The 69,952-nt window shown below is 46.4% G+C and overlaps 3 protein-coding genes across 7 annotated transcripts; 2 read left to right on the top strand and 1 right to left on the bottom strand.

Moving 5' to 3' along the window:
* Positions 1-10,312: 10,312 nt before the first annotated feature.
* On the bottom strand, positions 10,313-26,589 carry GUK1 (guanylate kinase 1). Of its 2 annotated transcripts, none has more exons than XM_083467274.1 (8): positions 26,440-26,589; positions 16,885-17,002; positions 15,973-16,014; positions 14,655-14,751; positions 13,516-13,654; positions 12,272-12,356; positions 11,356-11,441; positions 10,313-10,498 (listed from the first exon to the last, which is right to left on the bottom strand). In XM_083467274.1, exons 2-8 carry the CDS (start codon positions 16,916-16,918, stop codon positions 10,463-10,465), a joined length of 519 nt encoding a protein of 172 aa, XP_083323400.1. In that variant the 5' UTR covers positions 16,919-17,002; positions 26,440-26,589; the 3' UTR covers positions 10,313-10,462. The 2 variants fall into 2 exon arrangements, with proteins under 2 accessions (XP_083323400.1, XP_083323399.1); XM_083467273.1 differs by having other exon boundaries at positions 16,889-17,002; positions 26,440-26,576.
* Positions 26,590-26,659: 70 nt separating this feature from the next.
* Positions 26,660-34,693, top strand: MRPL55 (mitochondrial ribosomal protein L55). 3 transcript variants are annotated; one of them, XM_083467314.1, is made up of 4 exons: positions 26,660-26,711; positions 28,256-28,420; positions 32,050-32,251; positions 34,447-34,693. In XM_083467314.1, the coding sequence occupies exons 2-4, from the start codon at positions 28,395-28,397 to the stop codon at positions 34,594-34,596; spliced, it is 378 nt and encodes a 125-aa protein (XP_083323440.1). In that variant the 5' UTR covers positions 26,660-26,711; positions 28,256-28,394; the 3' UTR covers positions 34,597-34,693. The 3 variants fall into 3 exon arrangements, with proteins under 3 accessions (XP_083323440.1, XP_083323441.1, XP_083323442.1); XM_083467315.1 differs by having other exon boundaries at positions 26,687-26,711; positions 28,261-28,420; XM_083467316.1 differs by lacking the exon at positions 26,660-26,711 and adding an exon at positions 27,253-27,366 and having other exon boundaries at positions 28,261-28,420.
* A 3,384-nt stretch (positions 34,694-38,077) lies between these two features.
* Positions 38,078-57,416, top strand: LOC310689455 (multiple myeloma tumor-associated protein 2). Of its 2 annotated transcripts, none has more exons than XM_083467199.1 (9): positions 38,078-38,136; positions 41,431-41,628; positions 42,257-42,407; positions 42,653-42,698; positions 46,717-46,799; positions 49,928-50,000; positions 51,719-51,798; positions 53,194-53,340; positions 56,907-57,416. In XM_083467199.1, exons 2-9 carry the CDS (start codon positions 41,535-41,537, stop codon positions 57,247-57,249), a joined length of 1,017 nt encoding a protein of 338 aa, XP_083323325.1. In that variant the 5' UTR covers positions 38,078-38,136; positions 41,431-41,534; the 3' UTR covers positions 57,250-57,416. The 2 variants fall into 2 exon arrangements, with proteins under 2 accessions (XP_083323325.1, XP_083323324.1); XM_083467198.1 differs by having other exon boundaries at positions 38,126-38,259.
* Positions 57,417-69,952: the final 12,536 nt, after the last annotated feature.

Below are 69,952 nucleotides of genomic sequence, written 5' to 3'. Positions count from 1 at the left end.
TTCTTCTTCTTCTTCTTCTTCTTCTTCTTCCTTTGTTCCAATACAGTACAGTGGTACCTTGGGTTAAGTATTTAATTCGTTCCAGACGTGCCCAAGGATTAAGGCTTTCTGGGAAATGATATATAATGAACTGAAAAAGGTATTTAAATATACTTTCCAGAAGAAACCAGAGGCCTTTCTCCTGGGCATAGTTGGCCAATCGGTGTTAAAGAAGGACAGAACTTTTTTTATGTACGCTGCAGCAGCAGCAAGAATTTTCATCGCAAAGCATTGGAAGACACAAGACCTACCCACCTTGGAAGAATGGCAGATGCAACTAATAGACTATATGGAAATGGCGGAAATGACTGGCAGAATCCGAGACCAGGGAGAAGAGTTGGTGGAAGAAGACTGGAGGAAATTTAAAACTTATTTACAGAAACATTGTAAAATTTTTGAATGCTGATGACATTGAAATGAATTGAAGGGGCTCTAGCAATAAGGTAAAATGTAAGATGGGATTGATAATAGATAAACTAAATAGGACATGAATTTGCTGAACCAATTTTTAAAAGGGATACAAAAAAGGGAGACGTGAGGAAGTTAGGAAAATAAGTTAACTAAAGATGAGAAGTCAAGAAAGAGGGAGTTTTGTTTTCTTTTACATGTGTTTTTTCTTCTTTTTTGTGTTTAATGTTTGTATTTTTGTATTTTGTAATTTTGTATTTTTCTGTTTTTGTATTTTTCTGAACTTTTCTATTGATAAAACCTAATAAAATATTAATTAAATAAAAAAGTATTTAATTCGTTCCAGAGGTCTGTTCTTAACCTGAAACTGTTCTTAACCTGAAGCACCACTTTAGCTAATGGGGCCTCCTGCTGCCGCCGCACCGCCAGAGCCCAATTTCTGTTCTCATCCTGAAGCTAAGTTCTTAACCTGAAGCACTATTTCTGGGTTAGCGGAGTCTGTAACCTGAAGCGTATGTAACCTGAAGCGTATGTATCCCGAGGTACCACTGTATGTGCAAAGCATCATGTGCATTTAGAGAGTGATGTAAATAAGCAAGCCTCTCACCTTCTGTACAGTTGTTGTCAGGGGTGGGGGACAGGTTTACTGCAAGAGATACATGCCACTCGTGTGTGACCTACCTCAAAAATCATCTTCATTGGAGATGTACGCCTTAGGCTTGGAAAGAGGGAATGCACAACTTTTAAAAAATAAAATGAAAATGAAAACCAATTCTAAAAAATAAATAAAAAGGAACAGTCCTGAAAATGATGGGTCTCTGGAATTGGGGGGGGGGGGTGGGAGGTAACAAGGCAAATCTTGCACCAGACATGCAACAGTACGTCAAGGAGCGTTGTGCCTGCTCTCCCTGACCTTTTGCCTTCTTGGCTAGAAAACAGGGCTTTCCCCCTGACCTTTTGTCCTCTCACAATTTGTTTGTTAGACATATCGCTTGGCTGGAGAGTGACTGGGGACGCAGACAGTGGCATAGCGTGGGTTGTTAGCACCCGGGGCAAGGCAAGTAATTTGCGCCCCCTAACCCGTGGATTTGCGCCCCCTAACCCTAACCCCCAGATGTTGCACCCGGTGCGGCCGGCCCCCCCTGCACCCCCCACGCTACGCCATTGGACGCAGACATAATCAAGTACCAGGGAAAACATTACAGGGAAACACCTGCTGACACGTGTATTTGCTAATGCTGGAAATGTGCGTAGATGGAAATACGTTAAGTTCAGGGTGGTTTCACTACTGTTTCCAATTGTTGACGTCTGCTAATAAAAGGAGCCTAGGCAGAGCTAGCCGGCAGCTTGCTTGGAGCATGCTTGCCAGTGTGCTTCTGCACAGCTCACCTGCATTCAACCTCCTGTCGTCTCTGTTATTCCTACAGGGTGAAGGCAGAATTGTTGTTGTAAAGGGTACATGAGTGATCCTGCGCTCCAGCAGCAGAGCAAAGAAGGTTAATCCATCCCAGCATTCTATCTCAACATCAACTGTAGCCTTATTAGACTTTACCGATTGGTGGGCTCTGCGTTGCTCCCGGACGGGAGGAAGGAAGTCAAATGACACCAAGGGTTGGTTCAGAGAAAGAGTTCTTTATTTCTGCTCTCCGGAGCAGCAGAAAGGCACTTGCGTGGTCAGTCCACAGCAAGTCCAAAGAAATGAGAGATTTCATGCAGTATATATATCCTCCAGGCACCCTCTTCCCCTTCCCAAGGAATCCAGCCACGTCAGCTTGTACACGCAGGTTGACATCACAGATGTTCCTGCTCCGGTACTCTTAACCATAAAAGGGTTTTCCTTCCTGTACTTCTGACCATAATAGTGTATTCCTGTTCCTATACTCTTATCTTGGAGCAAGACGTCACCAACTCCAAGAACACACTCTGGCGCTGTTCCCGGACTAGGTCTGTGCGTCAGAGTGTGTTCAGGATGTAAGATAAGACCTAGACGTGTCATCCCTACTCCACTGGAACAGCCAAGGTCATCCTTTGCCGTGACTGATAAAGGAGAGAGCATTGTTTATACAGCTGTGTTCTTGCTATGCATTTGCTCAACAGCTCAAGTTAATGCATTCTAGAAATGCTCCCTTGGAGAAAGAAGAAAAGGGGGGTTTGGGGTCCCGTTTCAAACTGACTGCACAGAAACCCATTCCTTCACAACCAACTGGATGCTTCTGAAAGCTCAAATGACGCAGGGCATGAAGGTGCCAGGCTTCCCTTGCCATTTGGTCGCCAGCTCCTGGCATTTGCAAGTGGAGGTTCCATCATTAAGCTCTAGAAGTGATTATGGACTCAGGCAGAGATCTTTTGTAACATGGGCTTCCAGCTGTGGTTGTACTCAAGCCCCCATCAGGCCCCCGGCCCCCAGTCAGCATGGCCAGTGCTCACGGACAGTGGGAGTGGCACTCGGTCAGTAGAGCATGAGACTTTTAACCTCAGGGTTGTGGGTTAGAGTTCCCGTTGGGCAAAAAGTCTTCTGCATTGCAAGGGGGGTTGGAGTAGATGACCCTTGTGGTCCCTTCCAATTCTATGATTCTATAGAATTCATGGCCTAGGACCCTCATACCTACGGGACCGCCTCTCCCAATATGCCCCACGGAGGACCTTAAGGTCCATAAATAGCAACACCCTAGAGGTCCTGGGCCCTAAAGAAGTCAGATTAGCCTCAACCAGAACCAGGGCCTTTTCAGTGATGGCTCCAGCCTGGTGGAACGCTCTGTCTCATGAGACCAGGGCCCTGCAGGATCTGATTTCTTTCTGCAGGGCCTGCAAGACAGAGTTGTTCCGCCTGGCCTTTGGCTTGGAGTCAATTTGATTCCCTCCCTCTCTTTGTTTTTCCTTTCTCCTCCTGTGAGGAGGCTGCATTTTAATTGTTTTAATGTTGTATTTTAATGTTGTTTTTAAGTTGTATTCATTCAACTCGTTTTTATTATTGATTGTTAGCCGCCCTGAGCCTGGCCTTGGCTGGGGAGGGCAGGGTATAAATAAAAAATTTTATTATTATTATTTATTATTATTATTGGAAACACCCTTGTTCTTCATCCCTCTTTTGTCTACTCCAGGGCTGGGGGACCCTCAGGCATGGGTCCCAAAAGCCAAACCTCTCCACCTGGCCCTTGGAGTTCTCCCTCGGCCACACGCCTGGCCCAGGCTACAGCCCCTCGCGGACTCTGATAAGTCTCATGCTTGCCTGGAAAAAGGAGACAGAGGGGCATGTGTGAGGATTAGACAGCTTTGTGGTCATCCTCTTCCTTATCCCTAATATCTGGTAATAAGAGAGATAGGCTCCCTATCAGGATACCTTAGCCAACCCCTTCTCCTCTCCCCGCTGCCTCGACCAACATTGCCATTCCTCATCTGGATTGTTTTTCCAATATTCAAAACATTGCATTCCTCGGCTGGGATGCAGTCATCCCAAAGCAAAACAGAACATTTTGTCTCTTTCTTGTAAGCCTTCCTTGCTGAAGATGTGATATTTAGGAGCTGATGAGCTGGTCGTTCACCCTGCAGTCGTTTGCTGCCAAAGGCTGTTTGCTGTGCTCGGCAACATGAGATCATTGGGGGAAACCAGCTATGTCATGCCAGCAAGGCGAAAGGTGACCTCTGACCTTCCCTGGGGGGCTTGAACACCAGGGCAGGCTTGTGCTCACTCGAGATTTCAGCAGTGGTGGGGAGTTTTGGGTTTTTTTTAAAGCAAATTCTAAAATAAGCCGACTTCCTTGCGTCTGCCTAAAAGCTTCTTGGCTGCTCAAGGCAAGAAGTGCCTGTAAGTGCTTCCCAATTTTTTATTTTAAGACGGATATTAGCAAGAACATGCCGCTAGTCCTGATCGTGCAAGCACTAATGAACCCATGTGCCAGAAGTAAGAACAGACATGGTACAGGCACAGCGGGAACCCCCGGAGTGTTGTGACCTCGGATTCCTCTTCTTCCGGGGATGAGGCCAGGACACAGAGGCAGGAGGGGTCAGCCCCAGAAGCACTTCTACCAGAGGAGCCTGGGGTGCCAATGTCAGGGAAGGTCCATAGCTTAGTGACAGATCATCTGTTTGGCATGCAGGAGGTCTCAAGTTCAATTCCCAGCATCTCCAGGTAAGGCTGAGACAGACTGCCTACCTGAGATCCTGGAGAGCAGCTGCCAGTCAGTGTAGGCGATATGGAGCGGGATGGTCCATTTATTTCATTTGCATAAGAAAATGTGCACCCTGCCTGTTTGCAATGGATCTTATAAACGGTTTACAAAAAAAAATAAAAATAGTTAAAATTAACCATAAAAGAAGATTGAAACACATGTTTCTACATGCCTGGATTTGTTGTTGTTGATTAGTCGTTTAGTCGTGTCTGCCTCTTCGTGACCCCCTGGACCAGAGCACGCCAGGCACTCCTGTCTTCCACTGCCTCCCGCAGTTTAGTCAAACTCATGCTGGTAGCTTCGAGAACACTGTCCAACCATCTCGTCCTCTGTCGTCCCCTTCTCCTTGCGCCCTCCATCTTTCCCAACATCAGGGTCTTTTCCAGGGAGTCTTCTCTTCTCATGAGGTGGCCAAAGTATTGGAGTCTCAGCTTCAGGATCTGTCCTTCCAGTGAGCACCCAGGGCTGATTTCCTTAAGAATGCAGAGGATTGATCTTCTTGCAGTCCATGGGACTCTCAAGAGTCTCCTCCAGCACCATAATTCAAAAGCATCAATTCTTTGGCGATCAGCCTTCTTTATGGTCCAGCTCTCACTTCCATACATCACTACTGAGATTGTCTGTTAGTTAATGAATTCTGGAAACAGATTGGTATAGAGATATCGGGAATTGTGGGTAGGAAGGTGGAAATAACTAAATTAATGGTTCTTATTAGCCTGAGCAGCACTGAGTTAAAAACAAAAGAGGAATGTAAATGGATAAAATTGATGGTAATTGCAGCCAGACAGGTTATAGCGAGTGATTGGGAAAATGCAGAAGAGCTAGGGGTGAACCAATGGAGGAAAGAACTGAACAATATTATAATTTTAGAATACCTAACTGTGAAGATACATAAAATGAAAGGGTTTAAGGTCAGCGAGGAGGAGGAAAGGTTTGAGAAGATATTGAATTATTTGGGCAGGTCTGAACAATTTGGGGCAATTAAAACGTTGAAAGTTAAATAAACCTTGTGGAGGGAGGAGTGTTAAGGTATATAGAATTGTACATACAGTTGATTTGAATATGTTATTATTGATTATGTATACCCAATGTATCAGCCGCCTGGGGGGTTTCACTGTTTGTTTTCACTGCGTTTTGGTTGTTGGTAAAAAAATAAAATAAAAATTAAATTAAATTAAATTAAAATTAACCATAAAAGAATATTGAAACACGTGGATAGGCTTGTCAAACAAATATATCCCAAGTGCAAGCTGGAAGGTGCCTGCCTCATGTCAATAGGCAGGAAGTTCCGGAGTTACTTACAACTGCGGGATGAGTATTATGTTGTGCCTGGAATACAGTGGCAATTCTGTAGATCAAAGTGGTCGAGTGGGGCATTTATGGGGTAAGGTGATCCCACAAGTGAATTGGTCCCAAGCTGTTAAGAGCTCTGGTTGACTAGAAGTGGCTGTCTACGTTTTGTCTGGAGGAATATTTCCATAGCTTAAAAACCCCTCTCGCCCACTGTTCTTCGCCCAGCTGCCGTGCTTTCCTGCAGCTTGGTACTAAAATAAGAGAGTCGTCATTGTGGTGTAAAAGACTGGGAAAGCATTGTGTGAGAATCGCCCTGGCTGTGGGTGCCCGATTTGAGCAGCTGAGCAACGCCAGGAGCAAGTGGGAAATTGATGGAGAGCGAGATCCGAGTGTAAACAGCCAAACCAGCTTCCGGAACAGGCTTTGCCTTCGGAGACTTGCCAATGTTGTAAATCTTTGACTCGGGTGTCCCGCAATGTTTACATCTCATGAGAAGGGGGATCTGGCTGGCCACTGCGAGAACACGATGCTGGACCAAATGGGTCCATCAGGATGCCACTCTCCATTGGTACCAAACGATGTGCTTTTGCAGACACACGGTGTGCCATTTGCCCCTGTCATCTCTGCTGGTTAGGAGCATAGGGAGCTGTGCTTCACCAAGTCAGACCACTGGTCCACCTAGCTTAGTACTGCCCACACAGACTGGCAGCAGCTCTCCAGGATTGATGGCAGGGCTCTCTCCCAGCCCAGAGAAGGGGTGGAACCAGGTATTTCCTGAATGTAAAGCACATTCCGCTAAGCTTCGGCCCTTCCTCCTTGCCTGCGCTGATGCTCCTGCCCTGGGATTGCCCTGTTCAGCCTTCTCTTCCCGTTCCCCAGCTGTCAACAGCCTGTGAGTTTTCCTTTGATCTCTTCCTCAAGGTCCTTCCTGGTCTCTAACGTGCCTCTTCTCCCTCTGCTCAAGGCTGTCTGTCCACTACATTGCCTTGGAGGCAGGTGCTGAGAAGCAGCTTGGCAAAAGAACGGCCTGTGCCACTACAAGACTGTGTATTGCACATTTTAATGCTGGCTGGAGACTGTTGTTCTAATCCTTTCTAACATTTTTTTTTATTTTCAATGCAGAATCATAACAAAAATTACAAACATTGAATCCAAAATAATACTATACAAAAAAAAAAGGAACATACAAAAAAAAGAAAAGGAAAAAGGAAAAAACCAAAGGAAACAAAACTAAACTAAACATAAATGAAAAAGCACACATCTACAGAAAAAACCATATCATTACGTACATAAACATGTATTGACTTCCTTCCTTTGTTCCAAGACCTCAAAAAATTTACTCTTACTATGTTGTTGTGTCTAATTAGATTACTTCCACCTTTGTACTTTTCTTTTTAACACCATTTTTCTTTTTCTTTAACCCTGTAAAGCATCATTCATTACATACCAATATACTTACTCCAGAACAATGTTTTTCCATATAATCCTTTCTGACATTTTGAGGCTTTCGCTTGGCAATTGTGATGCATTTTGCTTTAATGGCTATTGTATTTTTCCCCAGTGTGACTTACAAGATGCATTGAAGTTCTTTTGAGGATATATTATCATTAAATAATAAATTCCACCCACCCACCACCTTGCATGCAGAAAACTAGCAGATCAGGGAGATCGGTTTAGTCTGTTGTCCTTCCCAAGGTGCTCTCCCCTGCCCATGTACACAGCCTTCCACCCAGGAGAAGCATTTAAAATTGTGATCCCACCTATACCTGCAGCCAAAACAAGTGCAGTCCAGGAAGAAGAAGAAGAAGAGTTTGGATTTGATATCCCGCTTTATCACTACCCAAAGGAGTCTCAAAGCAGCTAACATTCTCCTTTCCCTTCCTCCCCCACAACAAACACTCTGTGAGGTGAGTGGGGCTGAGAGACTTCAGAGAAGTGTGACTGGCCCAAGGTCACCCAGCAGCTGCAGGTGGAGGAGCGGGGAAGCGAACCCGGTTCACCAGATTATGAGTCCACCGCTCTTAACCACTACACCACACTGGCTCTGGAAAAACTTTTCACACTGGAAAACTTCCACACTGGAAAAGCTATGCCTCTCACTGGCATCTGTCTGCCTCGAGAGACAATGGAGTGCACCTCCACGGGGAGGTCAAAGCATTACGTTAGCAGCACTGAAGTAACCTCCCAGGGGTGAAAGCCTGGACATTGTGTATGGAGGTCCTGGGTTGCCTAGGCAACAACACCCCCCTTGTTCTCGCTGATGTGGCTCAAAGGAAAGCAGAGCAACACGTCTGGCACCCCTGATCATGTGCATGTTCCAGCTTCTCAATATCCTCCTTAAATTGTGGTACCCAGAACTGGACACAATATTCCAGGTGTGGCTTGACCAAGGCAGAATAGAGTGGAACTATTCCTTCCCTTAGGGACGCAGGTGGCGCTGTGGGTTAAACCACAGATCCTAGGGCTTGCCGATCAGAAGGTCGGTGGTTCGAATCCCCGCAACGGGGTGAGCTCCCGTTGCTCGGTCCCTGCTCCTGCCAATCTAGCTGTTCGAAAGCACATCAACGTGCAAGTAGATAAATAGGTACGGATCTGGCGGGAAGGTAAACGGCGTTTCCGTGCGCTGCTCTGGTTCGCCAGAAGTGGCTTAGTCATGCTGGCCACATGACCCGGAAGCTGTATGCCGGCTCCCTTGGCCAGTAAAGTGAGATGAGCGCCGCAACACGAGTCGACCACAACTGGACCTAATGGTCAGGGGTCCCTTTAACTTTATTCCTTCCCTTGATCTGGACACTATGCTTCTCTTGCTGCAGCCTAGAGTTAGCTTTTCCTTTTCCTGCTGCATCACACTGTTGATTTGAGTATATAAACTGTTGATTGAATGTATAAACTGAAGTCTGGATCTGGCAGCGATCACTTGGGTTTCAACTTTAAACAGCAGCGTGGAAACGGGGGTTTAGAATCACACCAGGGCAGCCACAGGGAAACTGAAGAGCCGCTGCTTTTGAACATCTGCAAGGTTGCATCTGGAATTAGGAGGAAGCGGCTTCCAGGAATTGAGCACTGATGAGGTCAGCGCCGTCAGCCACCCACTCCCTTGGGTCTTCCCCGTCTATTTTGGACATTGGCATCTGCCTCCTCTTCCTCCCCACAGCACCTAAAGTGAAAGGATGTCGAGTCAGACGCCAACCCCCAGCTGGCTTCCTTCTTCCTTTGTGCTGCATCACCCTGGTGCTGAAACTGTCGTTTTCAATTAGTGCAAGACACTGAAAGCGTCCAAAGTTTGCTAAAAATAACTTACTTAGCTGGGGCTACTTCAAGGAGATCTTGGCACAAGAGGCGGCATTTGATGGCGCTTGCTGATAGATCAATTAGCAGAATTTCCCTTTTAGCTGCTGTCCTGCCATGTGGAACAGCCTTCTTATGACTGACTTGTTAGACAACTCAGCGTTGTCTAAGCACAAAATTGCCCGCCCGCCCCGTAAGTGACTTCCTGGATCAGGCAAGGCAAAGCTTTTCTGATCTAAAGTCTGTTAAGGACAAACATATATTCTTTTTATTATTATTATTAAAGATTTTCTTGTTTTACAGAAGTAAGTGTAATGTCTCTCGTATTTTTTCCATGTAACATTTTTACAAATCCGTTTCATTTGTTGAGACATTAGGGGGAGGGGGGAAAAAGAAGGGGTGGAGGGAGGGAAGATGGGTGGGGGTGGGGTCGGGTGGCGATGTTTCTATTATGCTTAATGTATGTGGGGTTTGGTGTCAGCGTTGCTTGTTCTGTTCACTTGTGTTCCTTTGGTGGTGAGAGAGGTCGGGGTTGGCCTAGGGTGTGGTTGTTTGTTTGTGGTCGGCAGTGGTGGTTTTTGTTTTTGTGTGTGAGTGGGGTGGGTGGGTGTTTTGGATCAGGTTAGCCATATTGATTTGTTGGTGGATTATTGTCGTTGTCTTGTTGGGCTGTGCATGTGATAAAGTGGAGCCATAGTGGGGTGAAGGCGTCTTCTTCTATTTGTCCCCGTGTCAGTTTCAGTTTATTGGTTAATTTTATTAGTAGGGCTGTTTCCCATACTGTTTGGTACCATTGGTCCACGCTTACTCCTGACAGGTCTCTCCAGTGTCTGGTTATGGGGTTTCTGGCTGCTGAAAGTCCAGTATCCTGATCTCACAGCGGCCAAACAGATGCCTCTGGGAAGCCTGCAAGCTGGACCTGAGTGAAAGAACATTCTGCTCACTTGTGATTCCTGGCAATGGGAATTCGGAAGCATTCTTGCCTCTGACAGTGGAGGCAGAACACAGTCATTGTGGGACACCGATCTTTGCTACTATTTTCAGAGTAGTGGTTCATGTTGCAGACTTGGAAGCTTGTCTAGATTACACACAGGAAGTATGAAAACGCATAAAGGTTGGGTTTGATATTTTCTTCTTTAATAGAAAGTGCCCTAAAAGAATTCCATTATCAGGCTAAAGGGGAATGTGTGCGTGTCTGTTTCTAACACAGAAGAACAAGCAGCTAAAAGACTTCAGGAATGGTCTGCAAAGGTTCCAGCGGCTATTCATGATTTCTTGGATCCCTGCGCCTTCTGGATTTCCTATGAGGAGAACGAGGAGAAATGGTTACACAGTGATTTGTATGAAACTACCCCGGCCCTGTGATCATCTTCTGAGGACTTTCTTCATGTGCCTCCTCCACGAGAGGTCCGGAGGGTGGCAACAGGAGAACAGGGCCTTTTCTGCAGTGGCTCCCCGTTTGTGGAATGCCCTCCCCAGAAAGGTTTGTCTGGCACCTTCATTATACATCTTTAGGTGCCAGGTGAAAACGTTCCTCTTCAACTAGGCCTTGGGCTGATTGACATCCAATGCCTTTTAAAAATTGGTTGGGGAGGAGCGGGATCAATTGGGCTGGTCTTGTTCTTACTTTTATTATGTATTTTGTGTTTTTATATTGTGATTTTATGCTGTAAATTGCATACTGCCCTGAGACTTGCAGGCATAGGCAGTATGATTTATTTTAATAATAATAATAATATTCAAATGCCTTTATCACTTTGGTCAAGGGACATAAAATAGGAAGAAGCATAAAGTACTGCTTCAAGCTAAAAGCAGCTGACTCTGCAGAGAAAATGGCCACTGTGAAGGAGGAAGGATGTTGGTTTGGCTGGTGAAGGGGTGGAGAACCTCACACAGGACTTTTAAAGCAAGTGAGCCAGGAGCTGCAACCAGGAAACCCTTTCCAAAGGAGCAGGCAGTGTTTGTCTCTGGCAGCTAAAACAGAAGAGAATCTTGTGGCACCTTAAATACCTAACAAATGTACAAAAGGTTTAGTGGACTGTAGCCGATTTCATCAGATGCACGGACGACAAACAAGGAAACAGATCATTCCATGACCCAGGAAATATCCGTGCAATTCAGACAGAGAACTGTGTTCCCAGGAAGTGAAATAGCTTACCTCTGCAAGAATATTTTTCAGCTCGGTATACGCTTCTTCCAAATCATTGTTAATGATGATCAAGTCGAAAAGCCCAGGCTCCTTACCTGGCAAATTGAAACAGATGCACACACACACACTGTTAAACCAGAAGTCAGAAGACCAGAGACGTGCGACCCACACAGACACTCTTCTTTTCTTTTTCTTTTTTAAAAAAGATATTTATTCAATTTTCACAAATTATAAAGTCAAACGCAATACAAACAAACACACACATAGACAAACAAATATAATTTCAAATCCTTATTCTCTTAAACCTTACTTCACCGACCTCCTCATACCTCCCCTTTCTGCATTCCAATTTCAAATATTTAGTTCAGCAAATCCTCACTCTTAATTTAATCTAATTGTAATCCAGCATCTCCGAAGTGCCCTTTTCCCAGACACTGGGCAGTATAGATTCTGCCTCTTTGTGAATCAGAGACTGCCTTCTTGCAGCCAACTGCCATGGACTGCCTTCATCGTTTGGTATTTTCCTGAGGAAAGGCACTGCTGTTGCCTAGTGAGACAATTCCAAACCACTTCTGGTGGACCTGTGTTAAGATGTTAAGCCCTTGCAAGGCATCCCCCATTCCCCTCCAGCAGATCCCGTAAAAATGTACAGGGGAGGGAGGGATCTGGGGGCACAAGAGCAGCAGTAATTGAGGTAGCCCCCTATCCACCAAACACAGCTTAACCCCGCCCACATGCCTTCATTACTCTCCCTCTTCCAATCTCTCTCCATCGTTTATGAGCGCCACTAGTTCAGAGTATAGGCCCATCTAGATCACCATCCCACATTGGTCAACCAAGAGTGCTGATGGGAAGCACACAAACAGGACACCAGACTAGGACAACAACACACACACACACACAAACAAAACTCTAGTGTACTCACTAAGTTCCATGTCGATGCGAGCTGCGTTCAGCCGCTTCTGTAAACTATCCTCCGATTCTGTCTGTCGGTCCCGTAACCGTTTTTCCTAAAGGTTTCCAGAGGGGGAGAAATGAGAACGAAATTTATACCCGCAACATGAACAGGGTGGGTCCCATTCTTCTCAGTGCTCCGTGTTGGCACAAACCCCTCTAGGTCTTAGGCAGGGAAGAATCAGTGTCATGGACTTGCTGTTTAAATGCCCTATGGTGCATTTCACTGCCCCATATGGAGCACTTTGGTCCTGTCTTCTGTTTACAGCAGTGGCCTGCCCAGCGCTTCCAGGAACCTTGCAAGCAGAGTACGGAGGCAGCAGACTCCCCCATTGTTGGCTTCCAGTGTCCAGTGATCTTTAGAAGCCCACAGACAAGGAAGTCACTGTCTTAAATCAGTGACCACTGATGGATCAGCCTGCTGTGGTTTAATTTAACAGCCTTACAGAATTCATAAAAAGGTAGAGACCCTGACCGTTAGGTCGAGTCGCGGACGACTCTGGGGTTGCGGCGCTCATCTCGCTTTACTGGCCGAGGGAGCCGGCGTACAGCTTCCGGGTCATGTGGCCAGCATGACTAAGCCGCTTCTGGTGAACCAGAGCAGCGCACGGAAATGCCGTTTACCTTCCTGCCAGAGTGGTACCTATTTATCTACTTGCACTTTGGCATGCTTTCGAACTGCTAGGTTGGCAGGAGCTGGGATCAAACAACGGGAGCTCACCCCATCGCAGGGATTAAAACCGCCGACCTTCTGATCGGCAAGCCCTAGGCTCTGTAGACCACAGCGCCACCCATGTCCCTACTGCAGAATTCATATTAGGATATAAAACCAGAATTCAGAGCTGGCCCTACTATTAGACTGAGTGCTCTGCTTCACTTAACGTTCAATCTCATACAGAGTTCTATGGAGTGGGCTGCTATTCAGTGACGTTTTGCCTGGCCCTAATAAAGGTACTGGCCAAATGTGATTTTGGAATTGTTTTGTTGTTGCTTATTTTACTATGTAACACTCTGTGCACACGGACATTACATCACATCAGGGGTCACCACTGCAGTGCCTGCCAAATGCTGCTGGACTCCAGCTCCCATCAGCCCCAGCCAGAATTGGCAACACTAAAAGATGGTGGGAGTTGCAGTTTGGAGGGCATCCTGTTGCTGACTCCCTACCATGTATCAGTTGCACAGAACTGTAGCTCACCCCCAAGCCACACTCACCAAGACTTCTATGGACGGGGCTTGGACAGAGATGTAGATGGGATTAAGGTCAGTTTTCTTGATGTTCTTCACACCCTGCATGTCTATGTCCAAAATGCAGATCTGGTTCTGCGCTTGCACAGCCTGAATAGCGGCTTTGCTGAGAGGGAGGGAAGGAAGATGGTTAATGCTCACAAAATGGAGGTGCTCTTTTTTAATCCAAGAACAGTCTTGCAACAAAAGAGGCGGCTTTCAGGACTTACAGTGTAACCATCTGTAAGAGTCTCAAGGACATCTGGCTGCAACGACCAGCCTCACATACATTATACAGGGTTCTTGTGGGGATTAAATGGGACGGGGAAGGAGCTGTTTGAAGAATATGGCGGGATATAAATGCAACTGCAACAACAACAACAGCAAGAAGTAGTAGTAGTAGTAGTAGTAGTAGTAGTAGTAGTAGTAGTGAGGGAATAAACATATGGAAGGTGGGATAATGGGTGGCAGACCCTGTTCACAGATTACGCTTTCTTCTCATGACACTAGTTGAACTCTGAAGCTTTAGCTCCAAATAATTAAATCTGGTTCTTTTCATCATCAGGGCAGGGCAGCCTTCTCCATCTTGCTGCGCCGGGGCTGATGGGAGTTCTAGTCCAAAACATCTGGTGGGCATCAAGTAGGGGAAGGCTGGTAAAGGTCCTCAGAAATTAGATGACCCTTGGGTGGAGCTTCAGACAGGGGGATTTTGTCAGGAAGAGGTCCAGTCACAGCTCACGGTCCCAATCTTTGCTTTCTGTCTCAACCCACTGGGGGGAAAGGCATGACGCAGCATTTGACGCATGTGGGATCTCTCCAAGGCCAATCAGATTCCCATCAGTTTGGACAAGCTGTGAATATCCATCTTGTCCAACGAAAACACTGGTTACAAGGTTCATTGTGCCCCTTCAGAAAAGCTACTTTCACGAGGAATGTGAAAAATAGGCAACAGAAATGGGGGGGGTTTATGTTCAGGACACTTGGATCCTTTTTTCTGGTTGCAATTCATAGCTCCTTGTTTTCTTTCTAGCCATTGTGGTTGCAGAAATGCATTTGAAAATAGGATAGCAAAGAAGAATGGAAGAACGAAATCTGACAACTGCTCCTGCACAACCCAAATCACGTACCTTGTTCCGTACATGTTCCCAGAAAATTCTGCATTTTCAATGAAGCCTCCAGCGTCAATTTGCTTCTGCATCTCTTCCCTGGTCACAAAATGATAATCTGTGGGGGAGGAAGGGAGAGGAACATGAGGTTTCTACATGCCTTTGTGTTAGTGCATGCATGCCTGCCCCCAGAGACGCCACATCCCAAGCAGTGTTAGAAATTAGCCAGGCGCATTTTGCGACTGGCATGGGTCCAATTGCAACCACATGGAGATCTCTGGGTGGCAGGTTGGAGACTGGGGGAAGCAAAATGTCACTTAGAGAAGGATCTAACATATTTGTTTTATTCTGAATTGTTTTATTTGAGGTTTCAATGTGTTGCAAACCATTTTGAGATTTGTTCTCTGTGAAATAAGTTCTAAGAAAAAAAGGGATTTGAAATTATACGTGTTTGTTTTTGTGTGTGTATGTTTGTATTGTGTATTGTGTGTGTTTTTATAATTTGTGAAAATTTAATAAATATTTATAAAAAAAGAGATTTGTTCTCTGAAATATAAAGTGGTATAGACATGGACGCGGGTGGCGCTGTGGGTTAAACCACAGAGTCTAGGACTTGCCAATCAGAAGGTCGGCGGTTCGAATCCCCGCGACAGGGTGAGCTCCCATTGCTTGGTCCCTGCTCCTGCCCACCTAGCAGTTTGAAAGCACATAAAGTGCAAGTAGATAAATAGGTACCACTCCGGCGGGAAGGTAAACGGCGTTTCCGTGCGCTGCTCTGGTTTGCCAGAAGCGGCTTAGTCATGCTGGCCACATGACCCAGAAGCTGTACGCCGGCTCCCTCGGCCAATAAAGCGAGATGAGCGCCACAACCCCAGAGTCGTCCTCAGCTTGACCTAATGGTCAGGGGTCTCTTTACCTTTTATAGACATGAAAATCATCATCATCATTCCATGGTGAGGGGGGGAAACAGCACCTAGACCTTCCATTGTGGCACCCGCAACCTAGGTTTAAGGTGCCATTTGGTGATTAAACTATATATCTGAGTTTCTAATACTGACACCAAAGTGTTCCAAAGATACACTACAAACACCTAACCGTGCATCCATGCACTCACCAACATAACCACCCCTAACTAAGCAGATGTTGCTGGACTACAACTCCCATCATCCTTTGCCATGCTGGCTGGTGCTGATGGGAGATGGAGTCGAACAACCTCTGGTAGGCCTAAACCCATCCAGTCCCACCCCTAACTAGCCTAGAACAAGTTGTTTCATTAGAGAAACGTTTTTGCTAATCTCCCGTTTCCTGTGATGGTGGTGGCTAGGACCTGGGCACTGACCTTTTCCGTTCACTTCTCCGGGTCTTGGTTGCCTTGTGGTATCTGCAAGCAATAAATATTTTTAAAACGCACCATTAACACACGTTGCATATTTCGCCAAGTGGTTGGGAAACCCAAAAAGAAAGGAATGTGCTTCTCCTTCTCTGGCCCCTGCAATGATTGAAAGAGCCTTCTCTGTTTAACTGAAGGCTTTGACTTCTTTTAAAAACACAAACAGCCAGGCCAAGGGACTGATGTTGCTAGTTCCTCTGCCCTACTTTGAAAAGCAGATAAACAGGCAGGAGAGCTTCAAAGGAGAAGGCGGTGGGCTCTTTTCATCGGAGATTTTTAAACAGAGGTTGGATGGCCATCTGTCGGGGATTCTTTAGCTGCAATTCCTGCTTTGGAGGGGTTAGAGAAGCTTCCTCTGAAGCACAAAGCAGTATATAAATTACCTTAATATTAATCATAATAAGCGCTGGCTTAATTTAGGGGGCAGGAACGTGAGTGGCGCTGTAGGTTAAACCACAGAGCCTAGGACTTGCCAATCAGAAGGTCGGCGGTTCGAATCCCTGTGACGGGGTGAGCTCCTGTTGCTCTGTCCCAGCTCGAAAGCACGTCAAGGTGCAAGTAGATAAATAGGTACGGCTCCAGCGGGAAGGTAAACGGCGTTTCCGTGCGCTGCTCTGGTTCTCCAGAAGCAGCTTAGTCATGCTGGCCACATGACCTGGAAGCTGTACGCTGGCTCCCTTGGCCAATAAAACGAGATGAACGCCGCAACCCCAGAGTCGGCCACGATGGGACCTAATGGTCAGGGGTCCCTTTACCTTTACCTAATTTAGGGGGCAAAGCTCAAGGACCTGCCAGCCTTCCTTGTGACAACCCTGATGCGAACACACTGCTTCCCCACCAGCCCAGCAGAAATGAACTCACTCACGGGAGACGCTGAAGCCGAAGACGTTCTCATAATCCTTCAGGAGTTTCTTCAGCAGAGTGCTTTTCCCCGCACCGGACGGCCCGCTCAGGACAACTGGCCTTGGTCCCGTCATAACTGGGGGAAAATTGTTTCATCGTTAGAAATGTATGCTTTCTGTTACTTGGGAGATTGATTATGGATGCATAACGCTAGAACTCGTGGACATCCACGGAAGCTTCATGTTAAAAGATCCAGGACAGAAAAAAGGAAGTCCTCAGGGAGAAGAAGTGGTGGAAGAAGACTGGAAGAAATTTAAAGACTATTTGCAGAAATACTGTAAAATTAATGAATGTTAAAGGGATGTTGGATTGAAAATAAGCGGTATTGGTAAAAAGATTAATAAGAATATGTAAATACGGATTGACAATGGTTGGAAATATATAGTTATAAATAGGTTAAGATATTAAGTAAAGATAAATGATAGAGGGTAAGGATTTGCTGAATTAAATATTTGAACTGGAATACAAAAAAGGGGGTGTGAGGAGGTCAGGAAACAAGTAACTGAAATATAAGACATGAAAATATTGATTCTTTTTTTTCTCTCTAACTTTCTTTTTACTTTTTATGTATTTTGTTTCTGTACATTTGTATCCCTTTTTATTATTGTTATTCTGTTCTATTTTTTATCTTTAATTCTGTAACTTTTTATTGTTTGTAAAATTCTAATAAATATCTTTTTTTAAAAAACAACAGAAAAAAGGAAGTCCTTCTTCACACAGCCAATAAACCAGGGAACTAGTCAATGGCCACCATCTTGGATGGCTTTAAAAGAGGACTGGACAAATTCCTGGTGGACAAGGCTATCAGCCATAATAGCTAAGCTGTCTCCATGGTCAGAGGCAGCAATGCTTCTGAATAGCAGTTGCTGGAAACCACAGGAGGGGACAGCGCTCATGTGCTTGTGGTTTCCTACAGGCATCTTGGTTGACCATTGTGAGAAAAGGAGCCTGGACTAGGTGGGCCATTGGCCTGATCCTGCAGGCTGTTCTTACCTTCTTATGTATTCCTGCAGCCTCCCCGAATGATTACGTAGAAATGAGGGATTATAATGCACTCTGCGTGGGTCTACCTTTGAAGGTGACTCGGAAGCTACAACTAATCCAGAACGAAGCTGCCAGACTGCTGATTGGGAGTGGCTGCCAGGACCATATAACACTGGATCTACTTTGGCTCCCCATATGTTTCCAAGCACAATTCAAAGTGTTAGTGTTCACCTTTAAAGCCCTAAACAGCCTCGGCCCTATATATCTGAAGGAGCGTCCCTACCCAGTCATTAAGCCTGGACACTGAAGTCCAGCTCTGAGGGCCTTCTGGTGGTTCCCTCACTGCGAGAAGTGAAGATACAGGGAACCAGGCAGAGGGCCTTCTTGGTAGTGGCACCCACCCTGTGGAATGTCCTCTCCTCAGAGATGTCAAAGAGTTAAACAACTATATAATTTTCCGTGGACATCTGTTTTGAGAAGCTTTCAATGTTTGAAGCTCTATTTTTTTGGAAGCCATCTCCCTAGGAACTGCTCTGGGGAATATCCACATGTTATCCAGGCGTTGGAGAGCCCACCAGTGCCTTTGGGACCTCAGCAGCCAGTACTCCAACCCCTGCCCTCCCCTCAGACCTATTCTCATGCTTAGCAACCACCAACTTTCATATTCAGGGCAGGAGCAAAAAGGGGAGAGTGGAAGCATACAGAAATGGGAGATTGAGAGGTGTGTTCTGACCAGAACAGTTAGCATCTGGTGAAACACAGCCAAGGGTAGGGCCTGGAGAAGAGGTGAGATGGTCTTGCTCTCTTTCTCACACACACGTACAACTCATTTCACAAGGCAACTCTCAGTCAGGAAATCATAGGAGCTCAAGCACATAAGAGCCCGGGCTGCTGCACCAGACCAAAGGCCTATCTCATCTGTCATTCTAATCTCACAGTGGCTAGCCAGATGCAGACATGATCCCCCCACAATTGGTGGTACCCAGGAGCCAAACAACTGAGCATATATAGACTGTGCTCGTGCTCTTAATTTGCCATTGTACTATCCATCCATGCTCTACAGCCCTTTGCTTACCTGGTGCATTTTTAAAGGAAACACAGATGTCCCAAGAGCTATAGCTTAGCTGATGGAGCTTAAAGTCAAAGTGCATTAGCCTGAACGATTCATCCATAAAGAATGCCCGTCCAGCGCATTCCCCATGCAAAGCCGAAGTCGGAAAGCAAAAAAACAACAACCTCACAGTGCTGCTTTCTGCCTTGCGAACAAACTGGATATTTTTATCTAGCACTTCCAAGGCTTTATTGCCACCACCTCACCTCACTACAAAACTCCTGTGAAACAGATTATTAGTACCATTAGTGAGATGAGCGCGCAACCCCAGAGTCATCCATGACTGGACCTAATGGTCAGGGGTACCTTTACCTTTACCTTTTTACAGATGGGAAGCTAAGGCTCAGGCAAAGGATTTGCCCAAGGCCACTCATTTTGTTGGAATCCGTCTGTCTCAAGAGACAATGGAAGAGTACGCCATCAGGAGTAGTATAAGAAGAGTTTGGATTTGATATCCCGCTTTATCACTACCCGAAGGAGCCTCAAAGCGGCTAACAATCTCCTTTCCCTTCCTCCCCCACAACAAACACTCTGTGAGGTGAGTGGGGCTGAGAGACTTCAGAGAAGAGTGACTGGTGCAAGGTCACCCAGCAGCTGCATGTGGAGGAGCGGAGACGCGAACCCGGTGCCCCAGATTACGAGACTACCGCTCTTAACCACTACACCACACTGGCTCTCAACAATGTGGATAAATTGAGCCTTTGAACATGAAATTCTAGATTGCATCTATATCCCACTCTTCCTCCCAAAGGAGCCCCTGTAGTGGGCAGCATATTCCAACTTGATACCTTAACAACCACCCTGTGAGGTAGGTTAGCATCGTTATCCACATATTGTAGCTGGAGGATAAGGCCAGGAGAGCTTTCCCTTGGAAAACTGCACGTTTGCCATAATTTTATTTGCCATAATCTCTCATTGTACAGGTATTACTACGAGCCTCATTACACCATAAAGTCTTAACAAATTTATTACAACGCAAGCTTTCATGGATTCAAGACCAGCATATGCCGCAATAAAATCTGTTAGTCCTTAAGGCACCGCAAGACTCTGTTGCTTTTGCGACAACAGGCTAGCACAGTTACCCCTCTCTCTATATTTTTATAGCTTGCAACCTGGAAGCAGAACATGGCAGCATTAAGTAAGAGGCACAATATACTCTTATAGCGGAATGTCAATTTCCTAAGCACATAATTCAGATTGGGGCATTAGGGGGATGGGAGCTCCGAATACAGACTGCACAGAACCAGAGTGGGACTCTGCCCTGTATCAGAGCACACCCTTTGCACGTTAACTCTCTTCCCACAGTCGCAGAGAAAGATGTGTTAGCTGCCTTTTCACCCATTTGCTGCAGTTTAATATGCATTTAACTGCACGCAGCTGTCCTAACGCTTTCAGAACAGAAAGACAACCTCCCCACAAACAACATTCAGCAAGCAGAACTAAGACTTAACAGCTACCACAATATGGAATATCCATTTTAACACAGTCTTTCCCAACCTGGTGCCCTCCGGATATTTTGGACTACAATTCCCATCAGCCAGCCAGAGCTTCTCTCTATCCCATTTTACCACACCAAACATACTTTTATAGACCTCTGTCATATCCTTTCCTGGGCAATCTTCCCTAATTTTGTTTAACCCACAAGCAAATGCGTTAGCAATTCCTCTTAAAGGGTATGCTCCACATCCTCAATCTTTTTGTCGCTTGAGATCAAAGCTATAGGAAAGAGGAGGCACTCGCCTCAACCCCCATCGTCCTGGATTATTATTTTTTAATTATTCTGTCTTTTAAACTTCAAATTGGCCCTTTACTCAGAAGCCAGACAAAGGCGAATGAAAGTGAGTCAGATGCAGAAGTGTTGCTGCTATTTTTTGGGTAGCATATGCAGACATCCACACCACGCCAGCACTCCCAGAGTTTTCTCACATCTTACCTTTTTGCTTTTCTGGGGTCCTCCTAAAATTCCCTGATAGGCTTTTGCTGTTCTTTTTTTTTCTTTTTTTTGAGTGACTAACAAACCGATCCTGATCACACAGGGAAAGGGCAGCGCAGGTAGAACACCTGTCTATTTGTGAGCGCCTAAAGTCTTACTAATTTCCAGATCTTTCACCTTGAGACAGCCAATGAGAAGCCACCGCCCCCCAAATCCCTAATCACCTCCTGTGGTTTCCTCCACACTCCCTCCTCCTGCTTTACATAGCTTAGAAGATTCAGCCACACCCTGAGCTTGACTCCGTGGAGCGCACCTTCTGCTTCAAAGGAAATGCTGCCCTCGGAAAGAAGGAGTTTTAATTGAATGCATATTTGTCAAATTATTTATAATATTTCCACCCCACTTTTTCCACAGCTGGGGAAAGCAGCAGATGAAGAGCACAAACCATTCACTTAAACACACACACACAAACCTACAATAAACACTGCATTCATTTAGAATCACAAGTGAGAAACGGTACCCAGAAGGGTACTACTTACATACTGTTCAACTGTCCTTATTTATCAGGGACAAGACAGCCTCAATGTCCTGGGGTCCCTGCCCTCCAAATACACTGCCATCCCTGTTTTGGCTACTGAGGAAAGTCAGAGACTATAGAATTGACTGCAACACTTCAGCCTGAAGGTGGGAGAACTGTAATTTTAAACTCTCCTCCACATTTAAAAGCAGCAACAACGAAAACATAACCGATTCCCTGAGAAAGAGAAATCTAGCAAGGCAGGGAGAAAGGTTCTGTTCCAGCCCTTCGCCAGATGTGCTTGCTTTCTAGGTACAGGGAGATCTCATGCTGTGTCTCCAAAATGCAGCACAAGGCCAAAGGCAGTCTCTTGCCCTATCCTGCACCCTGTGAGGTAGAGAAGCATTCTAGAAATGCATCAGAAGATTAGTCTTAAGCACCATGCCAAACAAGCCCCAGCCCTCCTCTCCATCTTCAGGAGCAGAGATAATATACAAATAAATGTGCAGTGCTGTGTTGGACGCCATAGGGTGGTAGTTAAGAGTGCTGGACCTGAGAGATCAGGGTTCAAATCCCCACTTAGCCATGAATCTCTTTGGGTCAGTCACTCTTTCTTAGTCTAACCTACCTCATGGGGTTGTTGTGAAGATCAAATGGAGAGAGGGAGCGCATCATGTGCCACCTTGAGCTCTCTGGAGGAATGGTGGGATATAAATGTAAGAATAATAGTCACAATCCCCCACAATCGTGCTGGGCATCTGAGGCCCTCTGTGCACCTTAAAAGCCCTGCACAACTGAAGGAGCCATCTTGAGATTTTGCAAAAAAGAAAAGAAAAGAAAGCTCAATTTTTAAATCTGGCAACCTTCCTAATCAGATGTGCAGAAGATTTTCTCCACAGCCAAAGTGACAACCACCCTTTCCCACAGAAGCTGGACTCCCAAGCATTCTGCCACCAAGAGCTTGTCCCAAGAGGTCAAATGTGACAAAGAGAAAGGGGAAATGGATGGGAAGATAGCAAGCCTTTTGGGTGGAGATTGCGAAATTGACCCATCCAGTTCAGTACTGTCTAAACTGACTGGCAGAGTTTCAGGCACGGGTCTCTTCCAGCCCTACCAGGAAAAGCTGGAAGTTGAATCTGAGACCTTCTGCATGCAAGGCAGATGAAGGACAGCAAAGAAGGCAAAATATAAACATAGGAAGAGATCAACAAAGCACGTTCTGGGCGTCACGCAAGCTTAGAGGAAGAAAAGACGGAGCAGCTTGGCATTGGGAGAAAAGAAGATTAGAGGGTGGTTCTCATTCTAGCCTCAAGAAAGGTTGGGTGATTAGGCACTTTTAATCACCGGTCCTATTTATAGCCTTGTCCTTTTTGTAAAGTGCACCTTCCCCAGAATTTCATAACGTGGGACCAAAGGGCAGTAAAAAAGCACATTCGCTGGTTGAAAGGTTAAAGCCAAACGACAAGAAGAGTAAGAAACCAATGGCTATTTTGAAACTCAATTTGCAACAGGCCACCACTGGCCTTTTAAAGGACTTTGCTCCTCTTTGATCTTGTAACAGGAAAACAGTGCATCAGAATCAGGCCTGTGAACAAGTTAATTGCAGGAAGACCCGCATCTACTGGGATATCTCTGTATGATTTCAGCAAGGATTTCCAACTCACAAATGCTTAACAGCAGCAGCCGGGTACACTTGCTGTGGCCTGCAGAGGGCTAAGCCAGCTGGGGAACCCTGCCAGGGGCCTGATGGACTTATGCTGCCATGCCAAGAATGCCCCATGTCTCCCAGCCAACCAGGGACTCCTGCCCCAAGCTTCAGACAAGCTCTGTACAGTCCTGGAGTGGGCACATGCGAGTAGTGGGATAGACCAGAGGCAGGAATGGGTGTGGCAGCAAGTGCATCATAGAATTGTAGAGTTGGAAGGGATCCTGAGGATCATCTATTCCAGGCTGCCTCAGCCTCAGCCCTCCAGATGTTTTGGCCTACAACTCCCATGATCCCTAGCTAGCAGGACCAGTGGGCAGGGATGATGGGAATTGTAGTCTCGAAACATCTGGAGGGCCAAGGTTGAGGAAGCCCCTGAAATGAAGGAATATGAAACTGTTCCATGTGGGGATCAAACCTGCAACCTTGGCGTTATCAGCACCACGCTCTAACCCACTGAGTTATCCAGGCTTAGTATAATTGGCTACTTTCTACACACATTCCTCTCTATCCTCCATCTAGGAAAGATTCTTTAGATCTCCTCGCACCCTGGTTTGAAGCAGTAGGTTTCTAGTCCTCATGGCTTTCTAAGGGAAGCTTGAAAAGGTGAAGGCAAAACATGGCAAAAAGGATAAATTCCATGGTTTTAAGCTTACAATGCATAAGAAGGTGTCATGCTTATGTATTCATACTGGCCAACAAATCCAAGAGATGCTTTTGCAATTAGATGCTCCCTACACAGCAAGCAATAATCTCTTCCTGTCACCTCACAGCTAAGCCACTCAAGAACACTGGTGGACGTTTGCATAACTGGCTGCCTAAATTTAGTTATCCAAACACAGGTGAGAAGACAAACCAAATCCTGATGAATGGAAGACATGGAAGACAGGAGACTCTCAGTTCTTTGGGAGATCTTTCGTTGGTAAAAGGTATGGAAGAAGCAAGACACAACAGGATTCTATCCTGCTGCTCAGAAAGGACCCTGGCCATTTATTACCTGCTCAAAAACTGCAGTGGACAGTGGAAATGACAACCCACAGTAACACTCTGTGTGGTGCTGGACTCAGCTGCCCCTGGTATGTGGATATGCAGATGCCTAGTCATTATTACTGACGCATCTGGCTAGAAATCTATCTTACTGCCTTTCTGCCAGCTTTTCTCTTTCATCTTCAATCTCAGCCACTGGCTGAGTTACAGTGACATAATGGAATATTCACAAACATTCCAACTGTGAAGAGAGGAAGCAATAATCAGTTATGGAATGCTTCACATCTGATGTAAGTGAAGAAAAAGGAGCCTGGCTGGAGGGCTGCATGTTGGTAAGGCTTCAAGATCTTAGAAGGCTAAAAGGTCAGAAACCCCAAAAGCCAAATGGTGCAATGTGAAGATTCATAAGTCATACATGATTAATGATATCCCTGGCAGACAGAAGGGCTGAGAATGAGGGAAGTAAAGGAACTGAGAGATGAAAGCCAACTCTATACCAATTATACACAGTTATACACCAAACCGTTAAGCGTTTTAAAGTTGTGTAAAGATCAGGACAGTGAAGACTACACATTTAAGTAAATTAAGAAGCAGTGAAAACTTGTCTGTTTTTCTACTTGAACTAGCTCCCAGTGGCGCACAGCCAAAGCTCTAGTAATAAATTTGTTCCAGCTTACAAAGGCTGCACATGTTTATAAGCTATGAACTAGCTACTAAGGGAGCAGGTCGTGTGTATTCCCAGCAGAGGGCAGTGGTAATTGGACATTTCCTGCTTCAGTTGTTTTCGTGCAGTGCTTAATGGAGAGTTATATGGAAATAAAAGTCATCCTGCTCAAATCACCAGACATGTGAGTATTAACCACCAACGGCACGCATAAGATGCTTCACTCAGTTAAGTTTGAAATGGGCACTAAGTATTCTAAACTCTATGTGATTTCTTGAAGATAACTGCAGATGCACAAACCTTCAGAAGTACTAATTAATATGCAGATTCACCTCTGGGGGGGGGGGAAGGCTTTTGGTTTCGTTAGCTTTGTTATTTCCTTCCAGGATCCAGTTTATTTTGAGTTACTTTGAGCACATGCCAATTTTGTAGACTGGATCCTGTTACTTCCACACCCCTTAGAAGTTTCATTTTCATTATTTGTGCTATACATAGCAGAACTTCTGTTTAAGGAGAAACCAAGTACACAATAATTCCTCTGGATATAGCACAAACTTGAAGATTAGTGACACCCAAGGAAGGCAGATTGCTTCTTCTTCTTTAATTAATTTCAAAACTCTAACCAGTAACCAAGACCATTCTGAAAGCTGTCAGGGGCAGAGAGTCCATGCCTCCAGCTTCTATCCCAAGAAGTGTATTACTTCCAAATCCTGCTGCCATAAATATAAACCAATTCATCACAACTCTTCTTTGCTCCCTGAATAGTATTAGGGGTAAGGAGATGCAACGTCATGCCAAGGAGCAGATTTGTTATTTCAAATATTTAAATACCACTTTAATTCTGTTTTTAAGTGATGGTTTGCACGGGGAAATCTTGTGGCTGATTTGAACAACTCCAAAACCAGGAGTGACATTGGCTGACAGGGCAAAACGCTAGCAAGGATAGGCACCTGAATCCTCTTGCTAATTATGCGGTTTAAAACGTGCATTTTGCAATGTTTTATTTTGAAATATTTAAGATATCTTAAGTTTCCTGTTAATTATGTTGCTTCGAATGGATACTGCACTTGACTTTCTTCAGTAACGTTTTTATTCTGGGTTGTTTTATTTGATGATTTAATGTCAGAGGCAAACCGCTTTGAGGTTTTTTCCCTTAAGAACAGAAAGCGGTGCAGAAATGAAACGAATGATAACAACACGCGGTGGTGATCGTGCAAAGGCAGGGAGAGGATCAGGGTTTCTTTGCAGCAGCCAAGTCCTTGCAGGAGCAGGAAAGCGGCGGGAACAGCCGCGCGGAGCTCTCCGAAGAGGACCGCAAGGAGGAAGGCGGGCGGGGAACTCTTTAGGGGTGACACCGGGGCTGAAAAGGGGTGGGAGTGCCCGACAGCGAGGCCCACCCGCTCAAGCGACCCCGACACCAAGGAGGCTTTAAAGAGGGGAGAAGAGGCGGCTTGAGGGGCGACGCCCGCGAAGCGCCGGGGAGCGCGACCGGAGGGAGGAACCAAGGCGCAGGGTCGCGGGAGCAGGAGGGGAAGCTTTCGGTGAAACACCGCTGAGGACAACGGTTGGGGCGCGTGCGGGGGGGGGGCCGAAAACCGCGCGCCGCACTCACCTGACAGCGCGCGGCAGAGGAAGCGCCGCCAGCGCATGGGGAGAGGGAGCGGAGCCGTTTTCCCCGAATGGTGACTCAAGGAGGGCGGGCCGGGGCAGGGCCGGGCCCTGCCGCCGCCGCCGAGAACAAACCCCGCCCCTTTACTCGGAGCTCGCTTACGTCATCGCCGCGCCGCCGCCCTATCCTTGTTTCTCGATGTCGCTGGGTGATGACGCAAGAAAATGAAGCGTTCCCAGAGCGGCAGATCACGTGAGCGGGACTCTTCGGAGCCGGTAAGGAGGAGCAATCCATTGGGGACAGAGTAGGGGGGGGTTAAAGTATCAGTAGGTCAAACCATTCAGAAAGAGGGAGCCGTAGTTTTGGTGAGGAGAGAGGCGCGCGAAGGCAAGTCAGGGAAACAGCGAGGATCGAACCATCTGCAGGCGGAGGCGCGGGGAGAGCAAGGCTAAACCATTGTTGGACCTAATGGGGGGGAGGGAAGCAGTTGAGATTGGGGGCGAACCATTAGCGCGAAATAGGGGGGTTCTGAGGTCCAAACCATTTGTGGAGTGGAGGGGGGGCATGGTCTTGTTTGATGTCTGACCCGATTCTGACGTCATGTCTCCTTTTCCTGCATTTTTTCCCTCTCCAGTAGTGTGCATTTATGTGTATCTGCCTATTCTATCTATTGTACCTGCATCACAGGGGGTTGGGCTGAATGACCCTGGGTGGGGGGGATTCCTTCCAATTCTACAATTCTGTGATTCGGGCTCCAGTCGTTGCAAGCAATTGCAGCTGCATGCTCTGTCTCTGCAAATACCGTATTTTTTGCTCCATAAGACGCACCTAGTTTTCAGGAGGAAAACAAGAAAAAAAAATACTCTGGACGAAACAGTGGATGTATGGTTTTTGTGGTTCATGCTGTGGCCACAGACATGTGATCTGACGGTGAGTTTGGGGTAGCCCAATGCAAAAATCCTGAGGATCCAGGTGGATCCGTGCTTTGTAACCACTTTTTTGTGCCATTGCGGCCCCACACAACAGTGGGTGCGTGATTTTTTTGGTGCAGGCTGTAGCCATGGACATGCTATGTGATCTGATGGTGAATTTGGGGTGACCTAATGCAAAAATCCTGAGGATCCATGTGCTTTTACCTCCCCCCTCCCAGTCAGCCTCCTTTATCGCTAGAGTCCCTTATCTCCCTCCCAATCACTTGCCGATCAGCTGCTCAGCAGTTTTGTTTCAACACCCTCTTCCCTCTTTCTAAAAAAAAAAAAAAGCACAATCTGCTTTTTGCCCCTGGGCAATTCGATTCCAGGGACCACGCATTCGCTCCATAAGACGCACAGACATTTCCCCTTACTTTTTAGGAGGAAAAAAGCGTGTCTTATGGAGCAAAAAATACAGTACTTCCATCCCTCGATCCAGGAGGAAAACCCCACCCAGGCTTTGAAGGGGGAAGTGCTCGGCATTTGGAAGGCACCCAGGCTGTGTTTCCAAAGCACTGTGAGAAGACCAAAAGTATCTTAATTGCTAACAGCATAAGAACTGCCTTGCTGGGTCAGATGCTTTTGGAATGCTTCCCCACAAAACACGATGGTTTTGACGGGAGGCCGCATGCTAGATATTTCCTCCCACCTTAAGCACACACCTGTTGTTCAGAGGTTTACTGCTGCCTGTTCTAGACTGTCTCCTTTTAGCTATCTCTGCTAAATCTGTATATTTAGTAAGTATTTTATATTGCCTTCCTACTTTGATTCATATTTTTATTAATTAAGTGATATATAAACTTGTCAAATAAGAATAAACTTTTCTCCCTTCAGTCGTTTCCATAAAGAGCAGCTGTTGCCCCTTGGATGATGTTCCGTAAAGATCATTGCAGTCTTTTCTCATTATAAAAGCCGAATCCTGTGCCTCGGAATCGCTGGAGATTGGCGTTTGTTTGCTAGGCTTCAGGGACTGTACATGAGCTCAGAATGACGACCGTAATCCGGACTTTAAGGTATAACTCTGTTTATTTAGTGGGATCATTGTGCCTTGTGCTGTCCAGGATCTAGAACTGATATGGCCCTTTTCCACAGTGTTTCTTCCGTTCTTGTACATATTCCATGAAAGTACATTGCATTGTTTTTCAGCAGATCAACAGTAAGCCTGCAGTCTCATGCATGCTTCTGAATACCTTTTGCTGGAAAGTAAAAGGTATAGGGGTCAGGAGCTCAGCCTACACTCGAGTAGGACCCTGGCAGAGACACATGCCCGACTGGCATGTTCTCTCCCTCCTGGTTGATCGTTCGGGAGCTTCAAAAGCTTTCTTCAGCCCAAACATCACAGCGACCGATGCCAACAGACACTGGCACACTTAGGGATCCACAGAGTTTGTGCATCATGCGTAACAGACCTCAGCAACTCAGAATTTTGGCTAATCTACTTTATTTACATATAAGCACATACGGAGCACTGCAACATGGCTCCCTCTCTCTCTAGCATCAGACAGCAAAGAGAAAAAGAACAAAGGACAATAGTCCCACTTCATGGAACACAGTGACACAAACATCCTGTCTCCGTCACTTCCCACTCTGTGGAGTCAAAACATATACCGTCATGTGATAGACAACAATCCCATGACTGCAATCATAGAGCAGGAATTCTAACAAAAGGACCCCTGGACGGTTAGGTCCAGTCAGATTTGACTATGGGGTGCGGTGCTCATCTCTGCTTTTAGGTCGAGGGAGCCGGCGTTTGTCCACAGACAGTTTTTCCGGGTCATGTGGCCAGCAGGACTAAACCCCTTCTGGTGCAACAGGACACCATGACGAGTGCCAGAGCGCACAGAAACACACGGTAACAGCAGGAGGGAAGTGTGTTCTTTGCACTCTGGTCCCGATTGTGGGCTTCTGGTTGGCAGATTCTGGATTAGCTGGGTCACTGGCCTTGCACAGCAGGGCACTTATAATAATAATATAATAATAATTTATTATTTATACCCCGCCCATCTGGCTGGGCTTCCCCAGCCACTCTGGGCGGCTGCCAAATGAATATTAAAATACAGTAATGCATCAAACATTAAAAGCTTCCCGAAACAGGGCTGCCTTCAGATGTCTTCTAAAAGCCTGGTAGTTGTTGTTCTCTTTGACATCTGGCGGAAGGGCGTTCCACAGGGAAGGCGCCACTACCGAGAAGGCCCTCTGCCTGGTTCCCTGTAACTTGGCTTCTCGCAGTGAGGGAACCACCAGAAGGCCCTCGGTGCTGGACCTCAGTGTCCGGGTAGAACAATGGGGGTGGAGACGCTCCTTCAGATATACTGGACCAAGGCCGTTTAGGGCTTTAAAGGTCAGCACCAACACTTTGAATTGTGCTCGGAAACGTACTGGGAGCCAATGTAGGTCTTTCAAGACCGGTGTTATATGGTCTCGGCGGCCGCTCCCAGTCACCAGTCTGGCTGCTGCATTCTGGATTAGTTGTAGTTTCCGGGTCACCTTCAAAGGTAGCCCCACGTAGAGCGCATTGCAGTAGTCCAAGTGGGAGATAACCAGAGCATGCACCACTCTGGCAAGGCAGTCCGCAGGCAGATAGGGTCTCAGCCTGTATGCCAGATGGAGCTGGTAAACAGCTGCCCTGGATACAGATTTGACCTGTGCCTCCATGGACAGCTGTGAGTCCAGAATGACTCCCAGGCTGTGCACCTGGTCCTTCAGGGGCACAGTTACCCCATTCAGGACCAGGGAGTCCTCCACACCTGCCCGCCTCCTGTCCCCCAGGAACAGTACTTCTGTCTTGTCAGGATTCAACCTCAATCTGTTTGCCTCCATCCAACCTCCAACTGCCTCCAGGCACTCACACAGGACCTTCACTGCCTTCACTGGTTCTGATTTGAAAGAGAGGTAGAGCTGGGTATCATCCACATACTGATGAACACCCAGCCCAAATCCCCTGATGATCTCTCCCAGCGGCTGCATGTAAATATTGAAAAGCATGGGGGAGAGGACAGAACCCTGAGGCACCCCACAAGTGAGAGCCCAGGGGTCTGAACACTCATCCCCCACCACCACTTTCTGAACACTACTTCTTATGTTCTTATGCTTTTCTTATGCTATGAACCAGCCGGCATCATCTGAGGCCCTTCTTTCTGCGCCTCCATGAGAATTCCAGAGGGTGGCAATACAGGCCTTTTCTGTGGCGGCTCCCATTTTTCGGAATGCTCTCCTCAGAGAGGCTTGCCTGGCACCTTCACTACATATATTTATATGCCAGGCAAAAGCATTCCTCTCCTCCCAGGCCTTTGGCTAATTAAACAACCCACAGCCTTTAAAACTCTGCGGAGGCCTTACTGCTTTTGTTTATCGCTACGGTATGTATTTTGGTGTTTTTATATTGTAAACCGCCCAGTGTTCCTCGGATGAAGGGCTGTATGGACATTTTAAAAATAAAATAATAAATAGAGAGTAATTAAGTGCTGCACAGGTGTTAATCTGACTAAAACAGCAGTTCATTTGCACATGTTTGATCCCAAGATCTAAGAAACCTCTTAGAGAAAAAAGAGACTGAGGTTTGTTTTCCTCTGTTACTTCAAACAAAACGTGAGACAGAGTGAATTCGGATAGGTATTGAACCAGCTTCAAAGCCAGGATTAAATCTTCAAAGCTGTGTCCTCTGAGGGCTTTTAATATATACGAATAGAAATTGGCTCCCTTTCTTGTTACTGAATTATCACCTTAAAATGCCAGCCAGGTGCCTAGAAAGCACATTCAATAATAATAATAATAATAATAATAGTTTTATTATTTATACCCCACCCATCTGGCTGGGTTTCCTCAGCCACTCTGAGCCCTGCTGTGTTAGGGCAGGTGGTTGTCAGCTGATAGAGACTACCCCAGGGCTAGGTATTAATTCACATTGTAGCTTATATATTTTTTTGCAAGGTACATTTAAAAAAGAAACCAAACTATTATTTCGGTAACCTTCATGACACTCCCGCATGAGAGGCTGAATGAGTACAAATTGCACAAGGCCAGCTTTCATTGGAGAGAGGAACTAAATCTTGACGCAGCTTTGCCTTACCCTTAAGTGCCAAATTCTATCCGAAGACACCCTGCAGCCCCAGATCCAAAGTCTGCTTGCATCTGTTTTGTAAGATACGTATATTGTAAGATACATTCATATTGTAATCGCAGAATGACAGTAAATTTAATTAAATAAATAAAGAGGGATGGGAAAAGAGTACAGCTTATATAAATGAGGCATCTACCCACCCACCCCTTCTGTTATTATCATTTAATCAGTATTTGCTGGCATTATAATCTTTTCTGGCTTTCTACACGCCCTCCTGATACCTGGACTAGCAATCTTAAGAGCTAGCAACTCACTGCATTTTAAAATGAAAGCTGGGACGTCAGAGACGCTGAAATCTGCGGCCGATATAAATTTCATGTTCCTTATGGTGCTACTCCTTGCTGCTTGAGGCCAAGCCAAACTGCCTGTTTACTAAATCACAGTCTTTTTCTTATCAGAGTTGGGTTCTGCTCAGATATTATTATTATTTTGTTATTTCTGGTATGTATATGTATCCTGAAAGGGTCTATCTGTGTCAGTTTTTGCATGGATATTACAAGTTCTTCTCTGAATCGGTTTCAGGGCTTTGCGGTTAGAGGCCTTCTCCGGACTCCTTCCCAGGTCTTGTGGCCTCCACACATCTACCAGGCAGTCCAACTCCAACCGGACATCCATCGCTTGCGTGGCCCGCCAGAAGTATGCCCGGCTCTATCCAGTGTTGCTGGTCAGGCCTGATGGTTCTACATTCTATATCCGTTACAAGGAGCCACGCCAGATCCTTTCGGTTAGAGTTGCTGTTTAATATTCATTCAGTTTATAGTCCCACTGTTTATGAGACGGTCCCAGGGCAGGTTACACAGTGGCAGGACAGAACATTAAATGCAACCAGAACATAAGAAGCAGGATCAGGCCAATTTCCCATCAAGCACAGCATCCTGCTCTTACCGTGCAGAACATTTAACAGTATGCAGGCGGCACCATACAGTGGTGCCCCGCAAGACGAATGCCTCGCAAGACGGAAAACTCGCTAGACGAAAGAGTTTTCCGTTTTGGAGGTGCTTCGCAAAACGAATTTCCTATGGGCTTGCTTCGCAAGACGACAATGTCTTGCGAGTTCCTGCGGGGTTTTTTTCCTTTCCCCCCTTTTTCTAAGCCGCTAAGCCGCTTATCAGCTGATCCGATCAGTTGATAAGCCGCTAATAGCGCTAATCCGCTAATCCTTCAATGGGCTTGCTTCGCAAGACGAAAAAACCGCTAGACGAAGAGAATCACAGAACGGATTCTTTTCGTCTTGCGAGGCACCACTGTATACAGTGGTACCTCAATGTACAGTGGTACCTCGGGTTACAGACACTTCAGGTTACAGACTCCGCTAACCCAGAAATAGTACCTCGGGTTAAGAACTTCGCTTCAGGATGAGAACAGAAATCGTGCGGCGGCAGTGGGAGGCCCCATTAGCTAAAGCGGTGCTTCAGGTTAAGAACAGTTTCAGGTTAAGAACGGACCACCAGAACAAATTAAGTTCTTAACCTGAGGTACCACTGTATTCCTCTTGCGTTTTATGATTTTCCTGATACTGTAAGTGAGCCAGAGTTGGTCTGTGACCGTAATAATAAAATTCATCCAGTGGTACCTCTGGTTGCAAACGGGATCCGTTCCAGAGGCCCGTTCGCAACATGAAAAGAACACAACTCGCAGCGGCAAAACCCGGAAGTAACCCTTTCTGGTACTTCCGGGTTGCTGCGGGACGTAGCCTGAAAGAACGTAACATGAAGCGAGTGTAACATGAGGTATGACTGTACACAAAACAGAAGCATTAAAACATGAGAAAAACAAGTGACTGCAATTCAGCAAGGTACAGGTAGGCAGTAAGCTATAAGGAAAACAAATGACTGGCAGATTAATTCAGCTCCTACCAAAGGTCTGGGCAAATTTAGTTTTTTCCTTGGAGTTAGAAAAGGTCTTCCAGGTGTCTGAGAGAGCAGCAAATAAATATTCCCGAAATGCATTTAAGAATTCCAGTACTAATAGGTCCTGTGTTTGACCTGAAATATATTGGATGCCTACTATGGTGGTAAACACTTCGTACTGTAGGCTTCTCCATGCAAAAATAATTCCACACACATAGAAAATCAGCATGTCAAGGGGAAGGTTTCTGCCCCCCCCCTTCTGATATGCTAGTTTTTTTCTTATGTGTAGGAAATTATTTTTACCTGAACCTTAAGCAATTTGATTCCTCCCACCAGCATTCTGAACAGTCTAGACACAAGTTTACCACTCGTATCAGCAGTAAGGTTCCATTAGGGCAGGAAAGTCGTCAGATTTATGGGGCCATTACAATTATTGTGTGTAAATCTTTGAGAATTATTTATTTAATAAGTATGCCACTTAATATAAAAAAATCTCTTAAGCATTTTACATAAAAACAATAATTTAAAAATTCCGTTAAAATTTCTCAAAACTAGATAAGAGCAAAACATAACTATATATCACAAATGAAACTGAATCGTGTGATACATAAAAATTAAGAGTCAATAAAGTCCAGACACTAGGACACATCTTCACACACTGCGAGAAGAGATCACTAGAGGTGTGTAAACTCTGTTCAAGGAAAACCTTTTGACCGTTGCATATGCGTCCAAGAAGCTTTATACAGCTTGAAAACCACAGGCACTGATCCTGACCATCCATGGGGGGCTGAATTGATTGCGCAACAGGACTAGTAACTTAATAATAGAATAGTCTTTTGGTTTCTAAAGGGATTTCGCAATGTCTTTTCCACAAGCTGCAGACTTAACATTTGAAGCAGCAGGCATTAAATACTTCTCTTTCAGTAGCACCCTGAGGCGCTTGCCTCAGTAAGGGTATCCCTGCTGAATTTCTAGAGCTGGTAAAAGGAACAAGACCCTGCCTGCGGGGGAAACATGGTGATTCTAGGGGTGTTTACAAGTTTCTATGAATGCATAATTCCGTTTCCAGATACCTGTGGACATCAACACGCTCCCTGACGCCGAAAGGAGAGCCCGCTTGCGGAAACGAGATACCACCAAACTTAAACCCAAAGAGGAGACACGTTTCGAAGACGACTTTAAATTGGACGATTACAGAAAGTTTTGGAAAAAGAAATGAGATCCGCCACCCGGGGTGGAAAATCAGTCACAATCAGAGATTTAATTTTACATTTTAAGTTGTAAAAATGTCCACAAATAAAGAGATGTCTTCTGTTTTCTTTGTGTTCCTGTTTTATTTTCTGGGCTGGGGATCCATAACTGGCTAAGTGTGATTATTACCATGTCTTGTCACCCAGTGGAAGAAATCTTAAGTTGATTGATTAAGGCTGGCTTCAATCCTATGCACAGTTACCTGGGAGAAAATCCCATTGATCTCAGGGCCGGCTTCTGAATGGACATGTATAGGATTTTATTTGTCAACATACATCTGAGTGAGGATTTTGGCTATGATTCGGAAGAAAAGGTAAGCACCATCATGCAAGAGGCATCTCCTCCTGTGCGGAAGAGAAAGGGGAAAGTTTATTCTCAAAGAACGTTGCTACTGCTCTTGGCGTTTGCAAATATATCCTTGAAAATCATTAGCAGTGCAATCCTGTGTATGTTTACCCAGATTATTAATTTCCACCAGGGTTATTCTTTAGTAAGCGCATTTGTAACTGCAGCCCAAGATTACCCTAAAGTCTGCTGTCCCATTAATTGGGGACATCTTAATCAAAAGGCTTTGAATCAATAAACATTAAGTTATTCCTTATTATTATTACCATTCATTTAAATGCTTCGATTTTTTTTCTCGCCCTCAATATGTACAGTCACTTAAGTTAAAAAAAAAATGGGCAGAGCGTCCTTAAATAACTTTCTCAACACCTTTATGGCTGGACTTCACATGTTGAGTTTGCCTGTAATGCTTCTTTCCATCGAAGGAGGCGAATCTGGCAAAGAACGTAGGAGATGGTCTTCTTCTGCATGAGATCAGTGGCCCAGTTTGCAGGGCCGTAACAGGACCAGATGCAGAGGAAAACTGATGCTTTATTAACGGGGTGTCAGAAGAGCTGACCCCTTTTTATTTTTAGGCTACGAGGGAAGGAACAAGAATTTGCTGAAATTTAGGGTTTGGAGGGAAATCGGGGATGAATCATGGGAATTCTAGAGTTGGAAGGGATCCTGGCGGTCATCTAGTCTGACCCCCTGCAATGCATGACAGATGCCCATCCAACCTCTCAGGATTAACTGATTTCATTAAGGCTTCCCCTTTCCCCAGCCCAAAAATTGGCTCCTGTACATTTAATAATTATACAGATTTTTTTAAAAAAAATAGGTGTGGGTAGCTTGAGCGGGAGCAACAAAACTCTTACTTAAATGCCCCTTTTCTGCTTTAGATGGAAGATTTGTCAGCTGCTGTGCTGCCACGTGCTCTTTTGTAAAAATAAAAAAATGAGATTACTGTATTAGTTACTGGGTTCTTTCACAGAGCAATGCAAACATCATAAAGCCTTGGGGAACTTGCAGTTTAAATTTTAACTAGAGGGAAGGAGGAAGTGTGGATGATGGAACGGGTGAGGCAGGAGATCCAATGTTATTTCAGTGGTTTCGGAGTTGTGGCGTTGGAAGGTGCACCGAAAGTCATCTAGTCCAACCCCTGCAAAGCGGGAATCTCAAGACATGGTCCCCCCACCAAATTTGAAACCACACCTTTCTTCATGCGGGGATGAGGGCTTAGGCAAGCATCTGGCTTGTCTGCAAACAAGAATGTTTCTAGCAGGCCTGATTGAAATCAATAGGCAGGGAGTTCCAAAGAGCAGGCTTTCTTTCCCAAGAATGAGGGTTACCCCACCCCTGTCCCATTTCCCCAATGCAGGGCTCCTGTGCCTCGATAAACCTGCAATAAAGGCAGACTTTGAGCCACTGAAGTTTCCCGCACCATCACCGCAGGCCCATGCCCAGAGAGGCTCATCTTAAATAGTTACGATGACTGCACAACCCATCCACAACAGGTCGCAAGGTGGTTAGATTGGTCTCAACTAGGGCCAGGACCTTTTCAGCACTGGCCCCGACTTGGTGGAACGCTGTATCACAGGAGACCAGGGCCCTGCGGGACTTGACATCTTTCCGCAGGGCCTGCAAGACAGAGCTGTTCCGCCTGGCCTTTGGTTTGGACTCAGTCTGACCCTTATGTTTCCCTCCCCTTATGGTTTTGATCTATGGGCTACTTTTAAAATGAGGCTGCATTTTAAATTGCATTTTAACCCGTATTTTAAATTGGGGTTTGGTTTTTTCCTATTATGTTGTTGTAAACAAAAAATGCCCTTTTCCCTTATGGGGTATCCAAGAGCCCATATAGAGTCCTTACATAAGTTCTGTATTGGTAGGAGAGAATAACAAGAGGCCAACTAGAGAATACTGAGAAGCAAAGCAGCTAGTAAGCTTGATCTTTATTGACCTGTTGCAACAGGGTGCTCCCCTCACACACATGAAAGGAGGAGGACCCAGAAAAATAGTGTGCAAGGCCTTATAAAGACTTTTGAAATTGCCACCCTGTAGATCAAGACCACCCCCAGAAACATCATGCATACATCAATCACAGAAGGGGTGTAACCTAAGACCACCCCTCAGATACATCACACCTACATCACAGAAAAGGCGGTCTAAACAGAAATTTTGAATGTTGCTTTTCTCCTGTCCTTGTTTATCTCCTGTCTGGCAGGTTACCTGATTGGATACCCTGCTTACTTGATTGGATTACCTGGGTAACCTGGCCAGTCTTTTGTAATGATAAATACTTAGTTCCTGGGCCAGGTCACAGGCTCACACCTTATTCAAATTACAGATGGGTAGCCATGTTGGTCTGCCATAGTCAAAATAAAAAAATTCCTTCCTGTAGCACCTTAAAGACCAACTAAGTTAGTTCTTGGTATAAGCTTTCGTGTGCATGCACACTTCTTTTATTTTGACCTTATTCAAACACAGACATACCCTTAAGACAGGATTTGTGAAGGAAAAGACATTGGGGAGGCTTTTCCATTCTCCTTTGACCTTGCAGAGAAAACATTTGCTCAGTTTGGGAATCAAAATGGTTCCAGGTCGGTCTTCCTGTGCTGATCTATGTACGTGCTTGGCTGGTACACTTATGAACATTACCATATGTCTAAGACCATAAAATTCCTATCACAATATTTTTACTAGTTACAGATAGGTAGCCGTGTTGGTCTGCCATAGTCAAAATAAAAAAAATTCCTTCCAGTAGCACCTTAAAGACCAACTAAGTTAGTTCTTGGTATGAGCTTTCGTGTGCATGCATCTGAAGAAGTGTGCATGCACACGAAAGCTCATACCAAGAACTAACTTAGTTGGTCTTTAAGGTGCTACTGGAAGGAATTTTTTTATTTTGAATATTTTTACTGTAATTTTACTTTTGTTATCCGCCCTGAGCCCGGCTCTGGCCGGGGAGGGCGGGGTATAAATAAAATTTATTATTATTATTGTTGTTGTTGTTGTTGTTTGTTATTATTATTATTATATTATCCTGCGGTTGCTAAAGAGAGTTGGCCACCCCCCTCCCAGCAACTTGGTGCGGCCCGTATCCCCCCACGGGCACGCGGCTTGATGGTGTCTCCCAAAGCTTGCGGAAGTTGCTGCAGGAAGCGGGCTCTGCAGGCAGCACGTGAGTCGCAAAGTGGAGGAGGCTTTGGCGGGGGGAGTTGCTCTGCTTGCAGAAGTGGGCGGGGGGGGAGGCTGACAGTTAAGAGCAGCCCCCCCAAGGACAGCATGGCCGGAGTGTGGAAAGGTACGGGGGAGGGGGCTGTGGAGCGCGTGCATTTATGTACATTTGTCTTATCTGTTACGCCCATAGCTGTCAACTTTCCCCTTTTCTTGCGAGGAATCCTATTCGGAATAAGGGAATTTCCCCTTAAAAAAAAGGCAAACGTTGACAGCTATGGTTACGCCTGCGTTGCTGGGGGGTTGGGCTAGATGACCCCAGGGCCCCTTCCAACTGTACTGTCTGTCTGTCTGTCCACGCAGTGCTTTTTTTTCCTAAAAAAAATGTTTAGGGGTACTCTCATTTCGGCTCAAGAAAATCACAATTTTGTAGTTCAGATCGGGAAAAATAAATACAGTAAATGGACAAAAGTACAAAGATTCATAAAATCTTTAGGGGTATGCGGAGCCCCAGGAAAAAGCTCTTTATCTATCTTATCTATCTATCCATGCAATCTGCCCTGCTGAGTTCAGTGGGACTTACTCCCAGGAAAGGCCTGCTGTTAGGCTGCAATGCTACGGATACCGACTTGAGCAGGGGCCAGCAAACTTTTCCAGCAGGGGGCTGGTCCACTGTCCCTCAGACTTTTTTTGGGGGGGGCAGACTATATTTTGGAGGGGGGAGAATGAATTCCTATGCCCCACAAATAACCCACAGATGCATTTTAAATAAAAGGACACATTCCACTCATGTAAAAACACGCTGATTCCCTGACCGTCTGTGGGCCGGATTTAGAAGGCAATTGGCTGGATCCGACCCCCGGGCCTTAGTTTGCCTACCCATGGACTTGAGAGTACTTACCTGTCAAAACTTGGTGGGACTTATTTCCGAGGAAATAAGCACAGGCTTTCCCTCGTTAAGACACTTGGGTATCTTAGATTGTAGCTTTTTTTAATCCCCCCCCCCTGCCTTCTTGGCCTTAAGAAACTGTGCATTATCCCACTGGGTTGTTTGTGATAATTGACAAACACGGTAGAGATGGAGGGAAGCGCTTTGCAAGTGAAGACGGCGAAACCTATGCATTGTTTCTTGGTGTGGAGCCCTAGTGAACGCACTCCAGAATGTAAGTTCTGAATAAAGATGCACAAGAGCAAGCTGCCTAATTATTTTGGAAATCACACAATCCAACCCCCCCTGGTGCTCTCCAGATGGTTTAGGCTGCAACACCTACCCTGCAGTGTTTATTGAAGCCTGCTGTCAGAAACAAGACACTGGGGTTTCCAAGCTGCCAGATTTGTACTAACCTGCCCAGATTGTTGTCATTTAAGCCAGGCATCGAAGTCACGTAGTTGATGTTTTTTTTACCTTCGGCGTCGTTGCTGTATTTAATATTTGTTGTTGTTTTAAATAGACTTCAGAGAGAGTCACTCTTGCTTCTATCTGGAAAAAGAATATATCTTTGCAAGTATGAAGTACAGCTAAAGGATCTTCCTTTCATCTTAGGAAAAAGGCACTCTCTGTGCTCCTAAACACTCTACGCTTCATTTCTTAAAGCAAAGCCTTTTCCCTTTAGAAAGGGACTACCTGTGGCCATATTGGTTTTGCTACGAGGCCTCTTTGTAAAGGTTTGCTAAAGACACAAGATCCATCTTGCATCATCGTTAGCTGTGGCATGTAGCTTGGCACTTTGTGACTTGTGTTAGGGGTTGTGTGGCTCGTCTACGGCTTGGAATGCCTGTTGTGTTAATTTATCCAGAGTAAGCGTGTTTTGATTATTGGCCTCCTTGGAAAAACAAACAAACCCAGTTCTTCTATTGATACAGTGGTGCCCCACAAGACGAATGCCTCGCAAGACGGAAAACTCGCTAGACGAAAGAGTTTTCCGTTTTGGAGGTGCTTCGCAAAACGAATCTCCTATGGGCTTGCTTCGCAAGACGACAATGCCTTGCGAGTTCCTGCGGGTTTTTTCCCTCCCCCCCTTTTTCTAAGCCGCTAAGCCACTTATCAGCTGATCCAATCAGCAGATAAGACGCTAAAAACCGCTAATAGCGCTAATCCGCTAATCCGTCAATGGGCTTGCTTCGCAAGACGAAAAAACCGCTAGACGAAGAGAATCACAGAACAGATTCTTTTCATCTTGCGAGGCACCACTGTACGTTATTTCATTTACATCATAGAATTGTAGAGTTGGAAGGGACCCCAGGGGTCCTCTAGACTCACCCCCCTGCAGTTCAGGAATCCTGCCCAATGCCATCTCTGGGTGGACTTGAACTACCAGCCTTCTAGTTAACAGCCATGAATGTATGCAAGGTATCCTGAACTGTCCAAAGATAGGATATGCACATTGAAGCTATTTTTCTTCAGAGTAGTATTCAGCCAAGTGAATGGATCAGGGCTGGGGAATCTCTGGCCTGAGGGGAAGGGGCACAAGTGGTACTCTGGGTCTCTGGGTCTGACCCCTGAGACCCTCCAAGGCTGCACCCCCTCACCAGATCCACTTGGCACCTTCCTTCGGCATATGGGTCTGGCTGAAATTTGCCCTTGAACTCTGATGACGCCTCTGGCTCGCATGGATGGAGGAAGGTTAAGCACATGGGAGCGAACTAACATTGGCTGCTCCTCCCATTTTTGCCTCTGGTACGCCCCACCACTGGTATACCTGAAGGAGCGTCTCCACCTCCATCATTCTACCCAGACACTGAGGTCCAGCACCGAGGGCCTTCTGGCGGTTCCCTCACTGCGAGAAGCCAAGTTATAGGGAACCAGGCAGAGGGCCTTCTTGGTAGTGGCACCCGCCCTTTGGAACGCCCTCCCACCTGATGTCAAAGAGAAAAACAAGTACCAGACTTTTAGACGACATCTGAAGGCAGCCCTGTCTAGGGAAGCTTTTAATGTTTAATAGGTTATTGTATTTTAATATTCTGTTGGAAGCCGCCCAGTGTGGCTGGGGAAACCCAGCCAGATGGGCGGGGTATAAATACCGGTAATAAATTATTATTATTATTATCATTATTATTTATTATTATGTGACCTCCACCTCCGAAAGATTACTTAGAAGGGAATGTGGCTTTTGGGCTGTCTCTTCCAACCCAGGCAGTATAGAAGTTTTGCAGCTTCGAATTCACAGCTCCCTGGGCTCTGCCACTTAAGTCCACACAAATACAATGAGCAAAGTCACGGCCACTTTTGAAAGCACAACAGAATACTAAAACTGTAACATTTCTTAAGCCTGTTGCTTTCTCCGTTTTCCATGTCCAGGCGCCTGAGGATTGGAATCTTACGCTCCCTGAGGATTGGCGTTCTACTTTAAAAGAAAGGAAGGAAAGAAGACGTTCCGGGCTCATTATCTCCTGTCCATCACCATGTTTGGCTCGTCCCGAGGGGGCGTGAGAGGAGGGCAGGACCAGTTTAACTGGGAAGATGTAAAGACGGACAAACAAAGGGAAAACTACCTAGGTAGGGAGATGACCCTCTGCTGTCTTTTGACTACTGAAGGCTGAGCTAGCGCCAACCATGAGCTACGTGCTGAAATGACTATGAGTCTGTGTGAGACGTCCTGTGTTTGAATATCGCCCTCTGTGACCTTTAGCAGGGCGTTCTGTCTCTCCCCTCTTTCCTCCTCTGCAATGCAGAGGGGATGAAATTCAGTCCCACAATCTGAAGGGTTTTGGTGTGGCAGAGGAGAGGACACTCATTGCAAAACAGCCAAAATGTGAACAGAGGCAGCCTGGGCTTTGAACCTTCACATCATCTGGAGCCAGCATGATGTAGTGGTTAAGAGCGGTGGACTCATAATCTGGTGAATCGTCTTCGCTTCCCTGCTCCTCCACATGCAGCTGCTGGGTGACCTTGGGCCAGTCACACTTCTCTGAAGTCTCTCAGCCTCACTCACCTCACAGAGTGTTTGTTGTGGAGGAGGAAAGGAAAGGAGATTGTTAGCCGCTTTGAGACTCCTTAAGGGGAGTGAAAGGTGGGATATCAAGTCCAAACTCCTCCATCTTGTTAGAGGTCTCTCAGCGCTCACGCACTCTCTAGTCCTGCTCTGAGTTTTGTTTTCGTTTGTCTTTCTCCTTTTAATGTGCAGGGAACTCCTTGATGGCACCCGTAGGCCGGTGGCAGAAGGGGAAGGATCTCACGTGGTACGCCAAGGGGAAGAAAGGTGACGCACCTCTCTCCCGGGAAGATGAGCTGGCTGCTGTCCGGCGAGCAGAAGAGGAGGCCATGATGGCAGCCTTGTAAGTCTTAGACACAGTCGCCTGGCTATGTTTGCTGCCCACGGGTGTAACAGCAGCTGGGTGTGACATGAACATCCCCTCACCCAGTTGAGAAGAGCTGTCCTTCCTTCTATCCCCGTGATCATCAAAGCCGAGAGAATATTTTCCCATTTTATACCGATGTATATATTTATCCAAATAATTTTTATTGGTTTTCTAGTCCACCTCTGCCAGATTTTGTAACTCTCATTTGTATTTCTTTTAAGGGGTTATAAGAACGTGAAGAAGCAGCCGACAGGACTAAGCAAAGAGGTATTTATATATATATATATTTAAAATATTTGTTTGTGTGGAAAATATATGTGTGTGTGTGTGTGTGTGCATATAAACACAGTTGATCACAAAGCTCAGAGTATACATACATGAAAACGAGGATTGTTAACTTATCTAAGTCCTTTCGGTTAATTAGTCAATAGCTAGTTAATCAGTTAATGGATTGTATTTCAATAAAAGTGCTTATTACTAAAACCTCAGTATGTTCCTTTGAAGACGATGAAGGAAGGGCATGTTACAAAATCTAGAGAGCGATAATATTTATAATTAAAAAAATACAAATATAGAAGGAATAGTGTATTTTGATATATTGCATCAACTTGGAAATTTGGAAAAGGAAAAAAAAGAACGATGGTGTTTACCCATTAGAATGGATGGGCTTTATTGGTGAAAGGTTTCGTTAACCAGGTGGCAGTTCTAATTAAAGCAGAGTGACTTAGCAATGAGGAAATGGTCCAAGCGTCTTCTCCCTCGCTTTGCCCTCTTCCCAAAGCAGCTTAACTCCCGGCATTAAACGCCAGCCTTGGCTGTCTCAGATATTTTGCAGGTCAGAAGAGGGGTTATGGGGAAGAGCCAGCTTGAGTTCCCCCACAAGTACTCTCTCTATAGCAGAGGTTCTCAATCATTTTTCCTTGGGCCACACTTTCAGAATAAAAATTTGCTCGCGCCACACCGAATTTCTGATGAGAAATACAATGGAAAACAAATGGCTCCCAGCAGTTCTTGGATTTACAACACAGAACACAGCTACTTTGTAATATGATCGTGGGACATCCTTCAAACAAGGCAGCTACATAAGAGCATGAATCATTCCCGAAATATACCATATTTTTTTGCACCATAACACTCACTTTTTTCCTCCTAGAAATTAAGGGGAAATGTCTGTGCGTGTTATGGAGCGAATGCCTGCGGGTGGCGGGGGGGATCTGCTGCAGTCGTGAGCAGAGGATCCATGGTTCCCTTTCCTTCCCTCCTCCATGGTTACAAAGCATGGATCCACATGGATCCTCAGGATTTTTGCATTGGGCTGCTCCAAACTCACTGTCAGATCACATGTCTGTGGCCACAGCATGAACCACAAAAATCATATATCCACTATTTCGTTTAGAATATTTTTTTTCTTGTTTTCCTCCTCTAAAAACTACGTGCGTGTTATGGTCTGGTGCGTGTTATAGAGCGAAAAATACGGCAATTACAAACGAGCCGCTTACATACGTACCTTAAGTATGCATACAAAGTCAGTGAGAGGTGTGAGCTTGCTTTTGCCAGATAATCTAATTTATATTACGTCTAATTTGAGATTTGAGACAAACTAACTTTCATCTTCTCATCAATGCAAAGAGGAAGCCTTACTCTTTTCTGATCTTGATAGTATACTACACTGAAATGTTTAGATGTTTCTTTGATTGCCCTTGAATCTTCCTGCCGCTCTCGCCATCCACTCCTGCAACATCCTTTGGGAACCACTGCTCTATAGCAGGGATGTCCGACAGGTCGATCCTGTGGAGCTTCCAGTTGATGGTGGCTCCTTTTCCTTTGCATAAGAGCTTCTGGCCCCGGCCCCTCACCCCGTCCTCCATTCGTGCATGATTGCTTGAATAGGAGACAGAATTGTCGCTGTGAGGCTGTTTCTTTTCTCAGCGATCTTTTGGTGAGCGACTTCTCTCCTTCCTCCTTTACTAAATTTCGCCATTTTCTTCTCCCGAAAAGAAAGCTCAACAACTTTGACCTGAACCCCACAAAAAAGGGACTTTCTGTTGAGATTTCCATTCCACCTTAAGGAGCAGACATGGAACTGTTGTGTGTCACGTGTCTGTTTACATTCCAGCACAGCTTGCGGGGAACTTCCGTTGTGTGTATAGCTTTTGCTTTTTCCTGGTCTCTGAGAAGACGAAGAGAGAGACGACATGTTTCTTTGTCCTGATTTATGATTAATAAATCTGTAGTTGTAGTATGCTTCCACAAGCCTCACGCCTATTCTGTGTGCGCAGTTCGATCTGCTGATAGTGTGCCCTGGCTTTGAAGCCCGGGTCGCTGATTTACGTCAGAGCAAAGGCCCATGGGTCTTTACAGTGGGACCCTCTGCATGTTGACACTTTCAACAACTTCAACAACTCAACAACTTTGACCTAGATCACTGCCAGTTTTTTATTCTGTGAGTAGATCTCAGTCTCTTGGGAGCTGGACGTCTCTGCTCTATAGGAAAGGGATAGAGAACCTCAAGCACAAAGACTGAATTCAGCCCTCCCAATCTCTCTGCCTGGACTTTGAAACTCTCCCACCAGAGGCTTTTCTGTTAAGTATTGTTGGCAGGGACATCCCGAATGCCTTGAAGGAGGTTTTTTTAAATGCTACAGCTGCAGCCCGGACTTTGGTGGCAAAGGGGTGGAAGGAAGAAGGAGTCCTGACAATTACGGATTGGCATAGCAAGCTAAAAGAATTTGCTGAAGTGGCACAGCTGACAAGTAGCCTGAGAGGCAACTCAAAACAAAAAATTATGGGAAAGTGGGATAGATATAAGATATATCTTACATCTTGACAGGCAGCCCTGTTCAGGGAAGTTTTTAACGTGTGATTTTACTGTATTTTTGGTTTTTATGGAAGCCGCCCAGAGTGGCTGGGGAGGCCCAGACAGATGGGCGGGGTATAAATAATAAATTATTATTATTATTATATATTTTGAAAATATATGTTCAAAAATACAGTAAAGGTTCGCTATCTATGCAAGCATTCGATTGACGTTGGAGAGAGACGGAGTTGAGAATCAAGACCAAGGGTACATATTGATATAGGAATGTATTAGATAAAATGTAAAGAAATATACAATAATAAGAGTACATTCATTTGTAAAAAAAAAAGGAATATACAACGGGATAGACAGGCAGTGTTGGTATATATATGATTTCTGAGTAAGTTTGGAATAGCTTTTTATTTTTGGTTTTTTGGTTTGTTTGTTTTTTCTTGATGTATATAGAGTATACATATAGGTTGAAAATTACAGTATAATAAGTTTTGTGATGTAATACAGTGGTACCTCGGGTTACATACGCTTCAGGTTAGATACGTTTCAGGTTACAGACTCTGCTAACCCAGAAATAGTACCTCAGGTTAAGAACTTTGCTTCAGGATATGAGAACAGAAATCGTGCTCTGGCGGCGCGGCGGCAGCAGGAGGCCCCCATTAGCTAAAGTGGTGCTTCAGGTTAAGAACAGTTTCAGGTTAAGAACAGACCTCTGGAACGAATTAAGTACTTAACCCGAGGTACCACTGTATGACAGTGTCTGACAATGTAATGTAAGAACTTAAATAAATAAATAATGAGAAGAAACTCTCCCACCCTCCCAGTTGTTTTTGCCCCAATGTCATTGAAGTCCAGTAAATTCCTCTAGATTGTTTGGATAGAGAGCTGGCGTGTGTCTCTATAAACTCACCTGCTGCACATCCATTGCTCTGCCCACTATTGCCTCTGGCATGCGGCCCCTGGAAGGTTACTGATCAGAGAAGGTGGCCCTCAGTCACCACTCTATTCCGTAGGACGTTATCTCTGTGCTAGCTAGTTCCAGCTACCGAGCCGGGCCAGGGTCCTGCAATCGGCTCCCCTCCCAAACTCTGGCAAAAAATGCCTGGGTTCCCACCTTCCATCTACCGCTGAGGATGCTGCAAAAGGGTCTAAAACAGGCATGGCCAAATTTGGCCCGCCAGCTGCTTTGGGACTACAATTCCCATCATCCCTGACTACTGGTCCTGTTAGCTAGGGATGATGGGAGTTGTAGTCCCAAAACAGCTGGAGGGCCTAGTTTGGCCATGCCTGGTCTAAAAGGAGGAAGGATGACTTCAACTCGGACCTGTAGCAACTCCATGGCAGCGCGCAGATTTGTGCTCTTGCTTCATTCGTGTTTTATTTATATTATTAGATTTGTACGCCACCCTTCACCTGGAGATCCCAGGGCGTTTCACGAGGTGTCCTCTAATACTTTGTCTGCAAATATCTTTGCAGGATCTTGCCGAGGTCTGCAAACGTGATGGAGCAGAGCGTGACGAGAAGGCTGTGGATCGTGTGTTGGGCCTGGGGAGTTCGAGGTAGCTGCTGCTGCTGCGATGGACTCGTGGCCCTCCCAAAGGACCAGTTATTTGTCCGTCTTGTGTTTGGAAGCAGACTCAATAAACACACGAGACGTAACCGCCTGTGTTCTTAGATAAATAAGGTATACTATTCATAGTATCAAACTATAAATTTCAACGGAAGTAACTCATAAAGTTCAACAAACAAACGAAGCAGAAGACCCAGTGGATAGGATCATTCTTTAGTCAGTTCATGTATAAGATCCATCCGTGTCATGGTGTCTATTCCATCTGCCTGTTTGTAGAGTCCAAAAAAATCCACATGAAAGGTTGTTACAGTTCCACAAAATCCTTACATAGTGTCTAGACAAGGATTTCCGGAATATTGGCCTTGTTTCGCTGTCCTGGCCTTCATCAGTACTTAAAGCTCATATGTGATATTACAGGACAGTGGATCTTATGACATAGTAGTAGCTGCTACTATTATGCCATAAGATCCACTGTCCTGTAATCCTTGTCTAGACTCTGTGTAAGGATTTTGTAGAACTGTAACAACCTTTCACGAGGGACGCTGTGGGTTAAACCACAGAGCCTAGGACTTGCCGATCAGGAGGTCGGTGGTTCGAATCCCTGTGATGGGGTGAGCTCCTGTTGTTCGGTCCCAGCTCCTGCCCACCTAGCAGTTCGAAAGCATGCCAAAGTGCAAGTAGATAAACAGGTACCGCTCCAGCGGGAAGGTAAACGGCGTTTCCGTGCACTGCTCTGGTTCTCCAGAAGCGGCTTAGTCATGCTGGCCACATGACCCGGAAGCTGTATGCCGGCTCCCTTGGCCAATAAAGCGAGATAAGCGCCGCAACCCCAGAGTCAGCCACGACTGGACCTAATGGTCAGGGGTCCCTTTACCTTTACCTAACAACCTTTCATGTGGATTTTTTGGACTCTACAAACAGACAGATGGAATAGACACGATTACACGGATGGACCTTATACATGAACTGACTAAAGAATGATCTGATCCACTGGGTCTTCTGCTTTTTTCGTTTGTTGAACCTTATGAGTTACTTCCGTTGAAATTTATAATTTGATACTATGAATAGTATACCTTATTTATCTAAGAGAGCCAGTGTGGTGTAGTGGTTAAGAGCGGTAGACTCGTAATCTGGGGAACCGGGTTCACTTCTCCGCTCCTCCACATGCAGCTGCTGGGGGACCTTGGGCCAGTCACACTTCTTTGAAGTCTCTCAGCCCCACTCACCTCACAGAGTGTTTGTTGTGGGGGAAGGAGGGAAAGGAGAATGTTAGCCGCTTTGAGACTCCTTCAGGTAGTGATAAAGCGGGATATCAAATCCAAACTCTTCATCTTCTTCTAAGAACACAGCCGGTTACGTTTCGTGTGTTTATTGTGTTTGGAAGAAGGCTCGGCTATTCCTGCAGACTTTACATCATGTGCATGTCTTGTTCTGTGTACATCTCCATTAGTCTTTAAACCAGATCTTTCCAAACTGTGTGTTGCAACACGTTAGTGTGTCAGCTGCAGTGTGTAGGTTTCTTATGCAAACACTCCCCTCGCTTTTCTCGGGCCTGGAAAGGGGCTAGTTCAACTTCTGGTTTGACAGTAAAACTGAATTACTGTGTGATGCTTGCCTAAAAAGTGTGAAAAATTTGGAAAGCTCCGTTTTAAACCCTTGAGGTCCCTTCCAACTCTGCAGTTCTGATTCTGTTTACAGTGGTACCTTGGTTCTCAAACTTAATTCGTTCCGGAAGTCCGTTCCAAAACCAAAGCGTTCCAAATGCGAGAGCCAGTCTGGTGTAGTGGTTAAGAGTGGTAGATTCGTAATCTGGTGAACCGGGTTCGCTTCCCCGCTCCTCCACATGCAGCTGCTGGGTGACCTTGGGCCAGTCACACTTCTCTGAAGTCTCTCAGCCTCACTCACCTCACAGAGTGTTTGTTGTGGGGGAGGAAGGGAAAGGAGAATGTTAGCCACTTTGAGACTCCTTTGGGTAGTGATAAAGCGGGATGTCAAATCCAAACTCTTCTTCCAAAACCAAGGTGCGCTTTCCCATAGAAAGTAATGCAAAACGGATTAATCCATTCCAGACTTTTAAAAACAACCCCTAAAACAGCAATTTAACATGAATTTTACTATCTAACGAGACCATTGATCCTTAAAATGAAAGCAATAATCAATGGACTGTGCTAGAAAATAAATAAGACAGTATTGTAGATTAAAATTATATATATTTTTCTTACCTGCACTGATGATACAGTGGTACCTCGGGTTACATACGCTTCAGGTTACATATGCTTCAGGTTACAGACTCCGCTAACCCAGAAATAGTACCTCAGGCTAAGAACTTTGCTTCAGGATGAGAACAGAAATCGCGCAGCAGCGGGATGCCCCATTAGCTAAAGTGGTGCTTCAGGTTAAGAACAGTTTCGGGTTAAGTACGGACCTCCGGAATGAATTAAGTACTTAACCCGAGGTACCACTGTAGTCCTTGTTTGGATGGGGGGCTTTTATCCATTTCTGCAGTCACTCAATCTGAACTGGGTTCCATATAGTCACAAAAACAAATTGAAAAAGCCTCAAAAACAAAAGCGCCAAACTTAATCAGTTCTGGAAGTCGGTTTGACTTCTGAAATGTTCGAAAACCAAGGTGCTGCTTCTGATTGGTGCAGGTGCCCTGGAAACAATAGCCGACAGCCGCATTGGATGTTCGGCTTCTGAAAAATGTTTGAAAACTGGAACACTTACTTCCGGGTTTTCGGCGTCTGGGAACCTAGGTACCACTGTATTTATTTTTTATTTATTAGAGTTATTACCCTGCAGCTCCCTCCAAAGGAGCCCAGGGCAGTTACATGTAGAAGTCACAAGAGGTTTACCCCTTTTTTAGCTACTGTTGATTTCAATCATCTTTTGAATGCATTTAAGTAATCAGTTTTTAACTTTTAAATATATATATATATAGAGAGAGAGAGAATTTTAATGTTTTTAAAAAATATTTTTTGTAAACCACTTAGAGGTTTTCTTAACATTAGAGCGATATATAAATTTTGTTAAATAAATGAAATTATATTGCTTCATCGGAACCGATTAAGGAGCGAGAAACAACAATAATATCGCACTCTTAACTTTTCCTTTCAGGTGTGACGCGAGCAGGATGATGTTTTCCAAAGAAGACAAAGAAGCCGCCAAAATGGGCCTTTCAGTCTTCACGGTAAGTTATTGACATTCCCTCTCCACCTCTGGAAAGTGAGGCACACCTTAAAGGTGTCAGATGCCACTGGAAAAGCACCCCATTCTACAGTGGCCCTGACCTAGCCACTGTGATCCACGTGACGGTCACCTCCAGAGTGGATTATTGTAACTCGCTCTACGTGGGGCTTCCCTTGAGACTGACCCAGAAACTCCAGCAGGGTCCTCGCTGCGAGATCACATTCACCCAGTGCTATACCAACTGCACTGGCTCCCGGTGGAGTACAGGATCAGGTTTAAGGTGCTGCTTTTAACCTTTAAAGCCCTATACGGCCTAGGACCCTCGTACCTACGGGACCGCCTCTCCTGGTATGTCCCATGGAGGACCTTACGGTCTTCAAATAAAAACATCTTGGAGATCCTGGGCCACAGGGAGGTTAGGCTGGCCTCGACCAGAGCCAGGGCTTTTTCGGCCATGGTCCTGCTCTGGTGGAACGCTCTGTCCCAAGAGACTAGGGCCCTGCGGGACTTGACATCTTTTCCGCAGGGCCTGCAAGACAGAGCTGTTCCACCAGGCCTTTCGTCAGGGCACAGCTTGACTCCCTCCTTTGGCAATCTTCACAGAACTTTAGCCTAATGGTTGCCATCAATTTGATTTGAATTAATTTTATAATGAAATGATTTTAGAGTGTTGTACTATTTTATTGTTGTTAGCCGCCCTGAGCCCGGCTTCGGCTGGGGATATAAATAAAATTTAGTATTATTATTATTTGTCTGTGTATTCCTAATATACCAGTTTCCCCTTTCCATTGACAAATGCCCACTGTGGTGTACAGAAGATTAAGAAATCTAAAAGCATTTAGTTTGAAACACATGTATAGGAATCACAAAATACTGTTGTATCTGCTGGGAGATCACATTTTGTTAGGCTCCCTTTATTGTTCCCTTTGTTGTCATTTCTAGATTCTCGACTACTTTTCAGGGCATATTACGCCCCACGAGGAAGTCCACAAATTCCAAAGCTAAACATAACATATGCAAGCCGCAATATGTTCACAATAACGGTCATTTGCTGTGATACCCAAATACAGTGGATGCTCGGGTTGCAAACGTGATCCATGCGGGAAGCATGTTTGCAACCTGCAACGTTCGCAACCTTCGCCTGCGCACGCACGGGTTGCGATTCGGCGCTTCTGCGCATGTGCAAAGCACAATTTAGCGCTTCTGCGCATGTGTGACTGCTGAAACCCAGAAGTAACCCCTTCCGGTACTTCCAGGTTTTGGCAGTCCGCAACCCAAAAAGACACAACGTGAAGTGGCTGTAACCCGAGGTATGACTGTAGATAGAAGTTACTGCAAACCACGGTTTCCTTCTGCATCCGAACTGGAAACCATGGACTGCATCACTTCAGGCTGGTTGGGCGTAAGTTTGAATGTTTGAATTCTCCCTTTTAACTCAGGAAAAAGAAGCTGAGTGTGTCATTCTCGCAGGCACGCCACTTTTCTCGGTGTAGAGATTATCACTCCTGTGGGAGTGTTGAAATATGCATCTCTTCCCCCTCCAGCCTGAAATTATGATATAGTCCAGCAAAAGCTTTGCTGCTTGACTTTCCAGATTGCATAAACTGAGCAGAAGGGCTCTTCCCATCAGTAAAGCTGCTCTTTCCTCCAATAAGAGTCTATCCAGGTCTGGCCAAGATTCCTTCATTCTTGTGTCTTGTTTTCTCTCTGAAACCCCAGCACCATCGAACAGCAAGCAGTCCAGAGGCTTCAGCTACCAAAAAGAAACCGGATAAAGAAGAGGAAACAGGAACTGCAGAGTAAGAAACCTCCCAGGCGTCCTCTTGTCTCTTGGGCCTAGGGAGATAATAGAATTGTAGAGCTGGAAGAGACCCCAAGTGCCTGCCCTGTGGAACTCCCTCCCACCAGATGTCAAAGAGAAAAACAACTACCAGACTTTTAGAAGACATCTGAAGGCAGCCCTCTTTAGGGAAGCTTTTAATGTTTAATAGGTTATTGTATTTTAGTGTTCTATTGGAAGCCTCCCAGAGTGGCTGGGGAAACCCAGCCAGATGGGCGGGGTATAAATTATTATTATTATTATTATTATTATTATTATTATTATTATTTAGTTCAACCCCTCAATGCAGGAAGGGCAGCTGTTTTTCTGAATTGAAGGAGGAGGCACTCGAATTGGGCAGGATTCTGAGGAAAATGAAAGATGGGATTACAGTGGTGCCCCGCAAGACGAATGCCTCGCAAGACGGAAAACTCGCTAGACGAAAGTGTTTTCCGTTTTGGAGGTGCTTCGCAAAACGAATCTCCTATGGGCTTGCTTCGCAAGACAAAAATGTCTTGCGAGTTCCTGCGGGTTTTTTCCCCTTTCCCTCCCCCCTTTTCTAAGCCGCTAAACCGCTTATCAGCTGATCCAATAAGCCGATAAGCCGCTAATAGCACTAATAGCGCTAATCCGCTAATCCGTCAATGGGCTTGCTTCGCAAGACGAAAAAACCACTAGACGAAGAGAATCACAGAAAGGATTCTTTTCGTCTTGCGAGGCACCACTGTATATCCAATGTAAAAAGAGGAGGCTGAACTGCAGACCTCCCCCCTAGCATAGTAACTTTCCATGGGGTAGCTCAGTTGGTAAAGCAGGAGACTCGTAATCTCATGAGTCACGAGTTCAAGTCCCACATTGGGCAAAACATTCCGGTATTGCAGGGGGTTGGACTACAGTCATACCTCGGGTTGAAGTTGCTTCAGGTTGAGCCTTTTCGGGTTGCGCTCCACAGTGACCTGGAAGTAACGCAATGTGTTACTTCTGGGCTTTTGCTGCTCGCGCATGCGCAGACGCTCAAAATGACATCACGCACATGCGCAGAAGCGGCGAATCGTGACACGCGCAGAAGCGGGTTGTGTTCGCTTCAGGATGCGAACGGGGCTCCGGAACGGATCCCGTTCGTATCCAGAGGTACCACTGTAGAGGTCCTTCCAGCTCTACAATTCTATGTTTCATGCGCAAGGAGCTTTTGGCATGTAAGCGGGTATCAAATGGGTGGTATAGTCCTATCGGGAGTGTACCATGAACTCACCTGCCGCCGATTGAGGGTTGGAGCGTGTTCCAATTCTGGAAGCTGCTCAAATTCTGTATCTTGAGCTGGTTGGGGGGGGGGGAGAGATATATATATTCTGTCTATTACTCTCTTGCCATGCAGGCCCGAGCCCAGCAAGAAACCCAAAAAGAAGAAAGAGAAAAAGAAGAAAAAGCACAAGAAAGAAAAGAAAAAAGAGAAGGAGAAGCATCGTAGAAAAAGAGAAGATTCTGCCTCCTCCACCTCCTCTTCTCCAGATAACAGAGAGAGGTAACTCAATGGGTCTCTTGGGCAACAGCCGTGAGTCTTCCATAAACAGCGAGGTTAGGAGAACTTGGCAACACATAGGAAGTTGCCCTTTTCTGAATCAGGCGCCTGGTCCACCTCGCTCAGCGTTGTCTACACTGAGTGGCAGGATTTCAGGCAGGGTATCTTTGCCCAAGGGACGCGGGTGGCGCTGTGGGTTAAACCACAGTGCCTAGGACTTGCCGATCAGAAGGTCGGCGGTTCGAATCCCCGCGATGGGGTGAGCTCCCGTTGCTCGGTCCCTGCTCCTGCCAACCTAGCAGTTCGAAAGCACGTCAAAGTGCAAGTAGATAAATAGGTAGCGCTCTGGTGGGAAGGTAAACGGCGTTTCCGTGCGCTGCTCTGGTTTGCCAGAAGTGGCTAAAGCAAGATTCTGGGCTGCATCAATAGGAGTATAGCATCTAGATCAAGGGAAGTAATAGTGCCACTGTATTCTGCTCTGGTCAGACCTCACCTGGAGTACTGTGTCCAGTTCTGGGCACCACAGTTCAAGAGGGACACTGACAAACTGGAACGTGTCCAGAGGAGGGCAACCAAAATGGTCAAAGGCCTGGAAACGATGCCTTATGAGGAACGGCTAAGGGAGCTGGGCATGTTTAGCCTCGAGAAGAGGAGGTTAAGGGGTGATATGATAGCCATGTTCAAATATATAAAAGGATGTCATATAGAGGAGGGAGAAAGGTTGTTTTCTGCTGCTCCAGAGGAGCGGACACAGAGCAATGGATCCAAACTACAAGAAAGAAGATTCCAGCTAAACATTAGGAAGAACTTCCTGACAGTAAGAGCTGTTTGACAGTGGAATTTGCTGCCAAGGAGTGTGGTGGAGTCTCCTACTTTGGAGGTCTTTAAGCAGAGGCTTGACAACCATATGTCAGGAGTGCTCTGATGGTGTTTCCTGCTTGGCAGGGGGTTGGACTCGATGGCCCTTGTGGTCTCTTCCAACTCTATGATTCTATGATTCTATGATTCTAAGATGAGCGCCGCAACCCCAGAGTCGGCCACGACTGGACCTAATGCTCAGGGGTCCCTTTACCTTTACTTTGCCCAGCCCTACCTGGAGCTGCCATGGCTTGAGCAGGCGCTCTACCCACTGAGCTGCACTCTTCCCCTTTACTGATAAATCTTGTAGGAGGAATTGGGGCCACCCCAAATGGCTAGAAAGCCACAAGGAAAATCTGGGGAGCTAGTGAGCGACAACTCCTTTTTTAGCCACTGTAATGTTGCACTTTTATAAAAAACGAAATAAAACAGTGACAGGCTCAAGGTCGCCCGGTGAGCTTGTTGGCTGAGCAGGGATTCGAACCCTGACCTCCCAGTCCCTGGCCCAACACCTTAACCACTGCACCACCCTGGCTCTTTCCTTGAAAGGTGTGTTGGTAAGCCTTTTTCCATTGCAGAATCGACCTGGCCCATGGCATGAGATATTCTGTCTTAGTACAGGTTGTAAGAGCAGGAGAACATCTGGGATAACTTCCTCTTCTGAGGGAAGGGCCATAGCTCAGGGGTTGAAGCATCTGCTTGGCATGCAGAGGGTCACAGGTTCAATTCCTGGCCTCCCTAAGTAGGGCTGGGAATGTCCTCTTCCTGAAACCCTGGAGAGATGCTGCCAGTCAGTGTGGGCAGTATTAAGCTACTTGACTCAGTTTAATTAATTAATAATAATAATAATACAGTGGTGCCTCACAAGACGAAATTAATCTGTTCCGCGAGTCTCTTCATCTAGTGGTTTTTTCGTCTTGCGAAGCAACCCTATTAGCGGATTAGCGCTATTAGCGGTTTAGCGGCTATTAAAGGCTTAGCGGATTAGCGGCTAAAAGGCTATTAGCGGCTTAGCGGCTTAGAAAAAGGGGGGAAAGCGGAAAAAAATTGGAACACTTGCAAGACGTTTTCGTCTTGCAAAGCAAGCCCATAGGGAAAATCGTCTTGCAAAGCAGCTCAAAAACAGAAAACCCTTTCGTCTAGCGGATTTTCCATCTTGCGAGGCATTCGTCTTGCGGGGCACCACCGTAATAATAATTCATTATTTATACCCCGCCCATCTGGCTGAGTTTCCCCAGCTACTCTGGGCGGTTCCCAATCGAGTGTTAAAAACAATACAGCATTAAATATAAAAAATTTCCCTAAACAGGGCTGCCTTCAGATGTCTTTTAAAGAGAAGATAGCTGCTTATTTCCTTGACATCTGATGGGAGGGCACTCCACAGGGCGAGAAGGCCCCCTACCTGGTTCCCTGTAACCTCACTTCTCGCAATGAGGGAACCGCCAGAAGGCCCTTGGAGCTGGACCTCAGTGTCCGGGCTGAACGATGGGGGTGGAGACGCTCCTTCAGGTATACAGGACTGAGGCCATTTAGGGCTTGAAAGGTCAGCACCAACACTTTGAATTGTGCTCGGAAACGTACTGGGAGCCAATGCAGATCTCTCAGGACCGGTGTTATGTGGTCCCGGCGGCCACTCCCAGTCACCAGTCTAGCTGCCGCATTCTGGATTAATTGCAGTTTCCGGGTCACCTTCAACGGTAGACCCACGTAGAGCGCATTGCAGTAGTCCAAGTGGGAGATAACTAGAGCATGCACCACTCTGGCAAGACAGTCTGCGGGCAGATAGGGTCTCAGCCTGCGTACCAGATGGAGCTGGTAGACAGCTGCCCTGGATACAGAATTAAACTGCGTCTCCATGTACCGCTGTGAGTCCAAAATGACTCCCAGGCTGCGCACCTGGTCCTTCAGGGGCACAGTTACCCCATTCAGGACTAGGGAGTCCTCCACACCCGCCCCTCCCCCATCACCCCAAAACAGTACTTCTGTCTTGTCAGGATTCAACCTCAATCTGTTAGCCACCATCCATCCTCCAAACGCCTCCAGACACTCACACAGGACCTTCACCGCCTTCACTGGTTCTGATTTAAAAGAGAGGTAGAGCTGGGTATCATCCGCATACTGATGAACACCCAGCCCAAACCCCCTGATGATCTCTCCCAGCGGCTTCATAGAGATGTTAAAAAGCATGGGGGGGGAGGACGGAGCCCTGAGACACCCCACAAGTGAGAGCCCAGGGGTCTGAACACTTTCTGGACACGGCCCAGGAGGAAGGAGCGGAACCACTGTATCACTTTGCCCCCAGTTTAAGGCAGCTTCCTGTTTTTCTTGCAACCTAGGAAGCAGGGGTGCATAGAATCATAGAATCATAGAGTTGGAAGAGACCACAAGGGCCATCAAGTCCAACCCCCTGCCAAGCAGGAAACACCATCAGAGCACTCCTGACATATGGTTGTCAAGCCTCTGCTTAAAGACCTCCAAAAGAGGAGACTCCACCACACTCCTTGGCAGCAAGTTCCACTGTCGAACAGCTCTTACTGTCAGGAAGTTCTTCCTAATGTTTTTTAATTCATTGCAAATAGTACCTGCAAGCACGCTGCTTGCAGACTGAAGTTTTTCTCCCTCTCCCTCTCTTGCTCCTGATCCTTTCTGTGCTTCCCTGGGAACTGCTGGGCGTCCTGATGATCTGACCCGGCTCTCCTCTGTGCTTGCAGAAAGAGACGACCCGCCTCGCCTCCCGAGCGCCATCCATCATCCTCCCGGCAGGCTGGAGCCAGCCGCCGTGACAGCCATTCATCACCCGCCCAGGAAGAACAGAACCCACCCAGCAGGTGGCGCCGCAGCCCAGCCTCCTCCAGCAGCATCAAGGACGGGACCCCCGGCAGCCGACCAGCCACAAAGACACAGGCCCCCAGCCGCGGAAGGAGGGAGTGTCGAAGCGGCAGCCGGTCCCCGTCTCCGAAGGGCAAAAGCACCGGGCCCCACAAGCGGCGGAGGAGCAGGTCCCCCACATCTCGGGGAGCCAAGAGGAGGCATGACACGGATTCCGACGACTGAGACTTCGTCTGAAAGCAAAGAGGCTGCAGACTTTGTTTTTGGGCCCCTCTCCTTGGCTGCTAACTGGATCGAAGTCACGGCTATTGCAAATGTCCCAGAGGTCCTTCTGGAGTCTAGCAGGAAGTCAGGAAGCCACCCCCCCCACAAATAAATGTTTGTACCTTAAATGGCTTTGTGAGAAACGCACCTCGGAGTTTAGGCAGCTGCCTAAACTTTGAAAAAAGTAGCGCAGTTGAATTGATAACTCTTCCGACAAGGGTTTTAAAACGCTAGGAGCGAAACTTTTGTGTTGCGCAGAGCTCTTTTTCGGACATTGTTTTTTTCCGAAAGGGGGGCGATAAATGTCCAGAGCAGCTCATGTGTGCGAAACCATAGGAGAAATGTAAAAAGCAGACATTATATTGATGTGTTATACACACATACACTCAGTCCAAAAAACAACAACAACAACTGTTAGGAGGGTTGTGTGGGGTAGATCAGAATGCTTTATCAAAGTAAGAAGAGTTAAGTACATCTCAGAGGCTGTACTGCTACAGAAACACCCCTCTCAAGTTCATGAAGTCCAGTTTGCAGTGCTTTTATTATGTTGGAAGCAGACCAGAGTGGCTGGGGCAGCCCAGTAAGAAGGGCAGGATATAGATAATAAAATTATTATTATTAGTAGTAGTATATGACATAAAGAAGTAGGATTCTAAGCCACCCAGGTTCCTTTTTGTTGATGCATATGGAACGCTTCCTTATGCATCAGTAACAAAGAATCTTGTGCTGGCTCGAAGACTAAAGGCATTTATTGCGGCTGAAACCTTTGTCAGGTGTATGAAATGGCCCCCTCAACATGTAGGCTATGTACCTGCATCTGAAAAAGGCACACCCACTGATGTGATCCCTTCGTATAACTCTTGACCCACAAGCCCCCAATACGCCACACAATAAAGGTGTTAACGACAGATCCACATCCTGCATTTAAAGTGCACATGATGCGCATTTAAAGCGCATGTCTTCCCCCCCCCCAAAGAATCCTGGGAACTCGCTTGTTAAGGATGCCGGGAATTGTAGCAGCTCTGTGAGTGGGGAAACTACCACTACAGTAGTTATTTATAATAAAAACAAATAGACATGTACAGTTCTTTAAATGTGCATTGGGTGTCCTTTAAATGTTTGGTGTGGATCTGCAATTGGTCTTTGAAGGAGCAGGTAGTCCTTGGTTTTGCTGCAGCAGGGTTACTCGGTTACCTGTCCCAGCCCAAAGCGTGTTGTCTCCTTTCACTTACACGGCAAAGTACTCTAAAGAGGGTCTTGCCTAATGTTCGTTCCCTTGCAAAAGATCACTGGATCGCCAGCTCCTGCTGCCGTGCATACGTTGGGGCTGAACCACTCTCCCACACTGCCGCCACGACTGCTTAACTTGGGCGGAGCTGGGGCGCTAGCGAGGTGGGCGCCATACATGTGCCAGTGGATTCGCCTCTGCCAGTCCAGCCCTCACCTCGGTGTAACCACAGAGCCTTGCCATTCTCTCCTGCCAGCCCTGTCCAGGTAAGCAGCAACGAGAAGGCAGGGTTTGGGAGAGGGCTGCTCTGTGGCTTTGCCCCAACACTAGCCGGGTCTCAACACACACAAGCAGTCGCAGCAGAAGCCTCTAGAACTGGCTGCTTGCATTTCTCTCTGCCAAGGGAGGAAGGGACTGGACCATTTTCTTAGCGTTTGTAAAACCGGTTTGTTAAAATCGCCCTGCCGTGCCACCAGCTGTTTGTATCTTGCCATTGGTGTTCTTTCTATCTCTACAGTATTTTTAGGTTTATATAATGTTCTGCCAAGTATTGTAAAATGAATGAAACCGTTTTTTAAAGAGAGAGGAAGACAGTTGCGTGTAACGCCCGGGACTTCTTTCCAGCTTCTCAAAACCTCGTTTTCCTTGGTGAAATTAATTTATTCCGTTGCTTTGTGTCCCGGATGACCTCTGTCCCCCACTAAGCTTTGCTCACCTGGGTATCCAGGATGTGGTAAGCAGGGTGTGTCTCCCTGCGAGTGTCTCGTATTCCTCCTCTGGAGTTGCAGTGCACTAAAAATGTGAAAAAGCAGGGAGGGGGCGGCTGCTCGCTGCCTTTTGCAGGTAGCGAGTGGGTAGCCATGTGATCTCTCATGCTATTGCCGCTTGCACAGACAGGTGAGTCCTGGCACAGGGCAAGAAGAAGAAGAGTTTGGATTTGATATCCCGCTTTATCACTACCCTAAGGAGTCTCAAAGCGGCTAACATTCTCCTTTCCCTTCCTCCCCCACAACAAACACTCTGTGAGGTGAGTGAGGCTGAGAGACTTCGGAGAAGTGTGACTAGCCCAAGGTCACCCAGCAGCTGCGTGTGGAGGAGCGGGGAATCGAACCCGGTTCACCAGATTACAATTCTACCGCTCCTAACCACTACACCACACTGCTTTCCTCCTCGCTGTGGCTGGTGGAGAGCAGTAGTCAGGGAGGGGCAACCTCAGGCCAGGGTCCAGCCAGGCGTTTTTGGCCCTTGGAAATCTCTCTAGGCCACACACCCCACTGACGCCTGCTTCACTCGTCGAGGGTCTTTGCCTTGCTGGAATGTTTCCTTGGACTCTGGTTCCTGCACTGCGGGGCTTGGACTATATGGGCCTCGCAGTCCCTTCCAACTCTATTATTCTGTTCTTAGCTTCATGCTAGCCTGGATGGAGACTTCTCAGGACACTTCCCTAAAGCAGGCTCAGAGTCTTTTGTCTTTGTTATTACAGTGGTACCTCAGGATAAGAACTTAATTCATTCTGGAGGTCCGTTCTTAACCTGAAACTGTTCTTAACCTGAAGCACCACTTTAGCTAATGGGACCTCCCGCTGCCACCACGTGATTTCTGTTCTCATCCTGAAGCAAAGTTCTTAACCCGAGGTACTATTTCTGGGTTAGCAGAGTCTGTAACCTGAAGCGTCTGTAACCTGAAGCGTCTGTAACGCAAGGTATCACTGTATTTGAAGCTTAGATTTAAAAAGAAGAAGATTGCAGCCTTCTGAAGAAAAGTAAAAAAAAAGCATTTTTCTGCCTGCTACTGGTATGTGTGGCTGCTCAGAAGGAAATGTGGTCCTTGGGCGCAAAAAATATCCCCATCTCTGTGGTAGTAGTAAAGGTAAAGGTATCCCGACCGTTAGGTCCAGTCGCAGACCACTCTGAGGTGGTGTGATCATCTCGGTCTATAGGCCGAGGGAGCCGGTGTTTGTCTGCAGACAGCTTCCGGGTCATGTGGCCAACATGACTAAGCCGCTTCTGGCAAACCAGTGCACGGAAACACCATTTACCTTCCTGCCAGAGTGGTATCTACTTATCTACTTGCACTTTGACGTGCTTTCGAACTGCTAGGTTGGCAGGAGCAGGGACCGAGCAACGGGAGCTCACCCCGTCGTGAGGATTCAAACTGCCGACCTTCTGATTGGCAAGTCCTAGGCTCAGCGCCACCCGCGTCCCTTCTTTACCTGCTTAATTGAGAGTAAATCCTATTGACCTCAGTAGACTTGTATAGGATTGTACTGGCAACCTCCTCGTGAGCCCCGGCCACACCCTGCATTTCGAAGCACTCTCACGCCACTTTGGCACTCGTAGATTTCCTCAAAGAATTGTGGGAAGTAGTTTGTTGAGGGTGCTGGGAACTGTAGCTCCGTAAGGTGTCTCATACCAACTCCCAGCACTTTTCACCAACTGCAGTTCTCATCAGGATTCTTTGCAGGGAAGCCGTTAGCACTTAACTTTTCCCAACTCGCCACTGAGCCTGGGAAAAGGTGAGGTGGGTGGTGGGAAGGACTTGGAAAGGACAAGATATCTTTACTGGGGCATGGTGGTGGTGGTGACTGGAAAAAGCCCTGCTTTTTGAGCCTTCATGAAATTGGTACCTATTTTCATTGCTCAGTCTTGGGTACCTTCTGCAGTTTAGTTAGGATGCACTTTTGAGGAAGAGAATGTGTTTTTTTAAAAAGCGAACTGCCCAATTACTTTACAAGGGGATGCTTGCAGGGGCTGTAAATGCATGGAATGGGCTTCTCTCTTAAAAACATATTTCTTTGGCTTCACTCGGGGTGTCTTTGGGGCCCTGAGTTTCCTGAGAAAGGAAATGGGGGCGAGGTGGAAAAACCCTCTTGAAGGACAAACAATAGCTCAATAAACCCTAACCCTGCATAACAAAAGCAGGGTGAAGGAAGGATCCCTCTCACCTATGTGTTAAGTAGAGGGGTCACCAGTGGGAAACAAGCTTTATGGGCCCTGCCTGGGGGTTATAAGCCCCTGGGCAGAGAGAGAGAGAGAAGCCGAGCCTTTAGCTGCGGGAAAAGAAACAGCCACTGTGAAATCACAGCCCTTGTAAAAGTGCAAAAACGGAAGCGGCACACATACTTTGGAAGTTGGGTGATGAGGGCTGAGCTGAGTTCACAGAACGAGAGTTGGAAGGGAACCCAAAGGTCATCTAGCCCAACCCCCGGCAAAGCAGGAATCTCAGTGTAGATTTCTGCTTTCTAGTCTAACCAGAGCAGGTAGATTCAGGTAGGTAGCCGTGTTGGTCTGACGCAGTCGAAATAAATAGAAAAATTCAAAAATTGTCCAGTAGCCCCTTAGATACCAACTAAGTTTGTTCTGGGTACAGTGGATGCTCAGGTTGCGAACATGATCCGTGCGGGGTGCATGTTCACAACCCGCAGCGTTTGCAACCCACAGTGGCGCATCTGCGCACGTGCGGGTTGCGATTCGGCACTTCTGCACATGCGCAAAAGCAATTTAGCGCATGTGTGACTGCTGAAACCTAGAAATAACCTGTTCCGGTATTTCCGGGGTTCGGTGGGTCTGTAACCTGAAAAAACGCAACCTGAAGTGTCTGTAACCCGAGGTATGACTGTACAAGCTTTCATGTGCATGCACACTTCTTCAGGCACACGAAAGCTTATACCCAGAACAAACCTAGTTGGTCTCTAAGGTGCTACTGGATAATTTTTAAATTATTTTATTCAGAGCAGGGCAGTTCACAATCATTCCAGAGTTTTGGTAGGAGAGCCAGTGGGTGGATGGTTAAGAGCAGTAGTCTCGTAATCTGGGGAACCGGGTTCGCGTCTCCGCTCCTCCACATGCAGCTGCTGGGTGACCTTGGGCCAGTCACTCTTCACTGAAGTCTCTCAGCCCCACTCACCTCACAGAGTGTTTGTTGTGGGGGAGGAAGGGAAAGGAGACTGTTAGCCGCTTTGAGACTCCTTAAAGGGAGTGAAAGGTGGGATATCAAATCCAAACTCTTCTTCTTCTTCTAGTTGCGAAGTGAATTGCCTTCTGCAATTGAGAGTTAGCCAACTCAGTGTTCTGCAGATACTGCTCAACTCACAGTCCCTAACCGTTGGCCATGCTGTCTGGGGCCAATGGCAGCTGGAGTCCAGTGACATCTGCAGGGTCAAAAGTTCCCCATCCCCGATCTAGAGGTGTACCGACTGGAAAGCAGGCTCCTGTATCCCTAAGTCTCTGGATGTTTGGGATTGTCAACTCCCGCCAGTCCCAACCAGCATTATGTAGTTGAGTGTTGTCGTTACATCGCAGGCCTGTGGACCAGCGGTAGAGTAACTGCTTTGTATGCTGACGGTTGTAGGTTCAATCCACAGCATGAATCAATTGTTTTTATACCTGGTGTTAGCCGTCCTGAGCCCGGCCTTGGCTGGGGAGGGCGGGGTATAAAGAAAATTTATCATCATCATCTCCATATAGAGCTGGGAATGTCCCCTGCTGGAAATCTTGGGAGGGCTGTTGCCAGTCAGTATTGACAGTACTAAGCTAGATGGACCAGTCCTTCCTTGGATGTTTCTAAGCAGAGGTTGGATGGCTGTCTGTCATGGATTCTTTAGCTGAGATTACTGCATTGCAGGGGGGTTGGACTGGATGACCCTTGGGGTCCCTTCCAACTCTACAGTTCTATGATTTGATGACTCAGTATAAGGAAACTTCCTACTGTTCCTATATCACAACAACCCAATAAAATCAATTTAATAATAATAATAATAATAATAATAATAATAATAATAATTTAATTATATCCCGCCCTCCCCAGCCAAAGCCGGGCTCAGAGCATCGAACAATAAAAGTAACACAGCATTCTAAAATCAATTCAGAATCAAATTAATGGCAACCATTGGGCTAGAGTTCTGTGAGGATTACCAAAGGAGGGGGTCAGACTGTGCCTTGGCCAAAAGTCTGGTGGAACAGCTCTGTCTTGAAGGCCCTGCGGAAAGATGTCAAGTCCCATAGGACACTAGTCTCTTGGGTCAGAGCGTTCCACCAGATCGGGGCCACGCCCGAAAAAGCCCTGGCTCTGGTTGAGGCCAGCCTAACCTCCCTGTGGCCCGGGACCGCCAAGATGTTTTTCTTTGAAGACCATAAGGTCCTCCGTGGGACATACCAGGAGAGGCAGTCCCATAGGTACGAGGGTCCTAGGCCGTATAGGGCCATATAGGGCTCATTAAACTATTAACCTGTTTCCCTTGCTTCTAATCACTTTAACAGCTTTCCAACGTTTCTTGGGTTGCAAAGAGTCCTCAAGAGAAGGCGAATTTGTCTTTTTCTACTTTGCTCCAACGCTCCTCCGACGCGCTTCATCTCTGCCTAACTTGCTGCAGATCACCATGCTGTGGTTCATGATACTTGAACCACGCCTGCCCACTGATGACTTCTTTGGCTGGTGTAAGTAAGCTTACAGAAAACATTATTGTGCTGCTACGCTGATAGGTCTGGGCAAAGCATTCTGGCCTCCACTCAGTTTACAAGAAGTAATGATGACATCATTTAACCCTCCCTTCCTCTCCCACCCCCCCCCACCCAACCCCAACCCCATCCCCATCCCATTCTCAGTTCATGCATAAATCAATGCCGATATATTTTATGCAGCTCAAAGGTCAGGAAGTGATTCTGACGGGTCTCTGTTCGGACAAAGACCTCAGCTCCAAAGGGTGAGAGTCCCTGCAGCCCTTGAGCTTGTGAGTGATGGGTTCACAAGCCCACCTTCCCAGCCCCCAGCCCCCACTCCATTGTTGGAGGTTGAAAGGAAGCTATACACTGTCAGAAAACCAGACCCACTTCCTTGGGGCACATCGGGGCTAGGAGTTCACAGAAATGCTTTGGAGAGAATGAGAAGGGTGACACACACACACACACACACACACACACACACTCCCTGCCAGTTTGTCCTGTCATCTCACTTGCAACTTGTGACATTTGCAACAGTCCTGATCACAAAATGTGTATGTATATTTTTCCTGATGGGAATATGGGTTGTCTCCTATGCTCATCCCATTCAGAGTAGACCCACTGGAATCCACAAACCTCCTTAGGTTAGTAATGATCATTTCAGTGGGTCTGCTACTCCTTTAAGGATGGATGGATGGTGGCAAACAGATTGAGATTGAATCCTGACAAGACAGAAGTACTGTTTCTGGGGGACAGGAGGCGGGCAGGTGTGGAGGATTCCCTGGTCCTGAATGGGGTAACCGTGCCCCTGAAGGACCAGGTGCGCAGCCTGGGAGTCATTTTGGACTCACAGCTGTCCATGGAGGCACAGGTTAAATCCATGTCCAGGGCAGCTGTGTACCAGCTCCATCTGGTACGTAGGCTGAGACCCTATCTGCCCGCGGACTGCCTCGCCAGAGTGGTGCATGCTCTGGTTATCTCCCGCTTGGACTACTGCAATGCGCTCTACGTGGGGCTACCTTTGAAGGTGACCAGGAAACTACAACTAATCCAGAATGCAGCAGCCAGACTGGTGACTGGGAACGGCCGCCGAGACCATATAACACCGGTCTTGAAAGACCTACATTGGCTCCCAGTACGTTTCCGAGCACAATTCAAAGTGTTGGTGCTGACCTTTAAAGCCCTAAACGGCCTCGGTCCAGTATACCTGAAGGAGCGTCTCCACCTCCATCGTTCTACCCGGACATTGAGGTCCAGCACCGAGGGCCTTCTGGCAGTTCCCTCACTGCGAGAAGCCAAGTTACAGGGAACAAGGCAGAGGGCCTTCTCGGTGGTGGCACCTGCCCTGTGGAATGCCCTCCCACCAGATGTCAAAGAGAACAACAACTACCAGACTTTTAGAAGACATCTGAAGACAGCCCTGTTTAGGGAAGCTTTTAATGTTTGATGTATCACAGTATTTTAATATTCTTTTGGAAGCCGCCCAGAGTGGCTGGGGAAACCCAGCCAGATGGGCGGGGTATAAATAAATAAATAAATTATTATTATTATTATTATTATTATTATTATTATTATTATTATTATTATTATTATTTAAGGTCTGCATCTACATGTGTTGGGTGCAGCTTAATGTACTGGTGTGACCTGCAAAACAAAGGCAGAGTTATCCTGCTTGGTGTCTTAGCCAGCCACATCCTTTTGCGAGACGCTCTGCTCCATTCCTTCTCCGACCTGGTTTTCTATTTCCCCTCTGCTAAGCATGCTCGGTCCTCGCTGAGTTATTTTGGGGGTTCCCCGCACACGAACACCCCAGAGAGTGCCCCCTAACATTAAGGAAAGCATTAGGACATTAGGATGCTCCCAGCCCAGACTACAACTCCCATTGGCACTGGCCAGCATGAGCTGGTGGGAGGTGTAGTCCAAAACAGATGGAAGACCCCAGGTTATGGAAGACTGACCCAGGCTATTGTTGGCTTTGTCAACCTTTGCTCAGCTTATGAGTAATTATTATTATTATTATTATTATTATTATTATTATTATTAAATTTGTATACTGCCCTGTATTCTCTGGTCCCAGGACGGTTGATAAGATAAAATCACAATATAAAAACACAAAATGCATAATCAAAAACAACCCAATAATACCCTCCATTTTAAAAGGGCATTGGATGTCAATCAGCCAAAGGCCTGGTAAAAGAGGAACGTTTTCGCCTGGTGCCTAAAGGTGTATAATGAAGGCTCCAGGCAAAGCTCCCTGGGGAGAGCATTCCACAGATGGGGAGCCACTGCAGAAAAGGCCCCGTTCTCATGTTGCCATGCTCCAGACTTCTCATGGTAGTTCCCATCATCCCTGGCTGTTATGCATGCTGGCTAGCGATGTTGGGAGTTGTAGCCCAAAACATCTGGAAGGCACCAGGTTAGGGGAAACTGCAATACAGAATGATAGAGGCAGGGCCGTCACCACTAACAGCTGGCTTCTTTTGGTTCCCATCCGCAAGAAAAACTTGTGAGAGTCCAGAGGAGGGCAACCAAAATGGTCAAAGGCCTGGAAACGATGCCTTATGAGGAACGGCTAAGGGAGCTGGGCATGTTTAGCCTGGAGAAGAGGAGGTTAAGGGGTGATATGATAGCCATGTTCAAATATATAAAAGGATGTCACATAGAGGAGGGAGAAAGGTTGTTTTCTGCTGCTCCAGAGAAGCGGACACGGAGCAATGGATCCAAACTACAAGAAAGAAGATTCCACCTAAACATTAGGAAGAACTTCCTGACAGTAAGAGCTGTTCGACAGTGGAATTTGCTGCCAAGGAGTGTGGTGGAGTCTCCTACTTTGGAGGTCTTTAAGCAGAGGCTTGACAACCATATGTCAGGAGTGCTCTGATGGTGTTTCCTGCTTGGCAGGGGGTTGGACTCGATGGCCCTTGTGGTCTCTTCCAACTCTATGATTCTATGATTCCAGTCTTGCGTGGCAGGCAGTGCGGGCGATTCTGAGTTAGATGGAACAATTGTTTGACTCCGTATATGGGCTCCTCCAGAGTGGTGTATTTTTGGATGGTTGTATACTGTAAAGTGTCGCTGATGCAACAGTGGCAGATTTAAACTGGACCATCCACACACCATTCTATGGCATTAGTTGCTCTGTGATGCTTCCCCAGTGTTACTATGGTACATTATTGCCACCTGGAGGGTTACTCTTGCGCTATATCAAAACAAAAGCGGAGCACAAAACTAAATAAACATGGAACATTTGTGGAATTAAAAGTTACAGGCTTCTGGCAGGAAGCTATGGGCCATAGCCTGATTGGAAACGAAGCAGTATGTCGCATACCCTCCAACATTTCTCCGATGAAAATAGGGATGGGATATTCCAGGATTAAATCAGAAACTGGGACGCCTTCTGTAAAACCAGGGCTGTCCCTGGAAAACAGGGACACGTGGAGGGTCTGTATGCCGGCCCCAAAATAGCTACAGACACAATGAGTACTGGAAGTGGGATTGTAGAGTAACTGCCCGAATACCATCATAAGCAAAGTTATCACGAATGCACCATGAAAAGGATGTCTGAAGGAGCCCTAAAACAGGCTCCGCTTCTTCTTTGGCGATCCCTCGTAGCCGAGTAAGATTGTCTTCCATAAACATGGTTTTAACAATGAGTCCGTAAGTGACTGTGGAGGCCAATTCTGGATCCACACGTCCTTCCACAGTGGGGACATTGGTTTCCGGGTGGGAGTTGATCACGGTGTGCATTTGCCAAGCGTGCCTTCCTCTTACCACGTTTCTCCCTTGCGTCCTGAGTTCGAGTGTCTTCAAAGCCCATGACCCCTTTGGGAAAGGCTGTTCTCCAACTGGAGCGCTCGCAGGCCAGTGTTTCCCAGTTGTCGGTGTTTATACTACGTTTTTTTAGATTTGCCTTGAGACAGTCTTTAAACCTCTTTTGTTGACCACCAGCATTACACTTTACATTTTTATATTCGGAATAGAGTAGTTGCTTTGGAAGACGATCATCAGGCATCCTATCAACATGACCAGTCCAACGAAGTTGATGTTGAAGAATCCTTGCTTCCACACTGGTGATCTTTGCTTCTTCCAGTACACTGGTATTAGTTTGCCTGTCTTCCCAAGTGATGTGTAAAAAAATTTCGGAGACACAGTTGATGGAATATTTTGAGGAGTTGGAGATGGCGTTTATAAGTGGTCCACATTTCACAAGCATACAGTAAGGTTGGTAGTACAATAGCTTTGTAAACAAGCATTTTGGTTTCCCTGCGAATGTCCCGGTCCGCAAACATTCTGCACTTTAGTCGGGAGAAAGCCGCACTCACAGAGCTCAGGCGATGCTGGATTTCAGCCTTACACTGAGTCAGACCACTGGTCTACCTAGCTCAGTATTGTCTACACTGACTGGAAGCAGTTCTCCAGGGTTACAAGTGAGGGACATGCTAAGGACTGACCCTGGGACCTTTAGCTGGAGAGGTGGTATAATGATATAACCCAGTAAGAAGTAATGTGAATAGGCATCCTATCCTTCTGCTGTCTCTTTAAATAGCTGTCTGAAGGTAGGGGAGTCGCATTAATGTTGGGGGAACAGGGAGCCCCAATAGCCATGGGCAAAGTCTCTTCCTTGCTCCGTCCTGCCTCGAACGGCAGCCAGATGGCTTAATTTGGAGTGTCTCCCGAGCTCCGACAACCCCTAATTATCTTCATTTCCTTTTCTCTCGCTCTAGCCCAACAGGTCACTCCTCAGGCAGAGAGGATTAACCTGTGATCATACATCATTACTGCGTGAAGAAAATCCACCCTTTGCCTTTTTTTCCTTCTTCCAATTGGCATCAACCATTCAGTGGGTCAGGCTACAGTTATGCGGATACATAGGGCTGTCACTTATTTTTACTTTTAGGAGAACATAGGAAGCTGCCTCAACTAATAGCATGGAATGATTTTTTTTTTTTTTTTTTGCAGGGGGTGGGAAGTGAGACTCTGCCAATATCACAATGCCATTATACAAATATTTGGTGTGACTGCATTTGGAACACTGCAGGATATTGCAGAGCCGGAAGAAGTTCAGAAAATGGCAAGCAAAATGAACAAGGGCCGTGCACCAACTCTATGAGGAACGGTTGCAATATCTTTAGCTGAGATTCTTGTATTGTGGGGGTTGGACTAGATGACCCCTGGGGTCCCTTCCAATTCTACCATTCTATGATTCTATGATCTGGGTTTTTTAGTGGTATGGAAAAAATGTGTGTATACGTAATGGAGGTGTATAAAATTAAGGATAGGTAAAGAGGATACGAAATTAAAAGACACCTGCTTCTTGGGAGAAAAGCAATGACAAGCCTAGACAGCATCTTAATAAGCATAGACATCACCTTGCCAACAAAGGTCCGTATAGTTAAAGCTATGGTTTCCCCAGTAGTGATGTATGGAAGTGAGAGCTGGACCATAAAGAAGGCTGATCGCCGAAGAATGGATGCTTTTGAATTATGGTGCTGGAGGAGACTCTTGAGAGTCCCATGGATTGCAAGAAGATCAAACCTCTCCATTCTGAAGGAAATCAGCCCTGAGTGCTCACTGGAAGGACAGATCCTGAAGCTGAGGCTCCAAGACTTTGGCCACCTCATGAGAAGAGAAGACTCCCTGGAAAAGACCCTGATGTTGGGAAAGATGGAGGGCACAAGGAGAAGGGGACGACAGAGGATGAGATGGTTGGACAGTGTTCTTGAAGCTACCAGCATGAGCTTGACCAAACTGCGGGAGGCAGTGGAAGACAGGAGTGCCTGGCGTGCTCTGGTCCAGGGGGTCACGAAGAGTCGGACACGACTAAACGACTAAACAACAACAAAAAGAGGATACCAATGCATAAAGCCATCCATCGAGGCTGAATGCTGGAAGATTAAGGATAGGCAAAAGAAAGCCCCTTTCCAACACACCCTATAGGTATGGAATTCACTGCCATGAGAAACAGCGAAGGCCACCAGTTTGTGTGGCTTTAAGAAAG

Source organism: Podarcis liolepis (genome assembly GCF_965112155.1).
Source record: "Podarcis liolepis genome assembly, chromosome: 12".
Lineage (NCBI taxonomy): Eukaryota > Metazoa > Chordata > Lepidosauria > Squamata > Lacertidae > Podarcis > Podarcis liolepis.
The sequence above is the reverse complement of the archived record's forward strand: the minus strand, read 5'-3'. Positions and strand labels throughout refer to the sequence as shown.

What these genes read in the sequence shown, in the direction of transcription:
- GUK1 (XM_083467273.1), bottom strand. Translation starts at nt 26,476, where the DNA reads ATGCGCTGGCGGCGCTTCCTCTGCCGCGCGCTGTCAG. An exon ending in GGGAACATGTACGGAACAAG is followed by an intron (nt 13,655 to 14,654) that starts GTACGTGATTTG and finishes CCTCCCTCTCAG; the next exon opens with CAAAGCCGCTATTCAGGCTG. An exon ending in CCCCGTCCATAGAAGTCTTG is followed by an intron (nt 12,357 to 13,515) that starts GTGAGTGTGGCT and finishes GGAAACCTTTAG; the next exon opens with GAAAAACGGTTACGGGACCG.
- MRPL55 (XM_083467314.1), top strand. Translation starts at nt 28,395, where the DNA reads ATGACGACCGTAATCCGGACTTTAAG. An exon ending in ACCGTAATCCGGACTTTAAG is followed by an intron (nt 28,421 to 32,049) that starts GTATAACTCTGT and finishes AATCGGTTTCAG; the next exon opens with GGCTTTGCGGTTAGAGGCCT. An exon ending in AGCCACGCCAGATCCTTTCG is followed by an intron (nt 32,252 to 34,446) that starts GTTAGAGTTGCT and finishes TTCCGTTTCCAG; the next exon opens with ATACCTGTGGACATCAACAC.
- LOC310689455 (XM_083467199.1), top strand. Translation starts at nt 41,535, where the DNA reads ATGTTTGGCTCGTCCCGAGGGGGCGTGAGAGGAGGGCAGGACCAGTTT. An exon ending in GAGGAAACAGGAACTGCAGA is followed by an intron (nt 51,799 to 53,193) that starts GTAAGAAACCTC and finishes CTTGCCATGCAG; the next exon opens with GCCCGAGCCCAGCAAGAAAC. An exon ending in TCTCCAGATAACAGAGAGAG is followed by an intron (nt 53,341 to 56,906) that starts GTAACTCAATGG and finishes CTGTGCTTGCAG; the next exon opens with AAAGAGACGACCCGCCTCGC.